This window comes from Bubalus kerabau, chromosome 3, assembly GCF_029407905.1.
Source record: "Bubalus kerabau isolate K-KA32 ecotype Philippines breed swamp buffalo chromosome 3, PCC_UOA_SB_1v2, whole genome shotgun sequence".
NCBI lineage: Eukaryota > Metazoa > Chordata > Mammalia > Artiodactyla > Bovidae > Bubalus > Bubalus kerabau.
In genome coordinates, this window is record NC_073626.1 from 31313105 (window position 1) to 31385193 (window position 72089).

General features: G+C 42.5%; 2 protein-coding genes across 2 annotated transcripts; both read right to left on the reverse strand.

Annotated features, from left to right (window-relative positions):
- Positions 1–4655: 4655 nt before the first annotated feature.
- ADGRF4 (adhesion G protein-coupled receptor F4) lies at positions 4656–17546 on the reverse strand. The gene is made up of 8 exons (XM_055574666.1): positions 17460–17546; positions 16177–16231; positions 13087–13238; positions 11876–12127; positions 9028–10407; positions 6365–6406; positions 5868–5927; positions 4656–4703 (listed from the first exon to the last, which is right to left on the reverse strand). The coding sequence occupies exons 1-8, from the start codon at positions 17544–17546 to the stop codon at positions 4656–4658; spliced, it is 2076 nt and encodes a 691-aa protein (XP_055430641.1).
- A 14198-nt stretch (positions 17547–31744) lies between these two features.
- Positions 31745–59962, reverse strand: LOC129647589 (adhesion G-protein coupled receptor F2-like). The gene is made up of 10 exons (XM_055574667.1): positions 59639–59962; positions 58278–58351; positions 54290–54396; positions 50973–51015; positions 49371–49522; positions 47397–47627; positions 44244–45605; positions 38003–38044; positions 36287–36346; positions 31745–31789 (listed from the first exon to the last, which is right to left on the reverse strand). Exons 3-10 carry the CDS (start codon positions 54365–54367, stop codon positions 31745–31747), a joined length of 2013 nt encoding a protein of 670 aa, XP_055430642.1. The 5' UTR covers positions 54368–54396; positions 58278–58351; positions 59639–59962.
- Between the last annotated feature and the right edge of the window lie 12127 nt (positions 59963–72089).

Genomic DNA, 72089 nt, shown 5'->3' on the forward strand with positions numbered 1-72089 from the left:
GGATTAAGTCTTAATCTTGCCAACGCTGACCAACAAGCTAGGCTTTTGCAGGTCATGGGTAGATCAAAGAACTCATAAATCCACATCCTTAAAGCCCAGTCACCAAATGCTCTCCTCAATTTTTCCTCGGCAAACCTTCTTACTGAGAGTTCAGGCGTCATTTCTGGCAAGAAGAGAAAGTCTTCCAAGGAAACATGACTGTCCCTCTACATTCCAGCCTGCCTTCCAGCCACCTGCAGGAGTTCAATTCTCCAGCCAGGACCCAGGACTTCCATGAAGCATGGGGCAGCCTAGGCAAAATGATTGACATGCTGGTTAAGTCAGAATAATAGCTGGCATGTATGGACAACTTACCTCCCAGGTGGCTCAGTGGTGAAAAAAAACTCTGCCTGCCAAGTCAGGAGACACAGGTTCGATCCGTGGGTCAGAAAGATTCCCCTGGACAATGAAATGGCAACCCACTCCAGTATTCTTGCCTGGGAAATCACATGCACCGAGGAGCCTGGCAGGCTATTCCATGGGGTTGCAAAAGAGGTGGATACAACAACTAAACAAAAAACAACAAAACCCGATAACTTAATTCGAACCAGGTATTAGTCTATGAATCTTGAGTATGTTGGCTCATTGAGTCCCGAAACCTGAGAGGTATGTACTATTATTAGCTTAATTTTACAGATGAGAAAGTGGAGACACAGAAACATTGAGCAATTTCTTCAAGGTCACACAGTAGGAAGGCTAAACTCCCAGCTTTATTTTTCTGTGCCTTTTGCCTTCTCCATGCCACTCCCACATGCCTAAATTTTCAAGGTCCCCCCTCTCGCCCTTCTGCTAAGTAAGCTTGATCTCTAGAATGACTCAGTCCTCTGAATTTGCAACTTCCTAGGAAAACCTTGGTACTTCTCTCTGGGTATCCTTCTATTCGTCCCGTTTCTCACTTGGAATAGTTTTTTTAAGTGAAGTTTAACCATGAATACGTGGAAGAGATTTCAGAAGAATGGAGGAGCCATCCTAGTGACTCTGAAATCACACTAGGTTAATAACAAGCCCTACTGGGTCTATTGGAGAAGGAAATGGCAACCCATTCCAGTGTTCTTGCCTGGAGAACCCCAGGAACCGGGGAGCCTTGTGGGCTGCCGTCTATGGGGTCGCTAGGAGTCGGACACGACTGAGCGACTTCACTTTCACCTTTCACTTTCATGCATTGGAGAAGGAAATGGCAACCCACTCTAGTGTTCCTGCCTGGAGAATCCCAGGGACAGCGGGGCTTGGTGGGCTGCCATCTATGGGGTCGCACAGAGTCAGACACGACTGGAGCAACTTAGCAGCAGTAGCAGCAGTCCGTATGAATCAGCAGAGGGCGCTGTGCAGCGTTGGCCGCGTGTTAAAAATGCCCTTCCCTTTCCTCCCCTCAGAGAAGGCAATGGCAACCCACTCCAGTACTCTTGCCAGGAAAATCCCATGGACGGAGGAGCCTGGTGGGCTGCAGTCCATGGGGTCGCTAAGAGTCGGACACGACTGAGCGACTTCACTTTCACTTTCCTCCCCTGCTTCCCAGGACGGGGTCCCCCAGTTGGGATGTGGGGAAAACTGCCCTATTTTCACACTGCTGCTGTCCTTCCACAGTCCCAGGGCCTCTCCGAACACATGTCCAGACCTTGCTCCTAATAACAGTCCCACCTGAGGTCCCTGGGGTATGTGGTGTTTCCAACAATGGAGGGCCCCTCCGTATCTCACCTCCGGCCCCTTTTCTGACCCCAAACCCCTTCAGTCTAGGATTTTGTGTCCTGGTTTAAGATCTGAAAAACTGCCTTTGCATTGTGATTAACCCCAGCCTCGACCACGATCCAGCCTTGTGCTCCCCAACTGCCTGTGTCTTGAGCTGTAATTCTGTTCTCAGCCCCCTGACGGGGGACCTGCTTTCTTCTGCTGAAAGACCTTCCCAGGGCTGCCAGCCCTCCATTCTAGACTTGGGAGGATCCCTGGTCATGAACTTCCCATCCTATCCTCTGAGCCTGTTTTGGCTCCAGCGTGGTGCCAGCTGCTGCTTCTGAGGGCTTCTAATTCTTCCTGGGTCCAGATGTAAATAGCAAAGAGACTGCAATTACCAGGAGAATTCAATAGGCCCAGGGTCACCTACTGAAGATGTGCTGAAAGAATGCAATCCTCATCCACCCCCCACTTCACAGGTTCAGAAATAGAGGTTGAAAGCTGAAGAATGAGGTGGTGAGCATTTCTGTGGGGCAAGGTGTTGGTGTGTTTCCACCTCCTTCCTCCATTTCCTCCTGATACTGGCCAAACACTGAGCACCTCTGATTCTCCTAAGTGGTACAGTCCCTGACTTTGTCTTCTACTGGTTGTCTCCAGCTACAGATACAGTCAGCCAGATACGCTGAGCTAGCTAAAGTGGAGACTTCATCTACACCTCTCCTCTAGAATGGTTAGCGATCGTATCCCCAGGTGGCCCAGCCTCCTCCACCCAAGATAGTCTAATACAGGGGTCCTCAACCTCTGACATCTAATGTCTGATGATCTCAGGTGGAGCTGATGTAATAACAATAGGGTTAGGGTTAGGGCTAGGGTTGAATCATCCTGAAACCATCACCACCCTCCGGTCCATAGAAAAAATGTCTTCCACAAAACCAACCCCTGGTGCCAAAAAGATTGGGGACTGCTGGTCTAAGAAGCTTCCCCAAACAGATCAAATTAGAACCTTGATGGAAAGATTGGGCTTCCCTGGTGGCTCGGTGGTAAAGAATCTGCTGCTAATACAGGAGACGTGAGTTCAATCCCTGGTCCAGGAAGATCCCCTGGAGAAGGACATGGCAACCCACCCCAGTATTCTTGCCTGGGACATCCCATGGACAGAGGACCCTGGTGGGTTACAGTCCTTGGGGTAGCAAAAGAGTCAGAAATGACTTACAACAACAATGGAAAGATCAGCTTTACTTGGTCATCTGAACTACCTCTCCTTACTTACTAATCAAGAAATTCTAAAGCACTGTCCCACCAGGGAAGATCCCTATGGACTAGGAAATGGACAGAAGTTGGGGGCGTTAGCTCTTCAAAGTTCTACTGAATCCTCCCCTTTAAAGTTCTAAAATTAAAATTCAAACATGAAGGCGATTAACTAAGGGCAATATACCAGTGTTTTCCCCTCTGTTTTCATAGCACCCGGTACATGCCAGTCAATGTATATGAAAGAGCCTCTTCCCTCTTCTGGGCACCACGTGCCAATGTCCACAGCAGCATGACAGCAGGTTTGCGTAATCTCTAATCCAGGAGGGCCCTTAAAGTTTCTTCCAACTCAGAGAGTCTTTCATTCCATGAGATTGTTTCAACCCCTTCCTTTGCCCCATTGCTCAATAGATGGGCCATGATTCAGAAAGGAAAGGAATGTAAAAGAGATTGTGCCTGCTGCTGGGTGGTGTTTAAAAAAAGAGTCAGAGACTCCTTGGTATCCATGCAGAAAGGCAGGACACCTCTCCGAGACAAAAGCACAGCAAGTTCCATCACCCTGCCCACATTCTGCTTTTACCTCTCTGGCTTCAGGCTGCCACTGTGTGACTCATCCTGCCCTGCACGACTGACTAATATTTGTTTCCCCCTGATCTCACCTGTGTAGAAATAAGTCTCAGAGAGTGCCTGTGAGTAGGCAGCTGATTTGTGCAACTCCACCCTCATCCCTTTAGGAATGATCCTGAACACCAGCTTCTTTAGGGAGAGACGTGCTTGTTGCTTTGTGATTCCAATCAATTAAGATTTCCTTCTCAACAATGGGGCTGCTGTAAGTGTCTACACTCACTGCACGATGGAATTAAGGTGTGTGTAATCACTGCAGAGGGTGACTGCAGCCAGGAAAGTAAAAGACGCTGACCCCTTGGAAGGAAAGTTATGACCAACCTAGACAGCATATTCAAAAGCAGAGACATTACTTTGTCAACAAAAGTCCGTCTAGCCAAGGCTATGGCTTTTCCTGTGGTCATATATGGATGTGAGAGTTGGACTGTGAAGAAGGCTGAACGCCGAAGAATTGATGCTTTTGAACTGTGGTGTTGGAGAAGACTCTTGAGAGTCCCTTGGACTGCAAGGAGATCCAACTAGTCCATCCTAAAGGAGATCAGTCCTGGGTGTTCACTGGAAAGACTGATGTTGAAGCTGAAACTCCAATACTTTGGCCACCTGATGTGAAGAGCTGACACATTTGAAAAGACCCTGATGCTGGGAAAGATTGAGGGCAGGAGGAGAAGGGGACGACAGAGGATGAGATGGATGTATGGCATCACCGACTCAATGGACATGGGTTTGGGTGGACTCCAGCAGTTGGTGATGGACAGGGAGGCCTGGTGTGCTGCGGTTCATGGGGTCACAGAGAGTCGGACATAACTGAGCGACTGAACTGAACTGAACTGAAACATCAAGATGTATCCTGTATCAGAATGTGGATGATGACTGCATCCTCTCACTGAGGACAGAAAAAAAAAAAAAAAAAATGTATTCTTAACATTTGATCAAGTAAACTGAGCTGACGTGGGTTTTAAAGATGTGTGTATTTTCATTTATGTGCTCGGCAATAAAGACGTTTCCATTCTCTGAAAGATATCCCCAGTTCCCTTCCCGAAGCTTCTCCTTGATTTTTTAATACTCACGTCTTATCTTCAACGATTCATTAATTTAGATCCATAGGTTGGGCTTAACGATGCATTCTAAATAGGGAAAAAAATAACACTGATGTCTGTGAAGAATGGCATTGACTGGAATGCACATAGATTTATGTCTATACCTGACTGAAGATAAACATTTAACAATGGAAACATGAAGTACCAGAGTTGACACAGCTACCCTGAATTAAATTATCATATTTCACTGAATCTCACATTGTAAGCAACATCATTATATTTTATGTCTGCGGAGGAAGAACATGAAAAAATAACTTGCCAATTAAGTCATGGCATGCCACTGATTACCCAATGTGTTCCAATTTCAGAAATATGCAAAGGTGGATAAAAAATGCCTGTCTTGGAATTGATGGTCTTTGGCACTAAAAGTCACTCTAAGTACTAGCTGACTGTAAATTCTGACTCTGTATATCTCCAGAGAGTTTTTTGTTTGTTTTAAAAGCAGCTCTTATTGAGAAACTGTTGATTGAGTAAATGACTTCTTTCTCATTAATATAACAATGGTAGCAATTTCAGTTGGTGGTTGATGAGACAGATAACTAGGTCAAAAGTCATCTTCAAAATCTTTAGATACACAGACACTGCAGTTCAAGGGAGTGTGGTTCACTGCAGAAGCCCATGGCAGGAAGAATGCTAATTCTCACAAATTACTGGGTTGCTCTGGTAAAAATCTCATAAGTACTCTGGGCTTTGGTTTCCTTACCTATGAAATGACAAGGGTGGTCTAGTATCTCATTTCTAACTCGTCTTATTTCCAGCTCTGGCATTTTATGAATCTATGGTCTACGCGTTCACATCGTCTCTCTCTCAGTGGTCCAAATGTATTTAGTTGAAATACAACCAGTATGGAAACTTTGCTTTTTTTCTTTTCTCATCATGCTGCAGGGCTTGCAAGATCTTAGTTCCCCAAACCAGGGATCAAACCCAGGCCCAAGTGTGAAAGCATGGAGTCCCAAATACTGGGCCATCAGGGAATTCCCTGGAAACTTTTCTTGAGGGGTATGTTCCAGTGACCCTAAGCTCTAGCAGGATACTTCAAATTTGTTGATTGAAGAAATGAATGAATAAAGGTATGCCCTTATGATTCTGTTTGCTAACAAATCCCCAATATTGAGCTATAGTATTTGTCTCTCCATGACTCTACTGAGAACACAGACCTTCCAGTATTGAGACTGAAAGGGAGAGGCTTACCTCTGCTACCCTTGACTGGCCCTTCAGTGAAGACATCCTCATCCTCAAAGCATCTCGTATCTAAAGAAGCAATGAGAGTGAAGAAATGACAACATCCTCAAGGTCTAGACCTGGGTCCTGAAACTTTGAGGCCAGCAACTCTGGCAGAAGCAGCATCAGATGTTTCAGCACCATGCTTGGAAAATAATGAAACTTGGATAAAAGTTGAGGTGTAATCATAACTAGATTTAGGATTAAGATTAAAGTTCTGGTCATGGTTTCTATTTTTTTCACCGGCTATGTTCAAATATAACCTCCAGTTGACTTAAGAAGGAGCAGGACAAGACAGAGTGTGGTTCTTCCCTTTCCACCCGCCAACCCCCTGCAGCTGACACCTTGAACCACCCCACAAACTCAACTCTTCTCCACATCCTCTCTGATCAAGGCTGCTTCATCCTCCTGCTCCCCCCAACCACATGGAAAAAACATTTACAGTGAGTGACACAAATTCAAGTTACCTTGTGGTCCATAATGGTTCCAAACAGCAAGATGAAGAACCCCTGTGACAGAATTCAACAAAAGTATGAGGGACAGTTCTGCAGACCATAATCCAGAAGTTATTTTAACATCACTCTTCTAGATTCCTTCAAAGATAGTTATCATATATTAGAAACCTCAGTGTCTACTGATTCTCTTGCACTAATGAGTGTTTTCTTTGAATGGACCTCAAAAAAAGAGGACCACCTTCAAGCTTGTGCATGAGAGTGACTGATATTTCTTGAATGGCTTCAAATGTAGGATAGTTTTCAAACTTATTAAATCTGTTTACTTTCTTCCCAGGTATTAAGGTGGTTGTTCTTACTCATGATAATAGTAACATACACATAAAATTTTGTCATTCAAAGTCACAATCAGGGAAGGTGTCATGGGAAAATGAAATGTATTGTAGTCTACTTTCAATGGAAAAGTCAAGAAACAGGCAGCTAGAGTCTCTAAAACTGGTGAAATAAGTTACTGCATAAAAAAAGAGAGAGAAGTCTAAAGAAACCCATAAGACCAGGGTCTCTTGGAGTTTAAATTATCTGGTCACCTACAAAGTCAGAATAATTGCCAGTCAATTCTTTTAAGTCATGAGAGTTGGGGGTCCAAGGAAAATCTGAATACTGCCACAAGAGTGAAGGGAAGCCTGGTTTCTAAGGATGGTTTCATGGAGAAGAAACACTGATCATAAAACTGAAAATGCTTAATTGTAAGTCACAGAGAACGCTTGTTTTAGAAAAATGGAATGTGTGTAACTAAAGGGAGTCTAGAAATTGTCTTTCCATCGAGAAAATAGAAAGAGAAATGATCCAAAAGAGAAATGCAGAACAAAATTTCCTGGGGTTTAATTAAATTGCAAAGTACAAGTAGGATGAGGTCAGTGGTAATGAGTATAACTTCAAGAGCAGGGGAGATTTATGTGAGTCCAAGAGCTTTTGATCCCACTCCCAAAGAAAACCTTAAGAAAAAGTTTCTCTTTAAAGCAATACAGAGGAAAGAATGAAATAAATGTTCTCCATAGTTATTACGGAGAAGGCAATGGCAAGCCACTCCAGTACTCTTGCCTAGAAAATCCCATGGATGGAGGAGCCTGGTAGGCTGCAGTCCACGGGGTCGCTACAAGTCGGACGCGACTGAGCGCCTTCACTTTCACTTTTCACTTTCACACAATGGAGAAGACAATGGCAACCCACTCCAGTGTTCTTGCCTGGAGAATCCCAGGGACAGCAGAGCCTGGTGGGCTGCCGTCTATGGGGTCGCACAGAGTCGGACACGACTGAAGCAACTTAGCAGTAGCAGCATAGTTATTAAGAAATTATGAGTAAGATATATAATTGTACTGAGTTGGAATTACTGTAAAGTTGGCTTTATTATTTCACATTAGGTTTTTAAGTAGAGTAATAGTGATATGGAATACTTTGTTGCTTTGTTAAACAGTTATATTTAATTTAAAGCATTGGTCAAAAATGTTTTGAAGATATTTTTCTGAAAAGAAGCAGATAATAAATACTTTAGGCTTTGCAGGCTTTACAGCCTCTGTTCCGACTATCTCACCTTTCCCACTGTAGCACTCAAGCCACCAGAGGCAAAATGTGTGTGTGTGAGGTATATTTCAATAAAACTTTTTCAATAAAAAGATGTGTATATAAGCCCATGTGTAAGGTGTATTTCAATAAAACTATCTACAAACACAGGCAGCAGGCCACAGTTTGCCAGCTCCTGATTTAAAATATATTAAAAATATAAACCTTCTGAGATTTCCACACCACTAATGCAAGGGGTCTGTGTTTGATCCCTGGTCTGGAAACTAGATCCTACTTGCTGCGACTAAGTCCCAGAACTGCCAAATAAATAGACGTATTTAAATAAATAAATATATATATATAAACTTCCTAAATTTTCTATTACTCATGGGTGCAGAAAGCAGCCTAATGACAGCTTCCTAAAAGTGGCTTAGTAGCCAAGATGAAGTGGAACGACTTTTAGATGGATAATCTTATCAAAGCAAGCATGTCAAGCAAGAAAAGACATTAGAGATCATTTTAGATCCATCTTTATTTTACAGAGGAGAAGTCTGAGGACCAGAGAAAGTGACATTGCTGGGATCCATTTCTGTGAATAACAAATGACATTTATTTTACAGAGAATAGCAGGGAAGGAGTATGAGAATCCCTGATTGATTAACATCCAAAGTGAGTGGCATGGACCATCTCTGCATGCTGTGAAAAATGACTATTATTTCATAGATTGCCTAGACTACTTGAGAAAGCATAAAAATTGTGCTTGTTTTGAGGCATAATACATGCCTCACACATCCCTACCAAAGACTAGTCCTCCATAAGTGAAGGTCAATGTCTTGTCACATTGAAACTTTAGAAAAGACAAAAGGAGATGCCTACCCAATCAGCCTGATCATCGAAATCCAACTGGACAATCAATAGACAGAGAGATGTCACAGATAAATGTCTCTAAGATATGAACAGAAATGGAAGGAATATGTGGTGTTCTGTATTTTTAAACCATAGCCATATTTTCTTGTATAGCCAGAATACCAAATTATAAGGTAATAATATTTTGTAAATAAAAAGTAGCTAATAGTATCAATAGTATCAGTAAAATAAGTCTCTCTCCCAGAACTTACCTGGAAAGCATTGAGCAGGGCAAAGATTATGTGGAATATCAAGGAAGTGCCTTCTATGAGGGTAGCTATTCCAAAACCCCAGGTCAGTCCCAACAGTGGGGTGAGGATGGCGACATTTTTGCTGATCCTCAGGATTATGGCCACATCTTGAGACTTGGAACTGCCAATAGAGGGCCTCTGAGTGTTGATAGCCACAACCAAAACCACAACGAGATTCACAGCCACAATGACCAAGGCTGGGATGGCAAAGGCTAAAAGGGCTTTGGTGTCATCCCAGTTAAGCCAACAGGCACCACGTCTCACGTAGCCTTTCCCTGGCACTGTGCTAGCCACAGTGGTGGCAGCAATAACCAATGGGCACCCATAGCCAACGGCAAAGCCAATGGCCATCATGCGGGACTTCATCATCCTCCGGAAAACCACCAGCAGTCCATAGATGATGAGCAGGGCTTTGAAGAGCATCCAGAAAAACAGACAGAGGTAGAAAAAGTGGCTAAAAAATGTCACCGCAACACACCAGTTGTAGTCCTGGGCCTTTTTGTTAAAGTTGGAGCCTAAGATGAACCACACATTGGCAGTCAAAAGCGACACAGCTATATTGACAATGCATACATGTCGCATATATGATATGTCCGTCATGACCACCCGGGACCAGACGGTGGCTTCAATCATCAGGCAAAGAATCAAGCTAAGGATGGAGACGCTGAGCCCAATGCAGGTGATGTAGTCCAGGACTTTGTTGTCCACAGATATGGGGGACATGAGGATGGAAAAAGACATCATCACGTTGGTGTAATTACACCGGCATTTCACTCTATTCTTGATGTCCAACTTTGTTTCACAGACATTCTCATCCCACCTCCTTTTCCTGGAGTGCCAGCCAACGCACTGGGCTCTGGCATTCTGGGATTTGTTGATCTTCTCAAAGGTGAATAAGATTTGCTCCAATTTTTCTGGTAAAATCACTGAAAGGACCAGTCCGTTTACCAGCCTGGGAAGACGGGCGTTTTCCAAGTGGGCTTCTTTCAGGACAGCCCCCAAGGTGGGAAAAGCTATGCCAACAGCTTGGGATGCATCTGGAGGCAGCTTCCACAGCTCTTGCCTGGGAATTTCTATGATTCCTAGGATACCCTCCACTGTGTTGTTCAAGTTCATGGAGAAACGGAGACTTCTCTCTGAGGTATTATTGTTGATGGGGAACCCTTTCGTCTGAATGAAGAATTCATCCACAATGTGCTCAGGTTCATTTTGGATGTGGAGTTGCCTCGCAAACCAGTTCACTGACTGCAACAAATCGGAGCTGACATTTTTGTCTGGAATGAAAGCCCAGTTTGGAATGACCGCTGGGTCGAGGATGTGGTTGGCCACCTTGCTGTAGCTCTGCAGTGGAGAAAAGTGGATACAATACTGGGGATGTACACACTGCGGCACAAAGTTGATTTCTAAAACCTCAAGTTTCTAAAGATCAGACGATTTGATATTATTTGACATGTTTCTCTTCAAATTCACTGTTTACTAGAATCTCATACTAGTAGGACTTCAGAGAGAGGAAAAAAATTAGAAATGCTAAAAACAAAATATGATAAAAAGAAATGAAATAAAATAAGATTGAGGGTTGACATATATACACTAATATGGATAAAATAGGTAACTGATGATATTGATAACCTGCTGTATAGCACAAGAAACTCTACTTAATGTTCTGTGGTGACCTAAATAGGAAGGAAATCCAAAACAGAGGGGATATATGTATACCTGAAGCTGGTTCACTTTGCTGTACAGCAGAAATTAACAAAGCACTGTCAAGCAACTATACCCCAATTTCAAAAAATCAATAAATATAAAGTAAAAAAAATAAGATAAAATAAAATGAAATAAGCAAATAAGATGAAATAAAATGAGATGAACTACAGAGAAGGGTTGCCTGCTTTATTATATGCCCCAGGCAGCATTTCCAACTTCAATTTGTATAACCCAAGTTTTCCATGAGATATTAATGACTGTTTAAGGAAGAAACAGTCCTATGGAAATCCAAGTACAGCACACCATATCCTTATTCTTCCCTCCACCCTTGTGAAGAGTGCCAAAGTTTATTAACACATTTAAAGCTCTATAAAGTCCTGCCATAAGACCTACTTGGCTTCATTTACCCCAGAATTCCTATATCTGCTGTACTACAGATCTCTCTTTTAAGAAACGAAACCTCTGCTAACATTTCTCAGTATAATTACATTTTACAAAAATAAAATTTGGGAAACTTTACAGTAGTCAAAATCTTCCTCACAGGATCATTATGTGATAGTTCCTTGAAAATATTCAGTCTGTACAAAAACCTGTATTGAAAATGTTCTTATTTCTTGAAAGGGGTTTCCCTGATAGCTCAGTTGATAAAGAATCTACCTGCAATGCTGGGGACCTCGGTTTGATTCCTGGGTTGGGAAGATCTGCTGGAGAAGGGATAGGCTACCCACTCCAGTATTCTTGGGCTTCCTTTGTGGCTCAGCTGGTAAAGAATCCGCCTGCAATGTGGGAGACCTGGGTTCAATCCCTGGGTTGGGAAGATCCCCTGGAGAAGGGAAAGGCTACCTACTCCAGTATTCTGGCCTAGAGAATTCCATGGACTGTAGAGTCTATGGGGTCACAAAGAGTTGGATGCAACTGAGTGACTTTCATTTTCACTATTTCTTGAAAACATCCATAAACTAGGAAGAATCCACTCCCAAAACTGAAATGAGTTGTTTTTCTGGTTATGGTAGCTTTTACCCTGAAAACTATTTTGAAACTATTAAAGTGAAAGATTTTGAAACAAAAAACTGTCAGAAGATTTTTGAATGAAATTAACAAATACCTTCATTTTCTCTCGGGTGACATTATCAGACAAATCTGTAGAAATGTTTTTTAGTAACTCCACTATAAATGCAATATTTCCGGACGTTGCTTCTGATGATTTCACAGCATTAATTATGCAGGCATAATCCAGTGGGCAATTCTTTTGGATTCCTTGAGCTACACTCCTGATGGGCTCTGGGGTTTGGTAGTCAAGAATGTGCAGAGTTATAGACGGTGCTGCCACGGAGAGGCGTGATGCACTGTTTGAGTCCTGTTGTAAAAAGATGGTTATTTCACTCAAAAATGATTAAGCACCCAACATGTCAAGGAGATCCAACCAGCCCATCCTAAAGGAAATCAGTCCTGAATATTCATTGGAAGGATTGATGCTGAAGCTGAAACTCCAATACTTTGGGCCACCTGATGTGAAGAACTGACTCATTTGAAAAGACCCTGATGCTGGGAAAGATTGAAGGCAGAAGAAGGAGACAACAGAGGATAAAATTGTTGGATGGCATCACCGGCTCAATGAGCATGAGTTAGAGTAAACTCCAGGAGTTGGTGATGGACAGGGAGGCCTGGCGTGCTCCAGTCCTTGGGGTCACAAAGAGTCAGACATGACTGAGCAACTGAACTGAACTGAACTGAAGTGACAGAGACTGTATTGATACTCCTATTCTAAAAACCCTTGACATTTTAGGAGATGCAGAGACAAATGTGCTTCTACAGGGATGAAGGAGAGGCAGAAGGAAACAGTGGCTAAGTGAAAGGATACAACATAAAATATTTTAATTGAGAATTGTTTTATTCATTGGATTTTTATTCTTTCTGGAACACACACCTTGTCTTCCTTTGGTCAAGTGATTGAAAGTATGAGAAAAAGATATCAAAATGAATTTAACTGTAGACAAATTCAGTTGCTTAATTGATTAGCATAAGAGGTATGAAAATCCATTTTTAAAGCTAAAACTTTAATCTCTAAGTGTTTGTCACTGTCTGAATGAATTTCAGATCTTTTTTTGTTTGTTTGTTTTTGAGTAAAGATTTTGAGAAGGCAAAATAAAGTGGTTGAGAGTTTGGGTGAGGAAGGGATGATAAGAAACAAATTTGAACCCACTCTGCAGAATTCCTCAAGTCCAGATCTGAGACTTATTGTCATGCTGAACAGAAAACATTTAAAATGTTTCTTGTAGAGTATGCAAATAAGATGCAAATATGCAAATACATCACCATAAAGAGTGTTTCCACAGAAAGGCTTGTACATGTTTCAGTTGATTTCTGCCACTTGTTTCCATTACAGATAAATCCTATTTCTCCATGAAAGTGCTGAGCACAGGGCTGGCTGCAATTAGAAGAAGTGCTGCAAGGTCCATGGCATTTTTCTTAGAAGAGAGAAAGAGGACTGATTAGCATTTCCACACTTTGACAAGGACATCTAACTCCTTCCTGGGGCTTGGGGGTTGCTTCCCAGAGAAGGCGACCACTAAGACCTGCCAGGCAGACTGTGATATCCAGCTGATATCCAGACAGAGTGAAGAACATGTGAAAAGGAGGGTCATTCATAAAAACTGATTCAGAGTGTCTGAGGGGAGAGTGGCAAGAGATGAGGGTGGGGAGGAAAGCAGGGTCAAGTCCTGAAAGACCTTGGATTCTGTGTTTATATGAGGGTTACCAGGAAACATGATTCGATTTGTGAAAGATAATTAACGATGCATGGAGCAGGAGTTAGTAAACTTTTCTGTAAAGGACCAGGTAAATAGAGTTGCCAGATAAAATACAGGTTAAATGCCAGTTAAATGTTGGTTTTGTTTTCAGATACACTCAATTCCCATTTGCAGCAGTTACAATCTATAAAGTCACTGCCACAAATGCTGAATTAGTGAATACGTAACCATCACTTCTAGGAGAAATACAAGATTAGGTTCCTATAAGCTTCTGCTCACAACATTGTCACCAACCAATCAATATATCACTATATAAGCTTGTTTTGTGTGTTTGCATTTAAAGACATCTTATTTAATATATGCTTTTGATTCACTGACATTGAACTCACAGCCAAGGGTACTATAACTCGTGACAACATATTAACAAAGCTTATCCAGCACATATATTTTCCCCATCAGGCACATCACAACCCTCTTAGGCACACTATACATCACCTTGGAACTATATTTGGGGGCGATTTTAAACAGCAAAATCACCAGCTAAAAACAAAACCACAAAACACGTGACACTACATAGACCACAAAAAACACTTGTTTATAGTAGGAAGGTCAAGTGCCACCTCATTCAACTGAGAACATGCACCTTGGCTGACCATTTTTCTGTTATTCTGTGCATGTCTGTTAATAATTCAGAGAGCTCTGTGAGTGCTGATTTGGAGAAGATGCAAACACAGAATCCACGAATAAAGAGAACTGACTAAAAATGTTCAGTGAAACAGTGGATAATTTTTCATTTATGTATAACCCATGAAATATCACTCATGGCTTATCTGAAATTTAAATTTCACCAGACATTCTATGTCTTTGCTAAATACAACAAAGCTGGCCAGAGAGTAAACATTTCAGCTTTGAGGGCCATATGGTCTCTGTCACAAATACTCGGCTCTGCTTAGTAGCATAAAAGCAATCAAAGACCATGTGTGAATGAGTGAGCATGGCTGGATTTCAATAAAACTTTATTCAAAAAAACTGGCGGCAGCCTAATTTGGCCCAGGAGGAGAGTGGATTGACTTGATGAAGCTGCTGAAGTATTCCCAGGAAGAACTGCCTTCAGATAGCAGCAGGGCAGTAGGAAGAAGTAGATGATACTGAGAATTATCAAGGTATTGAAATAAATACAAACTGAAGTGCCCTATTGGCTGTGAGCCAAAGAATATTGATGACAAATATTTATTACTCGGACAGGAGAATAGAAGCAGGTTGTTTTGCATCTTTCTTTGACATCCACCCAAGTGTATCTATTGTTGCAATTTATTTAAGCCAAGTGCATTTCAATTCCCTCATTCATATAGTTTGGAGGTAATGCCATATTCTTGTTACAAACATTGAATGAGACAGCATCTTGTACAGCACTTGGGTCAGTGTTGTCGTAAATGTTCAATGCATATTAGATACATTTCTCTCCTCTTTCCTTTCTTAGCTCCAAATCTGTATAGATTTGTATTTGCCCCCAGAAATATACTTGGCCATGACTGTGCAGATACCAGTAATCTACGTGGATGAGAACCGGAGGATTTCACTATCTTACTTCTCATGATGATTCCACAGTTTGTCTCTCACTTCTCCAGAGTAACCAGTCTTGCCAGTTCCGTTCAGTTCAGTCGCTCAGTTATGTCCAACTGTTTGCAACCCCATGGACTGCAGCACACCAGGCTTCCCTGTCCATCACCAACCCCTGGAGCTTGCTCAAACTCATGTCCATTGAGTTCATGATGCCATCCAACCATCTCATCCTCTGTCAATCTCACCAACATGATACCTATTACATCACTGAATAGATCGCTCAGCCTCAGAGTGCTACATGCTTTTAAGAACCTTGAAAGTATCTTTGAATGAAGGAATGAATGATCCTGTCCTCTTCACTCTTCTGCCTCTTGTTAGCTCATTAGTTCAGATTTCCCTTTTGAGTTTTAAAAGGGACTCTAGTCTACTATTCTTGGAGAAGGTAATGGCACCCCACTCCAGTACTCTTGCCTGGAAAATCCCATGGATGGAGGAGCCTTATAGACTGCAGTCCATGGGGTCGCTAAGAGTTGGACATGACTGAGCAACTTCACTTTCACTTTTCACTTTTCACTTTTATGCATTGGAGAAGAAAATGGCAACCCACTCCAGTGTTCTTGCCTGGAGAATCCCAGGGATGGGGGAGCCTGGTAAGCTGCAGTCCATGGGGTTGCTAAGAGTCGGACATGACTGAGCAACTTCACTTTCACTTTTCACTTTTATGCATTGGAGAAGGTAATGGCAACCCACTCCAGTGTTCTTGCCTGGAGATCCCAGGGATGGGGGAGCCTGGTGGGCTGCCATCTATGGGGTCGTACAGAGTCGGACACAACGGAAGCAGTTTAGCAGCAGCAGCAGCTCATCTACTATTCTAGAACATGTATGAATATCTGCCAACTTGTTTCATTGATTATGCCGTGGGTAATAGTATAATTGCAAGAAAATCTATTGATGATGTTTAACATTTAGAACTTATTTGAGATTCTTATTCAGTGTGAAAACTTGTGGTCTGGGGATTGATCTGCAATATCCATGCCCTTCCTTTATTCTGCCCAGGCTTCAAATGGAAGAAGACTGTTCTGTAGCTACATACCTTGAATTCTTCCAGTCTTGGGTTTTCTTTCAGGACCCTGAAGTTTATCTCCATCCTGTAAAACATAAATTCTCAAAGGTTTTCTTTACAGTGGGACTCTTCTCTCTCATCTCAACTTAGAGACTCCATGTGAATATGAAGAGAAAATGTGTTCAGGACTAGAAAGAAAATGACATTTGATATTGCAGGAATTTGCTGAAGGGATGTGAGCCCTGGCAGAGAACATGCTGCCCCCAGTGAAGGCTAGAAACTGGGTGTGGTCACATAGGCTCTGAAGGTCAGGGGATTGGGTACATCTGTTGGAGAGCTTAAGGACCCATGGAGAGCACAATGGCGACAATTAGAGCACTAAACTGTTCTCTGCTTATATTAACTGTAGCTATGATAGGGAACCAATATGGTCCACCCGATACACAGAGAAAGAAGTGAGAAGATACTAGGAATGAGTGCTAGGTTGCAATAATAGAATCTTTTTGTAGCTATGTTGCTGTTGTTAGTTGCTAAGGGTGTCCGACTTCTTTGCAACCCCATGAACTGTAACCTGCCAGGCTCCTCTGTCCATGGGATCTCCCAGGCAAGAATACTGGGGTGGGTTGCCGTTTCTTTCTCCAGGGGGACCTTCTTGACCCAGGGATCAAACCCGCGTCTCCCTAGTAGTTCAGTGGTTAAGAATCCACCTGCCAGTGCAGAAGATATGGGTTCAATCCCTGGGTTGAGAAGATTCCCTGGAGAAGGAAATGGCAACCCACTCTAGTATTCTTGCCTTGGAAATCCCACGGACAGAGGAGCCTGGGGGGTTACAACCCATGGGGTCACAAAAGGGTCAGACACAACTTCCTGACTAAGCACCTTGTAGCTATAAAGGACTGTAAAAATCTAAAAGAGGAAAAGACACTCTTCGTGTTATGGTAAGGAAATTAAGACCCAGAGAATTGAAGCAACTTGTGCGGCTAACAGATAAACTTAAGGTTTGAACCTAAATTGCTTGACTGCCAAGTTAGTGCTTCTGCCTCTCAAGAGTTGCCTGTCTACATACTCCATGGCTTGCAAAGTGGTTTTTCTACTAGACTGTCGCACCCTGTGACAATAATACGGTACCGTCACAAGCCCCAGCCAACTCTCAACTTTTCATTGTCCCTTTCTTTAGAAAGTTGCCATCAGAAAGGGTAACATTGTAATCATTTGAAAATTTCTTTGAAATGACATGTTATTTATCATAAATTAATCATCTCAGAGACCTGATTGATTTCTCTTGGGACCACCTAAGAATTAATCAAACTTACTTTTGCGTGGATATGGAATCTACTCTGAGAATATTCTGTGGCCAAAAATAATATTAAACAGCAAATTGTGGTTGCCTGGGACTTCATTTTCACACACGAAGATCTTCACCTGCAATAGACAAGGGTGGATCGAGCTGAAGATGACAATACCACATAACTAACCTAATATTTAGTCAGCTAACCAACCACCGAGTTCGCAGCAAATGTAAATTTCCTTATGCTCCAATGGAGATACACTCACTCTTATCCATTTAGGCTCCCGAGGCAAACTGTGTCCCGAAGCAGACAAAACTCAAGGATCTTGGATAAAACCTTCCTAGTTGCAGTCAAGACTAAGAGGGACTTTCACGACACCACTGTGCCCTTTGCCGAGATGACGATCCACGGGCACTTATAGGAAGGCTTCCAAGTTGTCTTTTAGTTTAAAATTGTCTTTGAGCGCCTAACCAATGAACAGAGGGAAAATATGTTTTGACTTATACCATCATCTTGTAGAACAAGTCTGAGCAGGGGAAAGGGAACGTGGCAAAATGACAGGCAAAGTCGGTAATGGATTTGCATAGGTGTTGAAATAGAACTGTGGAATTCACAGTCTTATAGTGTGGGCAGAAAGAAGTTTTCACGTAGGCAACCAATCGGTGGATGGGCACAGAAGGCAGTTTTCAGTATCAATATTGTTTAGGATAGATTTTTAACTGATCCTCACAAAGAGAAGTAACAGAAGTACCAGTATGAGTTGTCTTAAAATAACTGTATGTTTTACATATAATTCTCCTGTAACTTTCAAGATGATGCTTTTGAACTGTGGTGCTGGAGAAGATTCTTAAGAGTCCCTTGGACTGCAAGGAGATCAAGCAGTCAATCCTAAAGGAAATCAGTCCTGAATATTCATTGGAAGGACTAATGTTGAAGCTGAAACTCCAATACTTTGGCCACCAGATGCAAGAACTGACTCATTAGAAAAGACTCCGATGCTGGGAAAGATTGAAGACAGGAGGCGAAGGGGATGACAGAGGATGAGATGGTTGGATGGCATCACCAATTTGATGGATATGAATTTGAGCAAACTCTGTGAGTTGGTGATGGACAGGGAAGCCTGGTGTGCTGCAGTCCATGGGGTCACAAAGAGTCTGACATGACTGAGCGACTGAACTGAACTGAACTGAACTGAGCTTTCAAGAATTTTTTACCATAACCCAATAATAAACAGATCTTACATTGTGACTCAGTGTGTACTGACAAAAATATGTGTCTATAAAGCTATCTCTATATAAACATTTGAAAATAAATAATTTTTATATTTTAAAAACTTTTATGTTAAAATACTATTCTTCCTATCTGCAAGCAAGACATTCTGATATAGTCACAATTTTTTGTCTTGTATTCCACTTTATTCTATCTGACATTCTCTCAAAAATTGCTTGCTACCCACTAAATTGAATTCACAAACCTCTAATGGATGGAACCTGCAATCTGAAAAACAGAAATATAGACTATAAGATTCATTTTCCTTGTCAAGTCAAAAATTGTTCACTTCTGCTGAATTGGTCATGTTGATCCTTTCTCTTTGCTATTCCTCACAATCTGATCACAATCTCCTTCCCCAGGTACACTTCTCAGGCAGAAAAGATATCTACATTCAGAACCAAAGAATAAGACTGATGGGTGAGTGCGATTCTCCTCTACCTGGAGAACATTGTTTGAAATGCACAGTTAAATGATCAAAGTCAAGCCAAAGGGAGGCATTTATAAATAATAATGCCTGCTGTCTAAGGCTTCAGGTGAGAGGCCACTCTCATTCTTCATTATTTTCATTATAGGAATCCTGCTTATAGCTAATCTTGCTGAAAGAAAGTCAAGGGTTTAGCATAGTGACATGATGTGATTTATGGAATCCAAAAATATTCCCCAACCAATGCTAGGGCCTCCAAGGCCACAGTTCCAAAAAATGTTCAAGGAATAGATAGCCCAATAACCATGGCATTTTCTGTAGATCATTATGCTCTTTGTGAAAGACTATGAAATGATACATTTTATATATTCATATAAACTAAGAAAAATTTCACTGGCATAAATATTTATGCAATATGAAATCATAAGCATACACATAAGGAGCACAAATTTTGAACTAAGCGTTCTTGGTTAGTTTGAGGTTAATTTGCTACTTAATCATTCATGTTATCATTGTCTGGTATGTGCAACCCACATACCACTTGGTAGGATAATTATATTGGTAAATTTCCTTCAGTTACTACAAATGCTGGGAGATACTGTTTAATGATATTACTCAAGAGAAGTCATAGCATTCTCACTTGTGTCCAGTTTGACGATGGGGATGAGTCAGATGGATAGATGTTTTTAGGTTAGTTCCAATTGGCTTGTTTCTCTTCTCACCAGAAGGAGTTAGATGGAATCCCTTCCATCAGAATTCAGATGTTGGCTGAGGCCAAAAGCTAGAGTGCTCTGCAGAGCAGTGGGGAAAGCTTAAGACCCCTGAGAATGAGGAATTAAAAAATAATAAGCACTGCCAACATAATCCATAATCAGAGGTTGATATTGTACAGAAGAGAAAGGAGGAAACACGTTCTCTTAATCATTGGTAAAGACTTGACGGGGGCGTCTCTGCTGGCTCAGACAGTGAATAATCTGCCTGCAACACAGGAGACCTGGGTTTGATCCCTGGGTTGGGAAGATCCCCTGGAGAAGGCACTAGCAACCCACTGCAGTACTCTTGCCTGGAGAATTCCATGGACAGAGGAGGCAGATGGGCTACATTTGTCCATGGGGTTGCAAGAAGTCAGATATGACTGAGCGACTAACACACACAAAACCTTGACAACTAGAGCAGACTTTGAGTTTGTGTAATACCAAGCTGAAAAATTTATGGAAGTACAAATAAAATGCCTCTCCAAGGCCTAGCACAATGTCTACATATAGTAAGATTCTCTTTGAGGTTTTAACACTCATATCTTATCCTCAGTGATTCATTAATTTAAATCCATTGGTTGGGCTTAATGATGCCTTCTAAAAGGGAAAAAAATAACAGTGAAGACAATATGAGAAATGACATGGACCAAAATGCACATATATTTATATTCATGTCCATGTCTGACTAGAGATAAACATGTAAAGATGGAAACAAGAAAGTACCCAAATTGACATTGCTACACTGAATTAAATTATCATGTTTCATTGACTCCAACATTGTAAGCAACATCATTCATTATTTTCATGTCCACTAAGAAAGGAAAAGAAAAAAAGCTTGCCTATTAAACTACGACATGCCACTGATTGTACAATATATTCCAATTTCAGAAATGTTGAAAGGTTAGGAAAAAAATGCCTATCTTAGAACTGATAAATTATGGCACTATAAGAGGGGCTTCCCAGATGGTTCGGTGGCAAAAAATATATATATATGCCTGCAGGAGCTGCAGGAGACTTGGGTTCAACTCCTGCATCAGAAGATTCCCTGAAGTAGGAAACAGTAACCCACTCAGATATTCTTGTCAGTATAATCCCCTGGAGAGAGGAGCCTGGCGGGCTACAGTCCATGAGGTCTCAGAGTTAGACATGACTGAGCTCTCACATACGCAGCACTAAAAGTCTCACTCAGTACTAGCTGACCATAAATTCTGACGCTGTGTGTGTCCAGAAAGCTTTTTATTTGTTTGTTTCTAAGGAAGCAGCTCTTCTTGAGAAACTTGGTTGAGTACATGATTTCTTTCTAATGAATATAACAATGATGGCAATTTCAGTTTTTACTTTAAAAGATAGCTAGGTCAAAACTCATTCTCAAGCTCTGTAAATACTCAGATACTTCAATTTAAGGGAGTGTGATTTTCACTGAAAAAGCCCAAAGCTAGGAGACTTCTAATTCTCAGGAATTGCTGGATGGCTTTGGGCAAATCTCACAAATGTTCCATGCCTTGGTTTCCTTACCTTTGAAACGACACGGTTGGACTGGAATCTCATTTGTAACTCATGTCTTATTAGAAAGCTCTAGCATTTTTTTTTTTAATTTAAGGTTCTTGGGTTCACATTGTTTCATCTCAATGGTCCAAATCTCAAGTTGAAATGCAACCAATATGGAAAATTCTTTTGAGGGGTATATTTATATAATTTAATTCCTGAAAACATAACAGTCAACTCTCTTGAGGCAGCACAAGCCAGCTCCAGCCCAGTAGCAGACTAACACTGCAATCATGTATATTTATCATGGGATGGATGCATATTATCCACCATCAGTTGGGCAACAATTTGTCCGAGGCATCAAAAGGTAAAGAGAAAAAGGATGGAAGAAAAACAACACTGAGGGCTTTTATATACTTAAGCTGCTGCTAAGTCACTTCAGTCGTGTCCGACTCTATGCGACCCCAAGGACTGCAGCCTAACAGGCTCCTCTGCCCATGAGATTTTCCAGGCAAGAGTACTTAAATGTTCTACAAATTCAGGAAATCTCCCTGCTTTGCTCTTAGTAGGCAAACAATACAGAATTTGGTGTCTAATGGATTTTGCCAAGGTATTCTGGTCTCATAGAAGAGCAGGGGGAGTCCATGGTCAAGTCCATTTGGGAAACACTGCATTCCAGCACTACCACCACCACCCACCCCTCACACACACAAGCTTTCATATAGCAAAGTCCCGAGAGTTCTTGAAGTGATAAGACTGTCACCCAGGTTTTACCAAATTTACTCCATCATCAAAAGTGCCTTGGGTGCATTGAAAGCTGCTATCCAAAGACAGTATGCTATTTGGGAACACATTAATCTCCCCAGATTTGAGCTTCCCATGCCTTTGTCAGACCCCTACCCCATGCTACCACCAGGGACTTCCCTGGTGGCTCAGATGTTAAGGGGTCTGCCTGTAACGCGGGAGACCCTGGTTCAATCCCTGGGTCAGGAAGATCCGTGGAGAAGGAAATGGCAACCCACTCCAGTATTCTTGCCTGGAAAATCCAATGGATGGAGGAGCGTGGCAAGCTACAGTCTGTGGGGTCACAAAGAATCGGACACGACTGAATTACTTCACTTCACCCCATGCTAGTCCTGTGCTAATTCCTTTAATTCACTCAAATTGTGATGCAGAGTAGCCCAGCAGAGGGTGATTGTCCTGGTTAGCACATCCTGAAAGCAGGAGGCAGTGTAGGGTCATCTTTAGTCCAAGAAATAAGCCAGAATTATCCTGAAACTCGAGATGATGCTCGGAGTAGAGAGGGAAGGGAGGCAGGCACAGATACACGGCAGTCAGAAGTTTGGGATGACCACAGGGAGGGCAAGAGAGCCTCAAAAATGGAGAATAAGAAAGAGGAAAAGAAAGATGCAAAAGAACTCTCACCAGAGGCCATCTTCGGTAATTAGGTAAATAAATAGCTATCTGATTTACAAAGAAACTCCCTCCAGCTTCTATACTAGTCACCCAATAAAGGCAACTCCACACTTTGTCCCAAAGTATCCAGAAGGAGATTTATTTCAGAGATAAAAGCAACAATCAGGGGACTTCCCTGGTGGTCCAGGGTTAAAACCTCACCTTCCAGTGCAGGGTTTGTGGGTTTGATCCCTAACCAGGGATCTAAAATCCCCCAAGCCTCTCGGGCAAAAAAACAAACAAAAAACAGAAACAGCATTGTAACAAATTCAATAAAGACTTTAAAAATGGTCCATATCAAAAAACTCTTGAAAAAATAAAATTAAAAAAAAATAAAAGCAACAAGCAATCTGGAATGGCAGCTTCTCAGGAACTAGAAAATTTCCAATTACTCCTCCTTATTCCCGCAACCCAACTCTCTGTGCATCCTCATAGAGGTGTGAATCACCTCCTTTTGCTTTTCACTTAATAATAAGCAGCAGTTCTAGGTGGCTGAATGGAAGCCAAGCTCCCTGCTCTGACATGGTGATTACTTTGGAGAGAGAGAGAGAATATAGTGTTTGCAGCCTTCAGAGGCTTAAAGGAAAATGCAGCTGCACTCAAAAGTCCCAGAGGGACTGCATCTCAGGATTTAACTTGCTGGAGAATTCACAGCCATAGGCACCTCGCACACCATTCACTGCCTGTGCTCTGAGCCCTAAGGACATGGGGTCAGCACTGGGCTTAAAGCTTTTAGCCCCAGAACCCTAGAGAAAATAGACTGCACATTGTGGGAAACTCAGGTTATCATTACTTAGGAGGTAAACATAGAAGGGCATTTCTCCGTCCCCAGCATCCAGCACAGCATAAGGTGTATAATAACCTCAGTAAATATTTGTTGGAGAAATGAATAAAAGAGTGAATAATGCCAGCTTCTGATGTTTTTGTTTTAAAATCACAAGATCATTCTCCCTAGGTGGAAGGGAGGTCCAAGAAGGAGGGGATATATGTATGCACATGGCCGATTCAATTCATTGTACAGCAGAAACTAGCACAACACTGTCAAACAATTATCTACTTTCAGTTGCTCAGTCATGCCTGGCTCTTTGCGACCCATTGGACTGTATCCCTCCAGGCTCCTCTGTCCATGGGACTTTCCAGGCAAGAATACTGGAGTAGGTTGCCATTTCCCTCTCCACAGGATCTTCCCGACCCAGGGGTAGAACCCTTGTCTCCTGAGTCTCCTGCATTGCAGACAAATTCTTTACCTGTTGAGCCATTGTGCAAGCCTGCTAAAGCAATTACACTCCAATAAAAATAAATTAATTCAATGATTAATTAACAAATAAAATCACAAGATAACTTTCCTCTCTTAGCAGAACAGATGAGCATACTTGCAATGCTAGATAAACTTCAGTTCAATTCAGTCGCTCAGTCGTGTCTGACTCTTTGTGACCTCGTGGACTGCAGCACGCCAAGCTTCCCTTGGATAAACTTGGAACCTGGTAATGTAAGTTGAAATGCACCCAGTCTAATGGACCGCCTCTTTGCTATACTACGTGGAGCCTTATGTAAAGAAAGGTTTTGAGGTCTCATCTAGTTTCAGTAGGAAACTGTGGGCTGCCAGATTAGTGATGTCTTCCACAAGTATGACACTGCAAGTGTCTTTCCACACTGTCGCCACCAAGTCGGGAATCACAAAATACTGTTTCCCTGGACGGACCTAGAAGGTCCTGGCTATGTTTAAACACCATCTTCTAACTGTCCCATCTTCCCTGAACCTGGAACTGAGTTTCTGAACGCGTTGGAATTCAAAAATACAGTCAGCCTTCGTGGGTCCTGGAACTGTTTCTGATACTAGATGTTAGACGGTGTTGGAGCAGGTGACTCACACAGGCTCAGGCGCTCCCCGCCTGTCTGAACATGATGAGCGAGGGCTGGCATCAGGACTTGCCAAGAAAATAATAGGAAGTGCAACCTGGGAACTGTAGGCGCAGTCAGGCGGGGAGGAATGCAAGGAAATGTGTGATCTCTCAAACCTCTTCATGCAAAACGCTCGGAGGTGAGCTGCCTGAGAATGTTTGTAAACTCCCTGGACACTTTCCCAAAGCGTTGCGCTCCACTGAACTTCACCCCAAGGTGAGAGGAACAGAAAACTCATTTTCAAACCTTCTAGATGGCACCTCACTGCATACTCCTCAGCCAATCCCACTGGTGGGAAGGATCAATTCAGAAAGGTTAACTGGAGGGTGAGTTCAGTGATCCACATTTTGTTGTGTGTGTGTGTGTTGCTCCCCTCAGCTTAATCTCCTGTCTATCCCACTAGGATAATTAAGACTCTGATTATTTAGCCAGATGGCAAGTTGTTTGTGTGTGTCTTGGCCTCGATATAGAATATATTCAGTCTCTCTTACGGGTTCTCCCTTGCCATGGATGAGTTGATTCATAGGGAGCCTTGAGGGAAGAAAAAGATACGAAAGATTTGCTAGTAGAAACATCTCATCCTAGATTATTTTAGATGGCGTCCAGCCCGGGCCTTTGTAGTTCAGCATCTTCTCTGAAAATTGCAGTCTGGATTCAAATTCTGATAAGTCTGAATAATCACATCATCTCAGAATTGGAAAGCTTCCAGCATCTCACCAACTATCTTGATACTTACATGATGTTAAAGAAATTGATAAGACAGGCAATTTCCCTGCTTCATGAAGAAAGTTCCCTGGAGGGTTGACACTTAAGGAAAAAAAATAGCATCTTAAGATGCACACTTTAGAGGTTCCAGAATTGTCCTCAAAGTATAAGGAATATATACCATCAAATGACATAGTATTGGCCACAAAATGAGGGTGAGATGCCTTTGCAAAAAGGTTTCAGCAGTTCAGTGGAGGAAATGTTTCCCGTTTAAGGGCAGCTTTGTCAGTCCCACTAAAAGAAGAAGCTACTAAAGCATGCTTCATTAAAAAAAAAAAGAAGAAGAAGAAGAAAGAAAACATCTAGCTTTACACTCAGCCTAAATAAGGGAATTGAAAGCTAGTTTTCTCATCGAATTATCAAGCAAGGGAGACTATTGGAAAACAGAGGATTTAATTGTCATTTTCAGCCCTAGGAGTGAGCAATTTAGAGCAAATGACAAATGACTTTTTAAAAAGAAACCAATGTAAAAGAGACTGAGGAAATACTCCAGACTTGAGTTAGCCAATCTCTAAGTAATGGGAGGGAAGTTTCCTGCAGAGTCAAGCATTCCAGAAAATACCATCATAAATCACACATCTTCCCCACTCTGGGATATGTCTAACGACAATCCTGTCTGCAGCAGGAAAAGGCGCTGGTGTGGCGTGTGTACTCACGGCATCCAGGAAATCCCGCAGCCCAGCAGGGGGTCGGCGCTAGGCTTCCCCCCAGGGTGCCCCACCATCACTGTGTCCGCCCTGGCACCCCCCACGATGTCAGCGGCTGTGATCTGCCTTCTCCATGTTTGAAAGGAGGCCGAGGAGGCCCTGGTGCTCACTAGCCTCTGTGAAAAGCCGATGAGAACTGTGAACCTGCCCTGGGTTTCGAGGCTTGTGTAAGTCTGTGATTCACTCCTCAGTGGGTCGGTCAAACACGCCTAAGAGAAATTACAGGTTCCTCTCGTCTGAAACAAATCCATTAAAATGAGTCAGTTGTTTGTCCTTTCTTTCCTCCTCTTTATCTCAGATAATCACAGGAGACTGTGGCACCTACTGCATTGGGGTGATGAGAACTCAGCCAGGCGGGTGGTAAAGGCAAGATTGTGCCCCTGTTGTTGTTGATGTTAAATTGTTAAAAGGAGATCCCATTTTTGCCTGTACTGACCTTAAACTTGGAAAACACTGGTTAAGACATGATCCAATCCCTGCCTTAACACCAAAAATATTTTGGTTTATTTTTTAATGACTTGTCCAAGGAGTTCTTACTGAACCTCTTCCTTGGTGCACAGCCATGGGGAATTCAGATGGAGAATTTCACCTATGGGAAACTTCCCTTGGTCTGACTTGGGACAGGGTGGCCAGGTGGATTGTCCTTGTCACCCCCAAATGGTCCCACACCTCCCAATTCTAGCCCCTCCCATTAACCTACCTTCCTGGCTCCTCCATATGACTGTTGCAAACTTTCATTTGACTATTACCAGGGGAAATGTAGACATGAAGAAGAAACAAGTGAGAGGAGTTTTGTTATGTCTGTTGTATTCAAGAGGCTCAGGGAGACGATGTCTGTAGAAATAGGTCATTCCATTTAGGTCATGAGTTAAGTACCGTGTCATTTGGAAATTTTGAAAAATCAGTATCATCAAACTTTTGGTTGTGTAATCAGAGGACTTTATTAAACATTCTATGTACAAAGCACTTCATTCTGCTCTTTGGACATACAAAACAAGTGACTTATCGAGTAACAAGGGTAAATCTGTCTCCAAAGGTTTATGGTCTTATCTGGGAAAGAAAATACATGCACACAAGAAGGCTAAAAGTAAATAATACTATACAATAAATACTGACTCAACAGTGAATGGCCCAGATACACATATTGCAAGAAATCAGTGGAGAGAATCAGCACTTCTGGTTGGACTGATTAGGGAAGGCTTTACAGGGAAGGCAAAAAGTGATGCACAGTTCAGACACAGAAAGGCCTGGATATGTGTATAGTCTCTGAAATATACTCTTTCCAGGGCAGGATACCAAGTATCACAATTCTGTAAACACTGAATGAAAAGATCCTTCAGTAGATTTTGCTGGCTGGTCACCCTGATGAAAGAAACTGAATCCAATGCTCAACACTTTGATTTAGATGCCAGTGAACCAAGACTTCCTTGGTGGTCCACAATTCTGAATCAGGGGGCAGAGGTTCGATTCCTGATCAGAGAACTGAGATCCCACATGCTTCACGGCCAAAAAATTTTCTTTAAAAAGAGAAGAAATTAGATGCCAATGAACCAACTCCTATGAGAGTGTCTCATCCACACTCATGCAAAAGGTCATGGCTGTTTGCTGTTTGTGTGTGTGTTGCACATACATGAATTCATAGGTACTCTAATACAAACAGCTTACATTTTAATGCCAATTGTTATTTGCCAAGTACTATTCTCAGTATTTTATCTATATTTGTTCATTTAATCTTTCCAATAGCCTTATAGGGTAAGCTCCATTATTCTCAATTTCTGGTTGGGAAAATCAAGGTCCCAGGAATTTAAATAACTGTCCCAAGGATTATGAAGTGCTAAGTGCTCTGCCCAAGAATCTGCCTTAGACATCACTAGCACCAGTTTCTCCTTGAGCCACCTGGCCAAGTCACTTCCTTGGTGAGGTGAGAACAGGGCGTGCCACGTATCTCCACCCTGGGTCTTCCACAGTCAGCCTGATCCAGGCAGTTCTTTGTCACCTTTCAGGATGGGACAGACTGAAGTGTGGGCCGCAAGAGGGAGGGTGGACTTCTCCAAGAGATCGTCAAATGGTGGTGGGGCTTCTCTGTTAGCATCCACGAGCCTTTATTTATTTTTTATCTTTAGGTCACACCACGAAGCAGGCAGGATCTTAGTTTCCCTACCAGGGGTCTGACCTTCACCCCCTGCATTGGCAGCACTGAGTCTTAACCACTGGACCACCAGGGAAGTCCTCCATGAGACTTTCTTAATGAATAATAACCCCAAGATAGAGTCTTGCGCACCTCCTCTCTTACATCGGAGTACATCGGAGCAGAGTGTGCATTCACATGAGATGTGGTTGCCAAACGCACAATACAGATGAAAGGCCAGCCTCTCCCTCTCTCTGTCTCTCAGCCCTTCTCTCTTGTGTTCAGACTTTCCATCTGCAAATGGAGGCACTTGGACTCAGTCTTTTCTAAAGTTTTTTTCAGAATTATAAATCCTAAAACCATCTAGCTCCATGACATTGTGTCCTTCCTTCAGTATGTTGATTTGGGGTAACTGACCTTTCTTCATATGGAAATCTCTGCATCAGGAAAACCAGGACTGTGTCTGCTCCATTCTCTTCCCCTGAAGAGACCCTACAGAGATACTGGGAAATGTCAAATTAAAGCTTCTTTCTGACCTCATTTGCAAAGGGTGCAATTGTTGTCCTAAGATGAACAATACCACTTAGAAGATGACTCATTCTCCCGGTTGGTATATTTTTCTACCTTCTGATTATTATATTTTTGCTTTCTTAAACGTTCCTACTTACAGGAAATTTTCTATAGTAAAAAAAAAAAAGAGAGAGAGAGAATAAAAAAGTTTTACTACAGTTTCTGTGGTTAAAAAAAAAAGACACCCCTCATTCACAAAGTGAGTCGCCCTTTTCCATTTGTAATGTAACATCATTAATACTGGCTTCTTTTGTCTGTAACTTTAAAAACTTATTTATTTATTTGGCTGTTCAGGGTCTCAGTTGCAGGATATGGGCTCTTGGTTGCAGCATGTGGGATCTAGTTCCCTGACCAGGGATCAAACCTCAGCCCCCCTGCATCAGGAGCTTGGACTCTTAACCACCAGGAAAGTCCCAGTACTGACTTCCTGGGGAGATAACTAAGGGCTACTCATTGCCCTTTGCCCTTTATCCACTAATTTTTTTTTTTTTTCTGCTGCATCTGACTGTGCTTGCTTTAAAAAGGACCTTTTTTTTTTTTTTCCCAGAAGGATTTTTATCTGTAATACTGTTCTATTATCAGGTGGCTCCTGATTTGAATGTTGAATTTGTTTACATACAAGGTAAGAAAATCAGTAGCTCTCTACTTGAAATATATTTCTCCTTTCTCATCCCAGGTTTCAAAACACCATATTGTTGGTGGGGGTTCATCTTACATGGGCTTCCCAGGTGGCGCTAGTGGTGAAGAACCCACCTGCCAACGCAGGAGACATAGGAGACATGCGTTCAACTCCTGGGTCTTGAAGATCCCCTGGAGAAGGGCATGGAAACTCACTCCAGTATTCTTGCCTGGAGAAGCCCATGGACAGAGGAGCCTGGCAGGCTACAGTCCATAGGGTGACAAAGAGTCAGACACCACTGAAACAACTTAGCACACAAGCACCTCTTACATACCCAGAGTAGACAAAGAGACCCTCGGTGGCTCCGTGGTCTTGAGGAGAAAGTCCAGGGCTAGGAATCAACAGACTTGGGTTTTTACCTCTGGCTCAAATCTCTATTAGCTGTTACTTATCACTCCAGCCTTCAGTCTCCTTAACTTAAACACCTTTCTGGTTCAAAAGCTCTGTGCTTTTTGCTTGGTTCACGGCCAAAGAAGCTGTATCTAAGCCCACGCTAGGCTGACCATGCAATCAGTTTAAATGTGGAGGGGTGGAACATATTGGCCCTTGAATTCCTTTTGTCCAAAGAACAATGACCCACTTAGAGTCGGCCCAATGTTGGTGACTATGCAAGAGGGCCCTCCCTCAGCCACCTGTAGAATCTAGCTGGGTGACATCCCTGGCCACCACTGCCAAGACAAGCCAGAGCTCTCTTCCTGATGAGGCTGGAGACCCTGGCTAGACCAGGATTCTGCTGTCCGCTGTTGAATACCCAGCATGGCATATATATGTAGACAGTGGATGGGGAAAATGTCAGCAACACAGAACAGCTTAGACAGAGGGGCTTTCCATCCTCTCTTCACGTCCTCCTCCGTCAGCACCACCAAGAGGGAGGCTTCCTTCATACTCTTCGGAGGCAAGAAGACACGAATCAGGACATTTCTGCTGGGGTCTCTGCCACTCCTGAAATGCATGACCTGGTCAAGAACAGACAATCACATCTTTAACATACAAGCAGCAATATCTAAAAGCATCATGACAACTGCATCATGGATTGGCTCTTTCTTGAACAAGAAGCCCCTTTGGGTAGAGGCCCCTTGGCAAATGAAGATTCGCTTCCCTTTAAGTCCCTTGGGAATCCAAGAATCAGCTTTGTTCTCTTGTCTGCAAAAGCTATTACAGAACTTGTTTGTCTCCAAGTTGGACCATGCCCTTTCCTCTTGGAAAAGACCTCTCTTTTGACCAAGGCCCTGGGTTGCTGCAGGAGGTCTCAGCTACATTGGTTACTAGAGCCCTGATGTACTGGGATCAGGGAGGAAGGCTCTTTCTAGAATTCTTTTTCTGGCACTCTACATGTGTCTGTGTGAGTCTGTGTGTGTGTTGCTCTCTCTGTTTCTTTCTGTATTTCTCTATGTCTCTCTCTGTATCCCTCAGCTTCTCTCTGTACCTCTTTGTCTCACGGTGAAAGTAGGGGTCCTGCTGTAGATGTCTCCATCTCCCTGCCTGGTCTTCTCTCTCTAGCTCTAGAGGGACACGGAGACAGAGGATTGGAAGTCCTGACTGCACATGTCTGATTGCTCTTCCATCTCTGAGTTGCCACCCCATGTCACTAAGCGTCCCTGTCTGCCTGTCTCCCCCTGTGCCTCCCTTGCCTTTCTTTCTCTCTGTCTCTGACCCTCCTGCAAATGAAAACTAACTTCTGCATTATCTCCAAGGCCTCCCACAGACAGTGTGTATCATAATTCCCTGATCTTTTAACACTAGGGAAGAGAGAGGGTGACAGGAAGAACTGTGGGGATGTTGTTGATATCATGGAGGATGTCCTGGGGATGGGGAATAAAAAGGAGGGAGAGAGGGAGCAGCTGGGACCACGGATCCCTCTGCTCACTCCCCTCTCAAAGACTCAGGCTGATTTACAGGCACCCCCCCCCCAGACAAGCCTGACTGTTTTACAGGGACAATAACAATTTCAGACGTCCAAGAATTAGAAGTGTGGCTATATCTCCAACCAGATCTAGGTGAGAGTAGATTGCCTGAGAAGAATCATTTCAATCAAGAAAACATCATTTCTGATTAGAATGAATCAAATTGAGGGTTTTTTCCCCAAGAAATGTCACATACAGGCCACGTATATGGGGTCCCCTTCATTGTGTACTCACCTCCCAAGTTAGGAGTATAGTCTGGCTTACTAGCTTGGGCCTTTGGTGGGGTGACGAGAGAAATCAGAAACATTCTGAGGAAGACAAAGGATAGACGGCTTGTCACCAGCAGTCTGTTCAATTATTCAGTCATTAATATGATCACAATTATTCAAAGCACATGGAGAATTATTTCATTAAGCACAGTATTGTGCTTAGTGAAACATGTCAGACAAAGACAAACACTGTATCTTATCACTTATATGTGGAATCTAAAAAAAATAAAACAAACCAGTAAACAGAAAAAGAAGCCGACTCACAGATATCAAGAACACACTAGTAGTTACCAGTGGGGAGAGGGGTAGAACAGGAGTAGAGGATTAAGAGGTGCAAACTACTACGTATAAAATAAATAAGCTGCCAAGATATACTGTACAGCATGGGGAATAGAGCCATTATTTTGCAATAACTTTAAACGGAGTATAATCTATAAAGACATTAAATCACTATGTTGTGTACCTGAAACTAACATAATATTGTAAATTGATTCCATTTCGATTTTTTTAAAAAGCACATGTAGAATTGTGACCTACAGCAGTTTCTTTCTTGCCTTCACCTCATCCCTGTCCTTTTTTATTGTAGAACCATTGACAACATGTGAATAGGCTGGTATGAGAGATTCTCCTCCTTCCTGGCTTGGATGCTTCTCCTGAAGCCTCTAGTTTGAGATGGAGGTGGGGAGAAGGCAGTTGACTGGCATGGAGAGAGTGAAACAGGCAATCCCTAGTCTTCAGACAACTCCACTTTTTAAATTAACTTTTATTGAAGTATAGTTGCTTTACAATATTATATTAGCTTCTACTCTAGAGGACAGTGAAGCAACTGCACGTATACATCTATCCCCTCTTTTTTGGATTTCCTTCCCATTTCGGTCACCACAGAGCACTGAGTAGAGAGGTCCCTGAGCTACATCCCTAGAGGCTGTCATACAGAGTGAAGTAAGTCAGAAAGAGAGAAACAAATGTCAGATATGAACACACTTATGTGGAATCTAAAAAATGGTACAGATGATCTTATTTTCAAACAACTCCTTCTCAGCTACTGAAATTCTCAACAATACGATCACCACCTTGCGATGCATCTGGGTCTAAATTATCCTTGTGCTTCAGGTACATGTTGTGGAGTGGAAATATCATCTTGCTGGTGGAATTATCACCACATGAACATAGATTAATTCATCACATAGGATATAAAATGAATGCAAACAAGTATGTTTATTATTTTAGTTTAGGGGAGCTGGGACTGACACTCCCCAGGCAGGTAGCCCAAGAAGAAAGACTTAAATCTGGACTGTAGGATATGGTGACCTAAAAGTCAGAGACCTACAGATAGGAGAGGAGGAGACAGGTGGTAGCCTACTTCCTCTGCTGCTGCTGCTGCTAAGATGCTTCAGTCATGTCTGACTCTGTGCGACCCCATAGACGGCAGCCCACCAGGCTCCCCTGTCCCTGGGATTCTCCAGGCAAGAGCACTGGAGTGGGTTGCCATTTCCTTCTCCAATGCATGAAAGTGAAAGGTGAAAGTGAAGTTGCTGAGTCATGTCTGACTCTTAGTGACCCCATGGACTGTAGCCCACCAGGCTCCTCCATCCATGGGATTTTCCAGGCAAGAGTACTTCCTCTGAGTAGGACTAAAACACCAACTTACAGTGGCTACAGCTGGAGGCAGAGTGAAGGAAGGACATAAAAAGGTAAGAACAAATTTGCCTAAGACCCAGAAAAGTGATTCTCTTTTTTTAACACTTATTTTTATTTTATTTAGCTGTGCCAGGTCTTAGATGCCGCATGTGGGATCTAGTTCCCTAACCAGGGATCAAACACAGGCCCCTTTCACTGGAAATGTAGAGTCTTAGCCACTGGGCCACCAGGGAAGTTCAACAGACCAGTGATTCTTAACCCTAAGAGTACATTAGAATCACTGAGGAGCTTAAAAAAAATAATAATAACTCGGCTCTACTCTAAGACTTTCTAGTTTAATTTCTTCAGTGGAACCTGGACAGTAGTATTATTTACAAGCTGTCTAGGTGTTTCTGAGGTGCAGCCAGCCTGGAAAACCTCAGATTCAGACAATCAACAAGCTAATAATGAAATTCTGGGTATTATCCTGACTTACCTTGCATACAAAGACACAAAGAGAAGGAGGGGGGAAAATAACTATTTTCTATAACACCAAAGAGCAGAGCTTCCCTGTGGTAGCTGAATGGATAAATACAAGACACACGTAAAGGAGTGAAACTAAGATGAAAGAGATTGGAAGAGTCTGACCTCTCTCCTGAGAGCATCCAGGCAGACCCCAGGGAAGAAGTGGGAATACATCAGATAGGCTGCTGCTGCTGCTAAGTCACTTCAGTCGTGTCTGACTCTTAGCGACCCCATGGACTGCAGCCTACCAGGCTCCTTGCAGCCTACCAGGCTCCTCCGTCCATGGGATTCTTGAGGCAAGAGTACTGGAGTGGATTACCATTGCCTTCTCCAATCAGATAGGGTAGCTGGAGGCAAACATTTACATTGCTGAGATACTTCAGGAAGGCTTAGATGAGTGTGTCTCAGCTCTGACTACACTAGAACCACCTAGGGAGCTTATGTGTCTTCCCAAATCCAAGTCACAGTGCAGACCAATCCAATTAAAACCTCGGGGGACGGCAGCGGTGGAGCAACATTTTTTTGTAAGCTTCCCAGTTGCTTCTGATATCCAGCCAACATTGAGAATCATTGCTTTAGAGAATCATTAATGTTTCTTCTCAGTAAAAATTGGCTTTTTTTTTTTTTTTTTTTCCAGCTGGAAAGCATGTAAAGGTTATCAACCATCTTCCAGGTATGCAGACCAAGGACTGGGAAGGAGACCAAAGCTTCGGGAAGAGTAAGGCGAAAGGTATTTGCAACAATATGGATGGACCTGGAGATTAGCATGCTACATGAAGTAAGTTAGGCAGAGAAAGACAAATATCATATGATATCACTTATATGCAGAATCTTAAAATGATACAAATGAACGTACTTACAAAACAGACTCACAGACATAGAACACAAACTATGATTACCAAAGGGGAAAGGTGGGAGGGAGGGATAAATTGGAAGCTTGAAATTGACAGATACACACTACTATATTTAAAATAGATAACCAACAAGGACATACTGTATAGTACAGGGAACTCTGCTCAATAGTCTGTAATAACCTAAATGGGAAAACAATTTGAAAAAAGAATAAATACATCTATATCTATAACTTTTCATACTGTTCATGGGGTTCTCAAGGCAAGAGTACTGAAGTGGTTTGCCATTCCCTTCTCCAGAGGACCACGTTTTGTCAGAACTCTCCACCATGACCCATCTGTCTTGGGTGTCCCTACATGGCATGGCTCATAGTTTCATTGAGTTAGACAAGGCAGAGACATTACTTTGCCAACAAAGGTCTGTCTAGTCAAGCCTATGGTTTTTCCAGTAGTCATGTATGGATGTGAGAGTTGAACTATAAAGAAAGCTGAGCGCCAAAGAATTGACGTTTTTGAACTGTGCTGTTGGAGAAGACTCTTGAGAGTCCCTTGGACTGCAGTCCATCCTAAAGGAAATTGACTTCATTGGAAGGACGTTGAAGCTGAAACTCCAATACTTTGGCCACTGGATGCCAAGAGCTGACTCATTTGTAAAAACCCTGATTCTGGGAAAGATTAAAGGTGGGAGGAGAAGGGGACAACAGAGGATGAGATGGTTGGATGGCATCACTGACTCAATGGGCAGGAGTTTGAGTGAACTCTGGGAGTTGGTGATGGACAGGGTGGCCTGGCGTACTGCAGTCCATGGGGTCGCCAAGAGTCAGACATGACTGAGCGACTGAACTGGAGCTGATATCTATAACTGATTAACTTTGCTGCCCACCTGAAACTAACACGACATTGTTAATCAGCTCTATTGTTGTTTCATTTCTAAATCATGTCCAACTCTTTTTGGGACCCCATGGACTGTAGCCCACCAGGTTCCTCTGTCCACAGGATTTCTAAGGCAAGAATACTGGAGAGGGTTGCCACGCCCTCCTCCAGGTCCCTAACATTTTACAACTCCAGTAACCATGGAAACAAGCCCTCCTGAACATCAAGCTATTGATATTAGGAAAATTTTTGTGTCGGGTCAGAATTTGTTCCTCTGGAATTGTCACACCTTGAATATGGTTCAACTGGTTAGAGTCACAGTGAATGAGTGAGCTGTCATGGGGACCCAAGACTTTCCATCCACTCTCATTTCTCTGTTTCATCACCTGCTCTCCTGCTCCATAGTTTGAGGGTCACCCCTCCAGGCCCTGCTGCCTTGTCACTCTCCTCTAAATGCATTGAAGTCTACTTTCTCTCTGTGGCTGTGGTCCCAGTGCTCCACCTAGAATCTGAACAGCTCAAAGAGGCACTCACAAAGCTCTTCTGAAAAATCCATACCGCAAAAGTGTTAGGTGATGGTTTGAGCAACACTCCAGGTGCCAGAAACTCCAATGTGGCTGTTACCTCGTCAAACTTTTAAATGCAAAAATGAACATGAAGGTTTTACCTCTGATATCCTGGAGATCCATTGTGCAGAGTTTATTCGATCCTTTAAGGCATCTCTTATCTGGGGGGTTAACAAAAGGAATTAAGGATTAGAAGATAATGAAGAACTAACACATATGCTTGAGACTGGCAAACACTATGGTGAGAGTATCTTTCCAGCAAGTACTGTTGGCGGGACCAACAGTAATAATGCTCTTGTTGATACTTTGCCTACAAATACTAGCTGTGGTATTCGATTCATTTAAAAAGTAATCATATGGTCTATAACTACATAAAATCTTAAGTGCTTTTTATGCAGTCTCACTTGCAAAACTGCATTTGTTCTTTATCCTAATCTAGCAGGGAAGGCAGGGCATCCCAGGTGGCTCAGTAGCTAAAGAATGCCCCTGCAATGCCATCACAATGAGAAGATGTGGGTTCAATCCCTGGGTCAGGAAGAGCCCCTGGAGGAGGGCACAGCAACTCAATCCAGTATTCTTGCCTGGATAATTCCAAGGACAGAGGAGTCTGGTGGGCTGCAGTCCATAAGATCACAGAGTCAGACACAACCGAAGTGACTGAGTAGCACAGAAGGCAGGAAAAGCATTATTATGTCTGTGATCCATTGGAAGATTCTAAGGCTCATGGGTTAAGGACTCTCCAGCAGCACACAGCTATTCCATAGAAATATCAGGATTAAAGAGCTCATTTCTTAACCCTTACCTCTTTTACTTTTAGGTTGGTATTGTATCCCCATGGGAAAACAAAAGAGCCTCTGTGAAATATGTCTTTTACAAACCTTGCATATTAACTTAGTAGTAAAACAGCATTGGTAGTACAATAAATAGATGCATAAAATTTACAAAATAAGCCCTGCCGTGTGAGTGTTTGCATCTATGAATTAGAAGGTTTACTTTTCTCAATCCAAGAAGCAATGAAATAAAATAGAAAGAGGGTGATCTTAAAAGCCTGAATAAACATCTGATGTTTTGTTCCTTTTTTTCACTTATTTTCATCATACCACCTACACTCACTCATCTGTATTTGGAGAATTTCCTTCCTTAAGTCCACTGCTCTTTAAGGTAGAAGCCAGGAACTCACTTTCTCAGCCTCTCTTGCAGCTAAGATGTAGCCGCATGGCCTGGGCTCAGCCAATCAGACATGGTAATGCAAGTGCAGGTATCAGTGATCCTCCCCAGGCAGTGTGCAGGGGCTGCAGTAGCGGGAACTCTAGCTCAGCACACACTGTCGGATGTGGCCCTGCCGAGCTGTGCTCTCTGTGCCCAGCAAAGTGGGAAGGGGCAGAGGAGCCTCGTGTGGAGTCATCTGTGCTGTGAATCAGAAACTATTCTTTATGCATAGCCTCCATGCCTCCCAGCCACAGAGAGACCTTCCCAAAGATGTTATCGTGAGATGTAATAACTTTGTCTGCTTCAGCTAGCTAGGGTGGGTTTCTGAGAAATTGTGAACAAGCTACTTCATCACTCTGAGTTTCAATTTCCTCATCTGTAGAACTAAAAATAGGAATAACCAGGCTTGCTTTCAGGGTGAGAGCTAATGAAAATAAGAGCTTAGCCCCATAAAAGCTTGAAAGCTTGCATCATTGAGACCTCGATGTCCTGTTCAAGTGTCTGCACAAATGATTGAGGTGAAAGACTCCCAATAAGTGGCATTTACTAGTGAGCATTTCAGGGCCAAATACTGATAATGCATAAAACAGCAGAAGAATTTATTGTACCTTCGGATCCAGGATTGTTCCAAACACCAGGATGAAGAAGCCCTGAGAAAGATGGAAGAGGGAGGAAGAGCCATTTAACAAAATAAAATGATAATAATAAATACCAGTACTTATTATCAGTTCCTATTCTGGTAGAAGGTAAAAATAACTTTCCTAAATCCTTAAATTGAAAAACAAAAGCCATTTTATTAAATCTTTGACTCTCTCATTTTAAAGTCGCAACACCTAGATTGATCCATTCAACAAATATGGATACAGAATTTTTCATGCACCAGCCACTGCTCTTGACACTTAGAATTAAACAGTAAACTAAGAAGACTGAGGTCCCTGAGGCATGCAAGAATACTATAGGAATTTTTTATTCAGGCAAAATAAAGTGTTATGTGTTTATCAGGAGTTGTGCATCTCATCAGAATATAATGGCCCAAGAAAGTCCAAGGAGACAGGCTATGCACAGCCACCTCACAGTTCTTGAACAATCAGTAATGAAAGAAACTTCCACAGAAAATAACAAAAGCAGCTGTGTTCAGCTTTTATGAACACCCCCAACCTCCTTCCCCCATCCACAACTAAAAACTGTTATAAAACTTGTGAAGAAAAATTAAGTCCACGGATACTCATAAAAACTCTAGAGTTTCTAAGTATACTAACAGGTGCTCAGAAATGCATGCTCCAGATATTATAGTATAGAGAGAATTTATTAGTTCTCATATCTCTTATCTCATATCAATATTTTGGCTATCTGATGTGAAGAACCAATTCATTGGGAAAGACCCTGATGCTTGGAAAGATTGAGGGCAGGAGGAGAAGGAAGTGACAGAGGATGAGATGGTTGGATGGCATCACTGACTCAATGTATATGAGTTTGAGAAAACTATGGGAGATAATGGAGGACAGGGGACCCTGGAGTGCTGTAGTCCAAGGGGTTGCAAAGAGTTGGACATGCCTTAGAGACTGAACAACAACATCTCTTATGATTCATACAAAGATAGACCCCATTAAAGTCACACAGTGGCTGTTCTCCTATCATTATAGTCCATTTGAGTTTTCAACTTTTTTTTCATGGAATTGGCACAAAACCACTCTGGAAGAAGGAAGGAAATGCATTTGTCCCATTTTTCGCCTAAGGAAGCTCAGAGATTTAACTTTCAAAATGTGAACGGCAACAACAAAATACATTAGACAAAATTTCTCCTGGAGATGAGGTTACTCAGGTCTTGACTCACCAGACAAGAGACGTAAGATAATGACCTTCAATTTAGGCATCCTTGTTAAGCTGCTTCTATTTCATAATCAAATGTGATCCTTACCCAGGCTGAGGCCTGCTAAGGTACATAATTTAAGACAAACGGCACCCTAAAGATGTTACAACCAAGTGACCATCAGCAGAAACAATATAAAACCCCCTGCAATCATGATCAGCAAAAACCTGGCTGAAGGATAGAGGACTTCACAGGGACCAGTGCATGGCTACCCAGCTCAGCTATTCCCCCAGACAAGCTAAAATACACCTCCCTGTTCACCCAGTCTGTTGAGCGCTCCAAAGCATGGAATGATTCTTTCACATTACTCTTTTTAGTGTTTCTCTTAACCTACAAGAAAACCATTGAAATCTGTCATTGTGTCTATTAAGAAAACGTCATTGATTTTGTGAACCATTCAGTTATAAAGTATCACTTGTATAAAGATGCTTGGGCCAAATACATCCCATTCGGGTTTTGGTACTAGGAATGCATTTTAAACCAAAATCTTCACGAATTTTACCCAGGAAGTAATTTTAAAAGATCAGGGAACCACAATTCTAGCCTGTTTCCTGAAGGCTAAAGGACTAAGCTCTCTCTTTGAAAGATCTTTAATTTCTTTTTTTTTTTTTTTTGATCTTTAATTTCTTGAGTTTGGATTAATTATATTCGTGTCTGAACATTTACCATAATGCTCAGCACAAAAGAAACAATAAACGTCATGGCTCTGTGTATTTCTGTATGTGCGTGTGTGCATTTAATTGCTTTATTATACAACCTGCATCTATAGCAATAAATATGTAACAGGAAAACATTCCACAAGGATCACTTGTCATTGGTCCATGCCACCTTGGGAAAAGTTACAAAAAATATCCTTCAAAAAATTCAGATAAGATTTTAGTCACAGTTTTATCTCTGAGTGAGAAGAATTCACTGGTAGCAACTTCTTTGAATTTCCTTTGGTAGATAAAGCACAATTTGAGCAGGTAAATCTCAAGATGTTCTCCCAGGTTTTGAAGTATGTGCTTTAACTGCTGTAGACTGAATGTTTGTGTCCTCCAAAAATTCATGTTAAATCCTAGTGCTGGATGTGAAGATATTTGGAGGTGGGGCATTTGAGAGGTGATTAGTCATGAGAGCAGAATCTCCTGAAAAGGATTTAGGGTCCAAATAAAAGAGGCCCCAGGGTGCTCCTGGCCCGTTTCAACAGGCAGGGTTATGGTGAGAAAACTGTCCATCTGTAAACCAGGAAGTGGGCTCTCACCGGATAACTCAGTCTATCTGTGTGTGCCTTGATCTTGGACTTCCCAGCCTCCAGAACTATAAGAAATAAATACCTGTTGTTTATAAGCCACCCAGTCTATGGTATTCTTTTGTCACAGCAGCCCAAATGGACTGAAACATTTACTTTTCTCCCACCAAAACAGCTAGAGGGGGTCCTCAAACCTCCCACCCAGCCAGTTATTCTCGGTAAATATGAAGGAAGACACGGGTCAGAAGTTATGGATTGACAAATGAACAGTCAAGGTAGCTCTTGACTATATAATAACACTTCCCTCGCTAAAGGGTGGGGCTTCCCCAGTGGCTCAGAGGTAAAGAATTCGCTCGCAATGCAGGAGCCACAGGAGATGCGGGTTCAATCCCTGGGTTGGGAAGATCCCCTGGAGGAGGAAATGGCAACCCACCCCAGTATTCTTGCCTTGAGAATCCCATTGACAGAGGAGCCTGTCGGACTACAGAGAGTGGAGTCACAGAGAGTTGGACTTAGCACACACACAGCTTGAGCTTTAAAACCTGTGGAGATGCTCCCACAGAGAAGGAACCATGAAATCTTGAAGAAGGTCTTTCGCCTACATCCTGTTGACCTCCTGCATGTTTAGGAATCTCTCTTCTCCATCTGCCCCGTCAGCCTCAGCTGCCCCACATCTCAGTTCCTCCTTAGTCCCTGCATGTCCTGCTTCTTCTTGCTCCATTGATTCTGTCTCCTCCATCAGTGAGGGCTGATGACTGTCCTTTCTCTCCTCCCGCACTGGGCATCCTCAGGATACTCTGATCCACAGACTTGCTGGTAAACAGCAATAACCAACTCGCCTACTTTGTAGCTCTTGCCATTCTCCATGGTTAAATACTTCCACCACAGCTGATTTAAATCCAGCAACACTACCATGTGTAAAATAGATAGCTAGTGGAATAGACAGCTGCTGTATAGCACAAGGAGCTCAGCTCGGTGCTCTGTAACGATGGGTGGGGGATGATGAGGGAAGGTGGGAGGCAGGCCCAAGAGGGAGGGGATATATGTATACATACAGCTGATTCACTTCCTTGTACAGCAGGAACTAACACAATGTTGTAAAGCAATTATACTTCAATAAAAAAAAGATAAAATATGAAAATAATATCAATCAATCAATCAATCCAGCAAGATGGCATCACTGAACATGGAGTCAGGAAGAGATGGACACATCATTACACAGTGTTCCCACCACCCAGACAAAATAGTTGCCAATAACCTCAAAAGTACAGTGAAAAATAGACACGAACAATTACAAAGTGATGCATTTTGAAGATGTATGACCTTTGTTTTCAATCTAACTTATTTAATTTGTAAGGATGTCTATGTTTACAATCAGCTCCCCAAATTCCTGAAAGGTAACAGTCAGCTCTCCTGAGCCAGTACAAGCCAGTTCCAGCCCAGCACTGCCTCATGCCTGCCCCAGGGTCTGACCTTCACCCTGACTCTGCTCTCAGCTCCACACTGTCCCAAGGGTCCTGGCATTTAGCTGGATGGCCCCACCCTCCTCCTTGTCAGGAGTCAAGGCAGAAACAGCTGAAATTACAGGTTGACCCTGTAATAATAGGTAAAGGAGTTCATGGTATCCAAATAAATGTTCACAGCCTGGTTTAAAACAAAAGTCACAGTAAAGTGGCCCCGAGGGAGACAAGGGAAAAAAAAAATGCTTAAAAGTGAAACATGAATTCATTAAGCATTCATGATGAATGGCCATGGGGTACCCAGAAGAGAAGTTTTAGGAACATTACATTTTTTAAAATATTTTTTATTTTTGGGGTCTTGCTGCAAAGTATGTGGGATCTTAGTTTCCAACCCATGCCCCCAGCAGTGGAAGCATGGGGTCTGAATCACTGGAGTTCCAGGGAAGTCCCTAGGAACACTACATTTTGAACCCAGTTCTACCAGTGACTAGCTGCATAAATGTGGGTAAGGCAATTGATAATTACCAAGAGCTATACAAAAAATGTATGGCACAATTAATATTTTTCATACAAATTAAAAAAAAATTTGAAAGGTGAAACACCTTTGTTTTTGTGTTTTTTTTAAACTGGAGTATAATTGTTTTATAGTGTTGTGTTGGTTTCTGCTGTACAAAAACGTGAATCAGCCATAAATATATGTATATCCCCTCCTTCTCGAGTCTCCCTCCCACACTCCCCATCTCACCCCACAAGGTTGTCCCCAAGATATCAAAACACTTGCTGTAGAATGAAATCATGTACACTTAAATTCTACAAGAGCAAAATGAGAAAACATTTGACTTAAAATTTCTATTATAAATAAAACATTTATTTGAAATAGTCTTATTTTCTAATAAGTACACAATTAGGAACAAAAGCAATATTTTAGAGGGCTTTAGAAAAAGCTCTCTTTTCAGTTAGTTACTATCTACATTTAACATTCAGTATAAGAAACTTTGGCTCTTGGGTATACCATAACTGAAAAAATGAAAAAAAATTTTCAGTCAGGTAAGGAATCATTAAAGATACATACATGGTCACCTGGTAAAATGCTCGGATGTATTTTTAAGTAAAAACATACATTGTTTTTTAACCCCAATCCTATGTGAAAACATATTTGTATATAAGCATAGAAAACTTGGTAAAGATACATATAAAACTGGGAATATCGCTTAATCCATGAGAAGAGAGACTGTCTTTAATACCACTCTGGATGGCTTGCCTCATTAAAATAAGTTGGTTTCCAATGGTCACTAAAAATTCTAAAATGGTGAGGAGGGTGGGAGGGAGATCCCAGAGAGAGGGAACATATATGTACTCATGGCTGATTCACATTGTTGTACAGCAGAAACCAACACAACATTGTGAAGCAATTATCCTCCAAGAAAACAATTTTATGAAAAAAGTAAAAATAAATTAAAATTTTTTAAATTTTAAATAGAAATATAATATGTGGGCACATTTTAGTACCTCCACTTACATACCTAGATGTTTGGGGAAGTAGTAGTATTTAGTTTCTAAATAGCAACAGCTCAGCTTTTAATATTTTATTTATTTATTTGGCTGTTACAAGTCTTAGTTGCAGTACACACGATCTTTAAGTTGGGACGTGAGGAATCTTTGGTTACAGCAAGTGGGATCTAGTTCCCTGACCAGAGAACGAACCTGGCCCTCTGCACTGGGAGCGCAGTCTTAGCCACTGGACCACCAGGCAAGTCCTCCATTCACTGTTATCTTTCCTTTTTAAACAGTCCTATAAAACGGGAATTCTTCTACCCATTTCGTAAGTGAAGAAAACATGGCTTGGCAACGTTAAGCAAATATCCCAAGAGAGTGTTACACAGGCATAAGTCAGAGAATCCAGATTTTAATCCAGACCTTTCTGGAACAAAAGCTTACTTCCTGCCTCAATTTCCCTTCCACGAGCACCCTCAGTCATGTCCTACTCTTTGCCACCCGTGGATTGTAACCCGCCAGGTTCCTTTGTCCATGGGATTCTCCAGGCAAGCATATTGGAGTGATTGCCATTTCCTCCTCTAGAGGATCTTCCTGGCCCAAGGATCAAACCTGAATCTCCAGTGGGAGGCAGGTTCTTTACCACTAGCACCAGCTGGGAAGCCCTCCTGACTCAACATGCTATTTCAAGTCCTTTGTCTTTTATAAAGAAATACGATGCTACGAGCTCCTGATCACAAAACTTTCTCCTGAATTCTCTCACTGTGGACTCAGTCAGAAGGCTCTGGACTTACCTGGAAGGCGTTGAGCAGGGAGAAGATGATGTGGAAAGCCAGCGAGCTGTCATTGAGAACTGTGGCTATGCCAAATCCCCACGTCAGTCCCAGCAGTGGTGTGAGGATGGCAATGTTTTTACTGATCCTCACGATGGCCCTCACCTCCTGGAACATGGAACTGCTGATGGCCGCTCGCCGGGTCTTGACAATCACCAGTGTGACTGTGACCAGGTTGACAACCACGATGGCCAGAGCCGGAACCACAAAAGCCAGAAGGGCCTTGGTCATGTCCCAGTTGAGCCAACAGGCCTCAGGCCGGAGATAACCTTTGCCAGGCTCAGTGGCAGCGACCGTGATAGCAGCTATGAGCAAAGGGCACCCGTAGCCCACCGCAAAGAGAGCTGCCACCAGAACGGACTTGGGCAACGTATGGAAGACTATCAGGATTCCGTAGAGAATGAGCAGTGCCTTGGCGAGCATCCAGAAAAACACAGAAAGGTAAAAGAAGTGAACAAAAAAGGTTGCTGCCACGCATGCGCTGTGGTGCCTCGTTGGGCCACTGAGAAAGGAAGCCACGATGAACCACACATCAGCCATCAATAAGGTGGTCGCAATGTTAGCAATGCACACGTGGCGTAAGTATGAGATCTCTGTCTTTGTCACCTGGCCCCAGACCAAGGCCTCGATGGACAAGCAGAGGATCAAGCTGCAGATAGAAACACCCAGGCCTATGTACGTGATGTAAATCAGGATGGGGCTCTGCAAGACGTGGGGTGCCATCAGAATCGAGAAAGAGGTAAACGTCTTGCTCGGGCTACATTTGCAGACCACCTGCTGGGAGTTCTCCTGAATCTTTTGGCAGACCTTATGGTCCCATCTGCTCTCCACGGAGTGCCAGCCTGCACATTGTGCCCTCCTGTCCTCCGACTTGCTGATCTTTTCAAAAATCAGTGAGATTCTTTCAAGTTCCTTGGGCAGAATGACAGACAGGACAAGTCCATTCACAGTGATGCTTTCCAAAACACTGGCTTCTAAGATGGCCCCAAGAGTTGGAAATGCGATGCTGACGGCCTGAGAAGGAGAAGGCACCTCCTGAAGTTCCTCTCTACTGATCAACACCTTCCCCGTGACCACGTCGCTGGTGTCGTTAACGCTCATTGAAAAGGTGAAATTCTTTCTGGCGTTGTCTCTAGAGAGGATGGTGCCCACCGTGTGGATGAAAGTATCTGCTATGTCAATGGGATGCTTATTGACAAATAGCTTTCTTGCAAAGGAATTGATTGAATGTAGCAGGACACAGCTGCTGTTTCTTTCAGGGATGAAGGTCCAGTTTGAGATGCTTTTGCTATTTAGAATGTGGTTGGCCATGATGCTGTAACTCTGTCAATGAAGAACTGGGATTAGTACTGAGCCACTCTCTGAATCTGCCAGAACAATCAACATTTACTTTTAAAATGTGTGGTCCTGGGACTTTCCTGGTGGCTCAGTGGTAAAGAATCCCCCTGCCAGTGCAGGAGACACGGGTTGGATCCCTGAACCGAGAAGATCCCACATGCCATGGAGCATCTAAGCCCGTGCACTACAACTGTTGAGCCTGTGCTCTAGAGCCCGGGAGCCACAACTACTGAAGCCCACACACTCTAGAGCCCGGGCTCCGCAATAGGAGAAATCACCGCAGTAAGAAGCCCTCACACTGTAACGAGAGTAGCCCCTGCTTGCCGCAACAAGAGCAAAGCCTGAGCGGCAACAAAGACCCAGCACAGCCAAGAATACATAAATAGATAAGTAAATAATTAAAATAATACATAAAAAAGTGATCCTCCGGCTGGCAGCAAAGGCATCCCCTGAAACTGCCTGGAGATCCAGAATCTCAGGCCCCACGCCAGACCTAGTCAATCAGAATCAGCATCCTTTTTTTAAAACTGAAGTATTGTTGATTTACAGTGTTGTATTAATTACTGTTGTCCAGCAACAGACTCAGGTACACACACACATATATAAATACACATTCTTTTGCATTTCTTTTCCATTATGGTTTATCACGGGATATTGAATACAGTTCCCTGGCTATACAGTAGGACCTTGGTGTTTATCCATTCTCTGTATACTAGTTTGCATCTGCTAATTCCAACCTCCCAATCCATCCCTCTGTCACCACCCTCCCCCTTGGCAAACCACCAGTCTATTTTCTATGTCTATGTAGAACCAGCATCTTAATGAGACTCCCAGGTGAGGTTAGTACTGCAAGGGAATTGCCTTCCTCCCACTTTGTGCAATGCCTTCCTTCCACATGCCCATTGCCATCATCAATTCCTTTTCATACCTTAGTGAAACTAGCATTTGTTTACCCCGGTCAGAGCACCTATTACATAATTAGCATCTAATGAATCCCGCTTGTGTGCAGCACCCTGTATAGGAACATTTGTTGTTCCTTAATTGCTAAGTTGTGTCCGACTCTCTTGTGACCCCATGGACAGTAGCCTGCCAGACTCCTCTGTCCATGGGATTTCCCAGGCAAGAATGCTGGAGTGGGTTGCCATTTCCTTCTCCAGGGAATCTTCCTGGCCCAGGGATTGAACCAGTGGCTCCAGCATTGACAGGTGGGTTCTTTATCTCTGAGCCATCAGGGGAGCCCACATATGGGAACATACCAAACTGGAAATCGATCCTAAAGACTAAACTTACTTTTTAATAGCCTCTGCTTTGAAGATCAAAGCAAAAAAAAAAAAAAATGGATCTAGTTCCATTTTATATTCCTGAGGCAGATATGTATGATTGTTTTCTTTGCACTCAGTTATTTTCCTTTTTTGCAACCTGTTCAGACTCCAAATGAAAGTAAAAAAAGTCTCTTTCTCTCTGCGGATCTACCGTGGTTCTTAGTTTTCAGTAGCCAAATAGATACTGGAAATGTACCCTGGGGTTTGATCCACACCCCATAAGTGGTCTCTCTAAATGTTTGTTGATTGAATGTTTTCACTTTTTCATTCTTCTATTCATTAGCTCTTCATTCACTTATCAATGACGATTTACTAAATACTTGCTGTGCTAAGCACTGGAGATATTGCGATGAAAAACACAGTTCTCAGACCCCCATAAGCTCACACAGTATCCAGCTTACCTGCATTCCTTTTCTATCAGATGATTCTCTACCACATCCTCACCACCACTCACCTTCATCTTTGCTTCATCAACATCCACCATTGGCACAGTGGAGATGTTGTGTAAGAGTTGCACAATCAAAGCGATGTTTCCCGGAATCCGAGGAGACTTCTGAATGTTCCTGATCACACAGGACAGATTCTGTGGACACTTTTCCATTAACAAATCTGTAATAGTCTCAGGCTTCTTGGTATATTCACTTATTTTTGATCCTCCAAATGTTTGAACAGAATTTGAATCTGCCTAAGAAATGGCAAAAAACAACAAAAAGTTTTTTAATGTTCCTTTTGTTTTAAATAGAAAAGGAGTTTTACTAAAATTTAGGACAGTCTGATTACACGATTGTATATTGCATAATGTTTTTGTATTTTACATTCTCAAGCTCATACTCGCTGTGAATAACCTGCCCAATACCACGGTGTTTCAACAGAAAAGGAAAGCCCTGCCTTGCCAGCCACCTGCTTCCTGCCCCAAATAGCAACTGTGGTCTTTAGTACACCTCTTCTGACTTCTTCTATGTATGTATGCTGCATGTTCATTCTGTAGGTAGATTTCTAGTGCCCTCTAAGCTTATTTCTACTATTCTTGAGGGGCAAAGCATGAGATATGAGCTTATTTTTAAAATAGAAATTCTGAGCTGAATTTGGATGAATCCGTTGGAACATCCATAGAGAAGGACTGAAAGTATTGATAGATCTCCCATGGATTCTGGCTTGAGTCTCACCCTTGAGAGCAAGCAGGGCAAAGTATGGCCCCAGGATAATCACCTGATTTGGGGTGAGAGGTGGGGCAGGGCATGCTGCATGGCTTGTGGGATCTTAGTTACATAAGGAATCAAACCCAGGCTCTCAGCACTAAGAGTGCAGTATCTTAGCCACTGGATCACCAGGCTATGGCAATAGTCACCAGGTTGCTGCTGCTGCTAAGTCACTTCAGTCATGTCCTACTCTGTGAGACCCCATAGACGGCAGCCCACCAGGCTCCTCTGTCCCTGGGATTCTCCAGGCAAGAACACTGGAGTCAGTTGCCATTTCCTTCTCCAATGCATGAAAGTGAAAGTGAAGTCGCTCAGTTGTGTCCAACCCTCAGCGACCCCATGGACTGCAGCCTTCCAGGCTCCTCCGTCCATGGGATTTTCCAGGCAAGAGTACTGGAGTGGGGTGCCATTGCCTTCTCCTTATCGCCAAAAATGGCCTAATTTTTGGTAAATATAGTTTTATTGGAACTGATAGATTTATTGGACAGGTACAAACACACTTACCAACCACACAGCCTCATGTCTACTTTCCCCTTATTGAGTGCTCCATGCATTGCTAATTTGTTATTTTTTAATTGGAGTATAATTGCTTTACAATGTTGTATTAGTTTTTGCTGCACAACCAAATGAATCAGCCATATGTATACATACATCTTTACCCTCTTGAGTCTCCTTCCCACCCACCCCCATCCCACCCCTCTAGGTCATCACAGAGCAGTAAGCTGAGCTCCCTGTGCTATATAACAGCTTCCCACTAGCTGTCTATTTTATACATGGTAGTGTATATATGTCAATGATACTTTCCCAGTTCATTCCACCCTCCTCTCTCCTGCCATAGCCACATGTCCATTCTCTATGTCTGTATCTCTCATTCCTCCCCTACTAATAGGTTCATCTGTACCATTTTTCTAGGTTCCATATATATGCATTAAATATACAATATTTGCTTTTCTCTTTCGGGCTTACTTCACTCTGTATGACAGTTTCTAGGTCCAACCACATGACTACAAATGATCCAATTTCATTCATTTTTACGGCTGAATATATATATATTTTATGGCTGAATATACATATATATATACAATATTCCATTGTATATATATACCACAACTTCTTTATCCATCCCGCTGCTGATGGATGTTTAGGTTGCTTCCATGCCTTGACTATTGTCAATTGTGCTGCACTGCTAGTCTGGGGCTCCACTTTGCAGGTGGGAGAAAGGATATTACCTCGAAGATGTTGAAGGCAGTGAGAGTGCGGCAGGACTCAGTGACTTTGTGCCATTTCTTTTGCCTGCATAAAAACCCCATATCCCCTGGAGTGTCTGGAAGGCAAGGTTGGCTGCAGTAGGAATTGTCCACACAAGCGCCATGGCATTCACCTGAGAAAAGAAAAGGTGTCAGCATCGGATGGAGAGGTCTGGGCTCTGGACCACATGGGCCAGTTATCACGGTGTCCACACAGTTAAGGCACATCAGTCCTAGGGACATCTGGTGTCTTTTCTTTGTAAAGTGCAGGACGATTGAAATAGATCAGGGATCATCCTCTATTTCAGTGACAACCTCCTATTAATTCCAACAAACTAGTATCCTGAACTCTAAGGTTTAAAATAGATAAAAATGGTACCATCCCAGCTGAAATGAATAAGAGAGAAGAGCCCACAGTTCAGTCCACTAGCTCCCTCTCTCACCCCATAGGAACCCCCTAAACATGCCTCATGCCTGCAGCTCCCCAAGAATACAGTTTGGAAGCCAGCATGCCTGATATCCTCTAAGAAATTTCTCAGCTCCAATTTCTTAAAAAGCTAGGAATAAAACCACATATGACCCAGCAATCCCACTTCTAGACATATACCCTGAGGAAACCAAAACTGAAAAAGACACATGTTCCCCAATGTTCATTGCAGCACTATTTACAATAGCTAGAACATGGAAGCAACCTAGATATCCATCGACAGATGAATGGATAAAGGAGCTGTGGTACATATACACAATGGAATATTACACAGCCATAAAAAGGAACACATTTGAGTCAATGCTAATGAGGTGAGAGAACCTAGAGCCTATTATACAGAGGGAAGTAAGTCAGAAAGAGAAATATAAATATCATACACTGACACATATATATGGAATCTAAAAAGATGGTGCTGATGAATTTATCTTCAGGGCAGCAGTGGAGAAACAGAGATAGAGAACCAACCTATGGACATGGGGGGAGGGGAGGAGGGAGAGGATGAGATGCACGGAGAGGGTAACATGGAAACTTACAATACCATATGTGAAATAGATAGCCAGTGGAAATTTGCTGTATGACTCAGGAAACTCAAACCGGGGCTCTGTGACAATCTAGAGGGATAGGATGGGGAGGGAGATGGGAGGAAGGTTCAGAAGGGAGGGGACATGGGTGTACCTATGGCTGATTCTTGTTGATGTATGACAGAAAACCACAAAATACTGTAAAGCAATTATCCTTCAATTAAAAAATTTTTAAATTTTAAAAACTATTATACAAAAAAAGAAATTTCTTAGCTCCAGAACTTTACAAGGAGTTATGTCATCAACAGGGTCTTATAGATCCCCCATAGCTACTGCTCTATTTTGAGTTGGTTCAATCCAAAGGATTTATGGCAAAGAACTCTCAGACCAGGATGGAGCAAGAAGGGAGCAGGGGTCAAAGGTACAATTTAAGATGAGAAGAGTAAAATAAAATTCAGATACAGGCCATCGAGGTGTGCCATCTACCACGCCATGAGACAGAGGGCTGAGAAGAGCTCTGCGTTACAACAGATGGATAGGAACACAGCCAACTGTTAGTATCTGCTGCCAACATACCGTGTGGCCTGGTAGGCACCTGCTCCTTGCTCTTGCTGGAAGCCTAGGAAGGAAAATTAAAACTCAGGTCAGAAGCAGTCACTAAAATGTGCAGCCAGTGATTCACTTTCACCACATCTGACTCAGCTCTGACGCCAGCGTGCCACTAAATCTAAGACCATGAATTTGTCTCCATGGTCCCATTTCCCCTCAGCCTGAACAAATGTCTTTCCACGGCTATTCAGCAGGAGAACTCCTTCCACTCCAGGAAGAATGATCTGCTTTCTATCTAGGAAATACACCCTGGGCAGATGTGGGCTTACTGGAAATTAATGAAGGTTGAGGTGCAGAACCCCTTGCTTGCATGGGCCCCTTCTATGTGCTGAAAGAGAGTGTAGCAACGTGTTCACATGATCATTGTTGTTGTTGTTTAGCTGCTAATTCATGTCCAACTCTGCGACTCCATGGACTGTAGCCCGCCAGGCTCCTCTGGCCATGGGATTTCCCAGGCAAGCATATTGGAGTGGGTTGCCATTTCCTTCTCCAGGGGATCTTCCTAACCCAGGGATCAAACTCACGTCTCCTTCATTGGCAGGCAGATTATTTACCCCTGAGGCACCAGGGAAGCTCCATCATTATCATATGTTTGATTAAATTTTCAGAAGCAAAATAGTTTAGCCATCATCTGTTCAGTCCTTTTTTTTTCTTTTTCCAACTCCCCTTCCTTTACATTCTCCCTTATTTTGGAGAGCACTCGAAGGATGTAGCTGTTTGGGGTAGAAGTTGAGTTGGGTATATGTTTAGTTTGGATTCAATAGCATATATTTATGTAGTTTGCAGTCATATCTGCATTACAAGGAGGACATCAACATATAAGAGGCATTCATTCTCAGAGTATTGACAATTTGTCATAGAACAAGAAAATCATGTGTGCTCAAGATAGATACCTTGCAACTAACATATGAGAAAAATTTGGTTTCCCCAAATTTGACAACAGTCTTTCTTAGATGTTTACATGACATTATTAACAATGAATTGAGAAGCTGAAAGGTATTTTTTTTAACTAGCAATAAGAATGAAAAAAAATCTGATCATCAATTTTAAAGGTAAAACTGAATCATCTTTCTATTTTTGTTATAGAAAAAAACTACAAAATTATTGACATGTAAGTATGCAGCCAAAAAATGTAGGGAAGAAATGTTGGCAGTTTATTTATAAAAATATTGTTATTAATTTATTACTGGAGGGACTGCCCTGAAGGTCCAGTGGTTAAGACTCCATGCTTCCAATGTAGGGGACACAGGTTTGACCTCTGGTCAGGGAACCGAGATCTCACACGCCACTCGGTGCCAACCAAATAAATAAATAAATAGATGCATGGACGTGCAAACATTTCAAGATGCCCTCGGCCCATCTTGAGTGGATCATGATCTCCAATGCACCATAATAAAGCACTTCAAAATGAACAATTCTGGATAACACTTGGCCCATTAAACAGACTCCAATGAGGTCACATCCTGCTAGTCAGATAGGAAGGCAGAAGGCAATGGCATGTTATTTACAAAGAATTCTGGAAACTGTCTTCTTAAGTGAAGGAACTGATTCACTTCCAGTTAATCTGCCAAAGTCCATGTATACAACTCCACCTGATCTCTTCATTTCTAGGGTGGTATCCGATCTGGGCCACTTAAGCTTCAGATAGTAACAATCCATGGACAGAGCAGCTTGGCAGGCTACAGTCCATGGGGTCGCAAAGAGTCAGACACAACTGAGCAACTAACACACACACACACGGCAACAATCCTCAGACTAATACTGCGAACAAGACACTTGCAAACCCATCACCTGTTAAACCCTCAGAACTGCCTGAGAGAGGTTGGAAGACAGATAGCACCCCAAAAAAGCTCAGCCCCCAGTAACTTGTAAATTGAGAAGAAAAGGATGGAACATTTCTGGTAAGGTGAGTCCCCAATAATCAAGAAAACAAAGGCAGCCTCCCATGCTCAGCCTCCAAGTTCTGTCTTGTGGAAGAGTGTGGATGAGGAAATGAAGAGGAAATAGTACAGAACTGTGGGGTTGGGTGCCTCCTGGAAAAGGCCTTTCTGAGGGGGTTTCTAAGTTTTCCAAGAAACTGGGCTGTAACTCAGTATTAGGGGGAGGGGAGTCATGGAGAAAATTCCCATCCAGGGGCACATTATTTACAGAGTGAATATTATTTGGAAACTTCTAGAAAGAATTCTTTAGCTTTTTATTTTATATTGGATTATAACTGATTAACCATGCTGCGACAGTTTCAGGCAAACAGCAAAGGGGCTCAGTTATACATATACATGTGTTCACTCTCCCCCAAACCCCCTCCCATCCAGGCTGCCACCTGACCAAGGTGCTCACTGCTCCTTCCTGCCCATTGGTGGTGTTCACCATCAGGCTTCTCGAAGGAGATGCCATTTTGGGTGGGACAGTGTTTCACAGTGCCGGGACCATTCCTAAATCCTGCTCATTCAATGCCATTAACCATCTCCCAGTCAAGGTTGGAGACTTCCCTACAGTTCGGATGGTAAAGAATCTGCCTGCAATGCAGGAGACCCAGGTTCAATTCCTGGGTCAGGAAGATCCCGTGGAGAAGGAAATGACAACCTACTCCAGTATTCTTGCCTGGAGAATTCCATGGACAGAGGAGCTTAGCAAGCTACCATGGGGTTGCAAAGAGTCAGACACGACTTAACTAACACACACACAGTCAAGGTCACACCCCTCCCAGCCTCCACGTTCTCAGGCACCTTTAAGGAAGAGGCACTACCCTGTTTACCAGCCACTGAAAGCTTCACCATCAAAGGATATGGGAAGAAGAGTTGATTACCCTTACATCATTCAAACCCCTTTGCATCTCAGGAAATTATGGAAAAAGCAGATGGGAAAATAATTGGCAGCTATTGACTAAAATGGGTTTTGGTGACCTGTAGTTGAAGTTTCTTCCGGTTGGAGCATTTTACCCCATCTTCGGGCTTCCCTCATGGCTCAGTTGGTAAAGAATCTGCCTGCAATGCAGGAGACCCCAGTTCAATTCCTGGGTCGGGAAGATCCCTTGGAGAAGAGATAGGCTACCCACTCCAGTGTTCTTGGGCTTCCCTTGTGGCTCAGCTGGTAAAGAATCCGCTGGCAATGTGGGAGACCTGGGTTTGATCCCTGGGGTCACAAAGAGTCAGACACAGCTGAGCAACTTTCACTTTCACCCCTTCTTCTACATACCCTTCAGCTCAGATGGGCTGGCTAACTCACGGGTTCTAGTTTCCATTTGGTCTCCCCACCAGTTCATCCTCCCACCTCCCTCTTCTCACCTGGCATAACGTCCTGCAGGACTCTGTGGCCAAAAGAAACACGAAGCTGTACAGCAAGAGCAAAAGCATCTGAGTCATCGTCTTCAGCACAGTTGCCTTTCTGGCTACTAGAAGAACAAACGAAAAGGCAAAATGTCTCCAATCTGAAGCTTTCAATGTTCCATGCAGAACCAGTCAGCCTGAGACTGGGTTCTGTCCTTAGCGCTGTCTGCTTGGGCTCCACCGCTTCAGAGGTGGGGTCCCTGTGGTCTCCCTAGACCTTACCAGGATGCCGCAGGTGTGCGCACCAGCTGGCCCTGGAGGTACAGGCAATCGCCGTGATAACCTTCAGGTTCTGCTGTTGTCTTGCATGTAACACCTAGCATGGGAATCCCTCCAAAGGCATCTGCTTACTGGGGTGTGACATATCCAGCCCATATTTGGGGAGCAGGAAGGATGGTGCACTCGCTGGGTTAGGCAGGGCTGAGAAAGCTGTGGGTGGCTAGAGTGGAAGGTGAGCTGGCATTCCCACGTGCAAACTCAGATTAGAATCACTTTTGAAGGAGAGTAAGCACCAGGCTTGACCTATGGTCCCTCATTTCCACCTAACTCTGGAGCTGTATTTTCATAGGTAGGTAGCAGCTTCTTCAAAACGGATCTTAGACATGCCCTGGTATTGTTATTTCTGCCAAAACTGATGTCAAAACTAAAATGATTTCTTAGCATCTAGAACCATGCTGGACACATGATGGGGACATAGAAAATTCCATAAGAAAGAAGAAAGGTGGGAGGGAGAGAAGGGAGACAGGAAGAACTGAGGATTTGCATCAGAGTCCATGCTATATAGATATAAATTTTAATAACTTCAATATTTTTCATCCCTGAGTAAGATATTCTTTGTGAGGTGTTTCTTTGCTTTTAGATAAAGAAGGAGAAGACTAGGATGTCATCAACAAAGGCCAGGAGCTTTTACAATGGTTGATACTGACTGACCATTTTTTGGTGAAAAAGAAATAGTCTTTATCCCAGCTATGCATAATTCTATAGAAAACAACGCCATTATTTTAAAGACTAGGCAAATTACATTTTAAAATCATGTTTGCTGCATTGAAATGATTGTCTAGCTGAAGTTACACTGAAATCCAATGATTATTTAAAATATTTTGCAGTGTCTGTTTCAGACCATCATTAACAGTTTTCTGAAGGTCCTATAGTATTTTATTCTCCTTTAATTAAAAAGAATTCTTTTAATTGAACTGTAGTTGGTTTACAATATTGTGTTAGTTTCAGATGTACAGCAAAATGAGTCAGTTAAACACACACACACACACATATATAAATATATATATATATATATTCTTTTTTCAAATTCTTTTCCTATTTAATTCCTGAGTCAGGAAGATCCCCTGGAGAAGGAAATGGCAACCCACTCCAGTACCCTTGCCTGGAAATCCCATGGATGGAGAAGCCTGGTAGGCTACAGTCCATGGGGTCGCAAAGAGTCGGACACGACTGAGCAACTTCATTTCACTTCACTTTCCTATTTAAGTTGTTACATAGTAGTTCCCTGTGCTATCCAGTAGGTCCTTGTTGGTTATCCATTTTAAATTCAGCAGTGTGTACATGTCAATCCAAACTCCCTAAATATCCCTTCCCCCACCGCCCCCACCCCTGCTTTTCTCAACAAACATAAAATGAGCTTCCCGTCTCCAAGTAATGCCTTAACAGAAATTAAACAATGGTGTCCTAAATAGAAATTAAACAATGACAGCAAGGATGACTACTTTCCGTGTCCCCTCAACATCTCGGGAAGTCGCAGTCTAATGGCACTCTTGAAGCACCACCCACTGGGTGGCAACTTGGCTGGGGTTTGCTCCCTGGAGATCTCCGGACCTTGAAGCCAAAGCAAGATAAGTAGACGTGACAGGAAGTGTCCCCAAGTTTCAGATTCCGCAAAGCAATTCCCAAATTTGTTAGCAATTCAATTCTGAAATATTTCTTCCTATCTTTATGTCAAATTCCTCCATCCCCCAAAGCCATAGGTTGAGTGACAAAGACAAAACAGGCAGAAAGAAAACATGTGCTGCACCCTGGCATGTGCTTTGCATATGGCTCCATCGGAAACAAACATCTGTTTAATTTAAACACACTCACACACACAAGTCATAGAGACCAGAGCAACTCTATAGAATGATTGGGGGTGGGAGGGACTCTACAACTTTAACCCTTAAATCTTGACTAGGAAAAAAGAAAGTATTGGAATAGCAATCATGGCAAACACAAACAAGAGTCAAGAAAACTCCAGACATATTTTGATCAGACACCCAGGAGTATTTCAATCACCAGCCTGGTCAGCTGAGTCTGCGGCTCCTACTTGCATAATTAGGTTTCGAGGTGAATTGTTGAGGCTTCTAGTGAGATCCACAAAACACTATGTAAGTTCCCAGACAGACTGTGGGAATACACTTCAGATGATCTCAGGGGTGGAAGATTCCATAGCGTCTATCCTGTAGACATCGTACTCTTTCACCCCTAGTCAATGACCAATCCCCTCCTCCTGCCTAAATGCAGACACTATGAAAGGAAAGAGATTGGTAAAACAAATAGACACTGTCTATTACTATGTGTCTGACACTATATTTACATTCACTCTTGTAATGTCTTTGGGTAGTTCTAAGTAACTGAGTGATTGCCACAATTTTTTTTTTTTTAAATTAAGGGGCTAAAAGTTGACCCTGGCTAACCTCATAGTTACTAAGTGGCCTAGCTAAGATTTAAACCCAGATCTGCAATTTTTTTCAGTATGTCACATGTCTTTTCTGATATAAGAAAGAGCTGATCTTTGTATGGAGTTAATTCCTTCAGAACATTTCACATATAACTTTCACCTTGACCTCATAAAATTTTATGCGGTAAACAAAAAAGTTGCCATTTTCCCTTTTTTATCAAAGAGGAAATTGTCCAGACAGAAGGTGGCTTTTCCAAGATCATACTCCAAGTTACTGGAAAAACCAGATTCTTTGACTCCTGATCAAGGGCTTTTTAAACTACATCAATCTGTCCCTGTCCTCCTTCCTGTACTCATTGGAGACGTAAAAGAACTGATCACTATCTCTATCTCTCAGTAAAAAAAATTATACACATAGATATAGAGAGACAGATGGAAATAGTGATGTCAGAGATAGATGATAAATAGAGAGATCTAGGTTTAAATAATCTGTTAGAAACATACAAACTAAGTAGAATTTCCTTCAGAATTCCTTCAGTCTTCATCCTGAGTCATCTCCATACTGTGCCCAGATGCTCAGGGTCTCACTTTGACTCCGGTCTAAAAATCTCTGTCCTTGGACAAAGCTCCTTCCTTACTCTGAAGCAAACTTTGCCACATCAATGAGCTCCTTTCTCGGATCTTAGCCATTTGGAATTCTTCTGACTGCCAAGAAGGAACTACCTTCAGTCAGTCTGACTACCAATAATGCGAAAGTGAATATTAATGGTTTGTGATTTAATCATCCCAGGTAAGTGACATTCTAACAGGAATTTCCCAGAGGCAATCTCTCCAACTTTGGCCACCTGATACAAAGAACTGACTCATTGGAAAAGACCCTGATGCTGGGAAAGATTGAAGGCAGAAGGAAAAGGGAATGACAGAGGATGAGATGGTTGGATAGCATCACCAACTCAATGGACATGAGTTTGAGCAAGTTCCAGGAGTTGGTGATGGATAGGGAAGCCTGGAGTGCTTCAGTCCATGGGGTGGCAAAGAGTCAGACACAACTGAGCAATTGAACTGAACTAAACCTCTCCAACAGTAGGAAGTAAAGGCACTGGCCCTGGTCAATGGTCCAAATTCTTGGGCACAGGGATGACCCTCTATGATCCCAACCATAGCCACAGAACTACCTCCTCTGATATGTTTATGTAGTCCTCTGTTTTCTCCAGATGCCCAGTTTTTTTAACTTTCCATCAATTTCATTGGTTCCCCTGAGCCTTGGCAAACTTCACTAACCTCCTTTTGAATTGGATGTTTTTCTCTTTATGCATGCAGATTTCCAGCCATGATGAGTAATGAATTACTCACACCTGAAAGGTAAACAGCAAACAGGCAGGAACATGGGTCGATGGCGTCTCTGCAGGCACTTGGTAAAGGTGTACCCCAAGAACCACCAGCCTCATGAGTCACCACAAAACCAAAGAGAGAATTTACTCTGACAGAGGCAGCTGAGATAAATTCAAGAGATCATAAACACATACAAAATTTGGAAAAGAAGACGAAGTAACTAGGTAAACCCAAACTATTGTGGCATTGAAGCACTTCTGGGACTCCATCATATAGAAGTAACTTGAAGTACAGAAAAAAGCATGATTATGTAAGTTTGCTGATCACGCTTGGATAATATATAGTAGGTGGCACTAATGGTAAAGAATCCGGCTGCCAATGCAGGAGACGCGAGACACTGGGGTCCCATCCCTGGGTCGGGGAGATCCCATGGAGTGAGAAGTGGCAACCCACTTCAGTATTCTTCCCTGGAAAGTTACATGGACAGAGGAGCCCAGCAGGCTACAGTCCATGGGGTCACAAAGAGTCAGACACGACTGACTGCACACGTAACTGTCAAATAATAATACAGTGCATAGTAAATTCTGATAAATCTATATAAAGGAATATTACACAAATATTAAAAACGTTTATGAAAAGCTTTGATAATATATTAGTATGAGGTAGCAGTGTTTTATATATATACATGTATAATTTTATAATAGTAATGGGACATCAGTCAATAGGATGCAACAGCCTCATGGGTTATCTTTGTGAACTTTAGCTCCATCTTATTTGACATTTGGTATTCTCTCATTTATATTATACATATATGAAAATAGCTGTTCACAACTCATACGTATGGAAATCATGAATATTTTCTAATATAAATAGAAAGAGGAGAATGTTTCCAAATAGATCTTTAGAAATTTTTAAAAAAATGTGGAGGGGCTTCCCTGGTGGTTCAGTGGTAAAGAATCCGCCTGCCAATGCAGGAGACACGAGCTTGCTCCCTGATCTGGGAAGATCCCACATGCTGCAGAGCAACTCAGCCTGTGCCACAGCTATTGAGCCCATGCTCTAGAGCCGGGGGAGCTGCAGTTACGGAGCCCACGAACTGCAACGACTGACGTCCTCTCGCCCTAGAGCTGGGGCTCCTCGACAAGAGAAGCCACTGCACTGAGAAGCCTGAGCACTGCAACAGAGAGTAGCCCTCGCAGCAACAAAGACCCAGCACAGCCAAAAATTAAATAAAAAAAAATAAAATTATATTTTTTAAATAGTGAGGAGTTTAAAACAAACAACAACCCAATATGGAAACAAGGCATCACCTAACTCCTAAACCTGAAACAATATGTCCGTCCTGTTCAACTCTGAGTTTCTGAAAAGAGACACTACTCCTCCCGTGCTCCCTTAGGTGTCACATTCTTTCTTGTTCTCTGTGCCTTTTCTCTATGTTCACTTAGGTCTTGCTGGAATGTATCTTCTCAAACTTCTGAAATGAAGATCTTTGAGTGGAGAATCCTCTTAATCTTTCCTTCCTGAAGATTCCTGGGGTGAGGGCTGGTCTACCCAGCTTGGGTTAGCTGCCCTCCCCTAATCCAATCAGCTGTGGCCAGGCCCATCTTTCAGCTCCTTGTGCAGTAAACACAGAAGACGTAGGCAGTTTCTAGAAAAGTGTGGGTGGGGTGAGGGTTTATCCAGGCAAAATGATTAATAATGCAATAATAATAATAGGTGTCCAATGTATTCCTCCAACAGAAATGCAAATTGAGTCCTAAACTGCTGCATCTGAGAATATCTGTTGATAAGCCAAAGCCATTATTTCCTATTTTAGCTATTTTTCAAATTATGTCATTGTTTTCAAAACACTCACTCTCTTCTAGAGAAGCTGAAAGAGACAGCAGCCCACGCCAGTAGTTTTCAACTTTACACATTAGGATTCCCAGAGAGCTTTATTTATTTATTTTTTAATTGCCAATGTCTGGAGCCTACCCCAGAACCACTGAATCAGAATTTCTGACAGTAAGGCTCAAACACTAATATTTTTCCCCAAACTTTTTATTTTGAATAATTTCATTACTACTGAAAAGTTGAAAGAATAGTACAGTGAAAACCTACATATCCTCCACTTAGATTGCACTAATTATTAACATTTAGGGATGAGTAGGGCTTTTTTTTAACTCCCCAGCTGATGTTAGTGTGATGGGATTGAGAACACCCCTAACTACAAAACAAAAAAGAGCACAAAATTAAGTAGATACAGCAAGAAAGATAAAGATTAAAAATGGCGTCCTGGCGACCCTCAAGATCCTGTATTTCATGCCCTGGGTTCTATGAGCCACCTTAGTATCATCATCATAAAATCACCTTCGGGGCTTAAAGTAGCATGACTTAGGAGTTTGTTTATTGCTATCAAAAGGGTCAAGAATAATATTCAGAGGCAGTAGAATTCTATAACCTCATTCCTAATTTAGCAACAACAACAGAGGGTTTATTGACTTGAAAGATCAAGATTACATTAAGAGGAATATACTTTTTTCTTACCAACCCAAGAATTGAACCAGGGTCTACTGCACGGCAGGCAGATTCTTTACCATCAGAGACACCAGGGAAAGACCTTTTAAAAACCAGAAGCTGTGTATTCCCAAGAGAGTGGGATTAAAGATAATTAGACCACAGGCTATGGTTTTGTGGAAGCAGCAACCGCTAAAGTAGCCGGTTGGTGAATCAAGTCAAACCTTGCACAAGCCAGGCTCCGTCTGAAAGGGGAGGTGCGGGGAGAAGGAGGAGAGGGAGGGGAATGGTGTGTCCCCGAGGTGACAAGTATTGTATCGTAACACTGATGTGGTTTAGAATCACCAAAACCTGATAATAAAAGTAGACCGAATCTCAGTTAGTTCTATTATTCTTTTCAGACATATTTAAACATATGATTGTCTACGGATACTGCCTCCCATTATTGGCTGGACCCGGGCAAACCACCTCTACTCCCAATGCCTGTGCCTCTGCACCCATGTCCAATTTTAGCAAGATCAGGCGGTCACCAGGCTTGGAGCTGTCCCCTGATCACCTCATATTCGAATGACAGCCTTGGTTTCTGTTTACAAAATATCATTTATTTTGCAAAAAGACAATGATGCCATAACTCTATATCATGCAAATACTGTTGGAAAGGGGTTTAGGTCTGTATGATCTTAAGATATCTCTAAAGACAGAAAATAGTTTTTGCTGTCTTTTAAATTTTGCAGGGTTTTTTTTTTTTTTTTTTTGTCTTTATTGAATTTGTTACATGTTTTAAGTTTTGGTTTTTTTGGCCTCAGGCATGTGGGATCTTAGTTCCCTGACCAGGGATAACTTTCACCCCTGCATTGGAAGGCAAAGTTTTAACCAATGGATCACCAGGGAAGTCCCAGTTTTACAGTTTTTAAAGCTAAACAAAAATCATTCCTGTGAGCTACAAATAAACTGATTTTTCCAAACTGTAAAAATATTAATGAACTTTCTAGGAGAAAATTTAATAAACCCAAATAATGTGAGGTCCAGTCAAGCCTCATTCTTTAATCGGCAAGTTTACTTTAGAGGGGAAAACTCATTTTGTCAAAATTCAAAGAGAAAAAAGTTTTTAAGCAGAACTAAACTTTCAAAATTCACACTCAACAAATACAAAGAATCCTTCAGAAAAAAGGAAAGAATCAAATTAAGCACCAATTTCAACAATATTTTAAGGAAGAACATGAAAAGCAATGGACATGGAGATGTTTGGGTGTCTTCCACCTCTCCTCGACCCGCCATACAAAGAACACAAGTCAAGAGAAATCTACCCAAACTTTGTATTCCTCCTGAGAAAGTCTGATCTCAGGAAAACAGTGTTTAGGATCAGGAATTCTTAATGCCATAGGTTAGTCATTAGAAGTGCAGAATTTGTGTGTGTAAGGGTGTAAAAAGATTCCTCTGTATTCAAGGAGACTTTAAGGGTGGTGATGACTTGATAATAAGCCAAAATTATAGACAAAACATTACAAAGTGTGATGAGGGAAAATTATGATTTTTAAAAAGTTAATTAGCTTCTGTATCTGTACTTAATCACTGTCAAGTCATCAAAGAAAAATTCCTTTAAAGATTCTACTTTCCTGGCCTCTGTTTGCATGGGATCAGAGAAGTGGAGAGTAATAAATAAAAACAAAAATATTGTCCTACCAGACTAGTGCTCTTATTGAATTATGCCAAGTGCCCCTAGGTTACCGAATTCCTTTTTAAGACTAACTCTCTGTATATGTTAATGAAAGCCCACACTACACAGCCTCACTGGCTGCTCATCTCTGAAGTTCTCCAAAGGAAGGCCTTGGACTGAGAAGGTCATGGGGCTACTCACCGCGGCTAGCCAACGACACGGGCGAATTTGTCACTGGCAAATTCGACCTACTCCCGGCAGCTGGAGACGCAGATGTCAAAGACTTCCCTTTGCCATATCTCACAGCAAACCAGCAAGCTGGGCTCCTGTATCTCTGAGCAGTCAATTTAGCCCTGAATGGTGGTTCCCCTGGCTGAGACAGTCAGGCTGGGCAGCCCCATATGCCCTGCAGCCTGCCAGGCAAGTCCTGCCTGGGAGTAGCCCCTGCCGTGGGAGGGGCAGCGTGGCGGAGAATGTATGAGTCATACACGAGGTGAACACATGCAGACTCTCACAAAAGGCCAAGGCTTCTCTTTCTGGCAAAGGATCCAGGACTATAGAGACGGCACAAGATTTGTGGTATTAGGTCACAGCTACTAACATCCTCACGCATCCGCCTAAGCCTGAAAATGGGATACGGGAAACACAAGTGTCTGTGCTTGGAGCTCTGTCTTTGGCTGGCTTTCTGGTCACAAAGATTATGGTTGTATGGTTTGCTAATTGTCTCTGGGTGTCCCTAGTTCAGATACAAGGTGGCACTGCCATTCCCAACCTCCTTGTAGTTGGATGGGGTCATGCAAGTTGTTCTGCCATGGGGACCAGCAATTTAAAATGGTAGCCACTCCATCCTGACTTCCTTGTAACAAGTATGGGGCCTGTTGACCTGTGATGGACATGAGTAAAAGGTGAAGATTATTTCTAGTTGCTAAAATTTGTGGGCTATTTGTTACTTCAGCCATAACTTAGCCTCTGCTGATAGATACAAGGACCAAGGCTCTTGGAAGATGACATAGATAGTTATACATCTTTCTAACTTTGAAACCCTCACAAATCTTTTTCAAATTTTTTTAGCATTCATGGACTTTCTAGCTCTCCCAAGTCCATGTTTCAAAAACCACACTCACATTCATCTGCTGCTGCTAAGTCACTTCAGTCGTGTCTGACTCTATGTGACCCCATAGATGCCAGCCCACTAGGCTCCCCCGTCCCTGGGATTCTCCAAGCAAGAACACTGGAGTGGGTTGCCATTTCCTTCTCCAATGCAGGAAAGTGAAAAGTGAAAGTGAAGTCGCTCAGTTGTGTCCGACCCTCAGCGACCCCATGGACTGCAGCCTTCCAGGCTCCTCCATCCATGAGATTTTCCAGGCAAGAGTACTGGAGTGGGATGCCATTGCCTTCTCCACATTTATCTAAGGTGTGGCATTTTCAAAACCTGTATGAAAGGGTTCTTGTAACACAGAAAGAGGCACTCATTTTTAATCCCGGAGATCCCTTATCCTCATTTTGCTTCCTGGGTCTTCTTTTGCTCTGGATCTTCTAAGGAAAGAAATCTGAGAATCCTGTTTGGGGCCAAAACCCACTCAAGTTCCAGCAGCAGATGGAAAAATTCAGTATTTTCATTGTATATGTACTATACACCCAAGCATCCCCTATATTAGTGGATATATGTAAATTATGTAAATTTCACAGCTGACCTCTCAGAGCTCACCGTCTTATTGGGAAAAAAAAGAAACATAGATGTGAAACTTCCCTGGTCATCCAGTGGCTAAGAATCCACTTGCCAATGCAGGGGATACAGGTTCAATCCCTTGTTGGGGAACTAGATCCCACGTACCTTGGAGCAACTAAGGCTGTGTGCCAGAGCTACTGAGCCCGAGTGCCCTAGCGCTGTGCTCCACGACACGAGAAGCCACTGCAAGGAGAAGCCTGTGCACCGCAACTAGGGAGGAGCCCCTGCTCGCCACAACTAGAGAAAGCAACTAAGCACAGCAACTAAGACCCAGCACTATTAATCAATCAATCAGTAAGAGAAACATAAACGTGGAAAATGAGTAAGACCAATACAAGGATGGGTTGATGAAGGCTGGTCCAGGGTCACTTGATGCAGCCTGCAGGCCTGGAAGGGCACCTCCAGGTTATAGTGATGGCAAAGTTGTGGCAACAGGAGAAACTGAGGCTCGTAGTTCATAGGCTGGCTTAACTTTTCTTGAGCACCTACTAGAGACCAGAATATGAAAGACAGAGGTGTTCTTGGGGATCATCCAAGCCCAACCTCACACTGCCCACAGGAGAAAACCAGTTCATTTATTTTTACCAGGGACTCTCAACTTTGGAAAAGGCGAGTCTTGGCCTAAATTAAGTACAGCAGAGCTCACCAGCATGGCTTGAATCTCATCACCAGTTGCTCTCTGACTCATTCATGGCACACTGGTTGAAGATTTTTCATCATGTTGTTCCAAATCTCCAAAACTCCAAACCCACTGTCTCTTTCTTGAGGAAGTCTCCACAGCTTGAAGTGAAACTGAGTGCCCTCCTTTTGCATATAATTACCTTATCACGACTTTTGTAATGTTGGGATTGGAATCTTTCCATCTGAAGTCATCTTCACCAGGGTTGCAACCTAACCTGTCTTGTTCGTTTCACTCTTGCTTACAAACTGGGTCACATTCCTTTTCCTTTCCATTGGCCTCTCCTGCCACTTGAAAGGCCTCCACCCATCTCCACCCAGAGTGATGGCCTCCACCCATCTCCACTCATTCTTGTCCTCAAGTGTGTACTCCGCTTTTGGACCATCCATCACCAACTAACGTGGCCCAGGTCCCCCTCTGCACCACCGAGATATGTGGTACACAAGATTGGCACCACTTCGTCATTTAGGTTTTAGCTCAAATGTCATTTCAGAGAGGCATCCTCTGATTTGGCAGCCATTATTTACCTAGCCAAGGTCATCCTGTCTTCTTGCCAAAAATTTAGACTTGATGACTCATCATTATTTTGAACCAACGGTGACGATGCAAGTCCCCTTACTGATCACTGAATTAGATGTAGATGGATGGCCATTTGTATTCAATGAGGTTTAGTGGGAAGTCCACTGGGGGATAAGGGAACTTCTAGGAAGGATTTCTCCTGATAAAATGAGGGAGCTACACCAGGGGGAAAAATTTATCTTGCCCCTCTTCATCTACCCTGTTCTCCCTTCTGGCTTTGGCAGCTGTAAGAGGATGTAACATCTGCAGCTATAGAAGTCATCTTGCAACTGCAAGGAAAATGTCAATGTATTGAAGATGGGGAAACAGAAAGATTGAAAAAGTCTTGGTCCTTAATGATACCACTAACTTACTGAACCCACCCTGGGATCGATAACTTCTGGGCTTTTTTGATAAATAATTAGTGCTCCTAGGATTGATATGATCATAAGATTTTCTATTATATGTAGTCAGAGTAGCTTGACTGATACCCTAGTGCCCTCTCCAAAGTAGCACCCCAGTCATTATCTATGATATTCCATGTATTTTCTTCATACATATCACCAGTGCAAATTATCATACTTATTGAAATATTATTGGTTGGTTTTCTTCCTCCACTAGAAAGTAAACACCATGGAGACAGGAACCTGTCCAATTTTATCACTGCTGTATTTTCAGCACATAGAACAGTAGCTGGTGTCTTGTAGGAGCTCGGTAAATGTGTGTTATTCAAGTGATTGGATGAATAAATATCTCTGGTGACAACTCCTTGATACTTAACTATCTCTTATGGCAGATTGTGAGTTCCATTAGATCAGAGACCTATATTTAATTATTTTTATCCCCCACCCCCAAACTAACAGACTGCTTGGCATACAGTAGGTAATTAATAAATACTTGATGGATGGAGACATATGCTCTCTGGGCCCTTCCTTCAATAACCATGCCTCCATTTAGGACACAGCTCCTGAGAATCTCATATTGGACACCTTGGTGAAGGAATTCTGAACTGTCATCTCAGGACAGTTTCACTTACAAGAGAATTTTATGAGAGTCTTAACTTGGCATAAAATCCTTGAGATTGGACTCACAGACCAAACTTCTGATAAAGTACTTCCAGTAATCAAGAGCTGATCCCCTCAGAAGACAGTGCTTACAATCCCATCGCAATTATATTATTCCCTGAGTGGACTCAAATAGGTCTCTTTGTGACTGACAACTATTGCCTTGTCTTTGAAACCCTGAACACCTGCATGCAAGCAGCTGAACCTGGCAGGAATGAAATTACCATATTTCACTGACTCTAAGATGCTATTGATTGAAAGATGCGGTGACTTTATGGACAGCTCGGAAATAACACAGGTAACTAAACTCTGAATCAGTGCCAGCAAACCATGGAACAATACCAAAGGGTACTTCAATTTCAGAAGTGCATCTTAGAATTGGTAAAATACAAAATGTATTTATCACTTTGGAGTAATGTACGCAGACTTCCACAGCCCCTCCAGAGGTTGATCAATTTTTCTATGATTCCTCCTGAAACTTAATGATATATATTTGTTCTCTTCAAACCACGGAGGTAACTTCCCCCCCATTCCTCGCATTACCAACCTCATCTCACATTTTACAGAGAAAATAAAACCAGGAGATGAGACTCCATCTGCCTCTCACCAGCAAACCCACAAGCTCACTGTCGCGCACCCCCAGCTGCTCTTCCTTGCCTCTTGTCCTGTTAGAGGAAGCCCCTGTCTTCCTGTCAACACTTGTCTCTTCCCAGGAGCTCTGACCTGTCTCTTCAGCTCTTCTCCAGGGTGACATTCTGTTAGATTTCCTATTTCTTGCCTCATCAAGCTCTCCCTCTGTGATGGATCATCCCATTAACCTTCACATATAACAAGTCTCTTCTTTTCTAAAAAAACAAAAACTAGTTCCCATTCTCCTACTCACTCTGCCCCACCACTTCCTCCTCAGCCAAGCTTCTCCTGTCAACTTTCCACACTGGCTGTGTCCCCTTCCTCACACTCAGTTCTCTTTCAGTCCTGTTTGCTCCTTCAGGCCACTGCAGCCAGCTGTACACAGGCCACCAGTGCTTGCTCTCCACCTTCGTGAACCTGCATGTTAACTCTCTGCTTTCTTCTCGTTTGCTCTCTTGCTGCTGCTGCTGCTAAGTCGCTTCAGTCATGTCCGACTCTGTGTGACCCCATAGACGGCAGCCCACCAGACTCCCCCGTCCCTGGGATTCTCCAGGCAAGAACACTGGAGTGGGTTGCCATTTCCTTCTCCAATGCAGGAAAGTGAAAAGTGAAAGTGAAGTCGCTCAGTTGTGTCCAACTCTTAGCAACCCCATGGACCGCGGCCTACCAGGCTCCTCCATCCATGGGATTTTCCATCCAAGAGTACTGGAGTGGGGTGCCATTGCCTTCTCCTGCTTGCTCTCTTGGTAGATCTCAACTCAGGGGACCACTTCTCCCTTGATAGAAACACCATTATTTTTTCTCCTCTTTCTTTTTTATTTTTTAAATTTTGAAAGTATGTTAACGCATTTACAAGAGACTTGGAAAACACAGAACAGATTTACATATAGTTCTACTATATTTTACACCTTTTCAAGCAAATAAATGAAGAATTTAGTTGGAGTTTCAATATCAAACTCTCAAAAACCAATAGAATGAATATCAGAAAAGTAGAAGGAAATAGTCGACCTGAACAGTATCATGAACCAATTCAACATAATTAAGATTTACACAACTTTCACACAACAGTAGGGTACAAATTATATTCATGTTCCCATAGACTGTAAACTAGGAGACACTGGAAAATATCCAGGAACATAAAACAAGGTGCAGAAATTTCATGATCTAAAGGTATTGAAATCATGCAGGGTCTGTCCTCTTATCACTGTAGAATTGTTTAGAAATCAAAATCAAAAAATATTTGAAAATAAGCCACATATTTTTAAGTGCAATGAAACACCATTATTTTTGTTTTGTAGCTAATCTTTATTTTATTTTATTTTATTTGAGTATAGTTGGCATAATATTGTGTTAGATTCTGGTGCACAGCCAAGTGATTCAGTTATTCATTTCTTTGACCATTCTCTCCAAAGAAGTCCCTTCATCCTTCCACCTACCAACCCTTTAATCTTAAATTGTTGCACCTTTCTTCTTTCTCTTGGTTCATTTGTTCCAGTGTATAATTATCTGCATGCATGTATGCTGTGTGCTCAGTCGTATCAGGTTCTTCGTGACCCCTGTAGTCTGCCAGGCTCCTCTGTCCATGGAATTTTCCAGGCATGAATACCGGTCTGGCTAGCCATTTCCTACTCCAGGGGATCTTCCCGACTCAGGGATTGAACTCACATCTCTTGCATCTTCTGGATTGGCAGGCGGATTCTTTACCTGCGTCACCTAGGAAGTCGCATAATTATCTACATATTTATTTAATTGGAAGTTGTCTGTCTTTCCCTCCTCCTCAGGAAAACAAGAGCTGGGCACACACACTAAGTGTTTGGTTTTGAATACATTTGATAGCCACAGTTACTTCAACCATCCTTGAAAGTACAGGGCTTCACATTCACATCAATCCCTGGTCAGCTTCCTCTCCCTTCTCGGGGTGGAGGGAGAGGGAAGAAGGAAGGGGGATAAGAGTTGCCACAGGACTGATACTTGAAGTAAAGCTTCTGAGATTTTTGAAATTTTCAAAATGAAAAGAATTCAAGCATTACTAGATCCAAGATTCTTGGAAAGATAGAAATCTTGACAATTAACCCAATATACAAAATGTAGAGCTAAATTGGTATGGAAAAGTGGCCTCATTTCTGATATGTTACAATAAAACTTTTGTTTTATAGCTTAGAGCAACATTTCACTTTTGACATCTGCTCAAAACACCACTAGAAAAATCCATTGATCAAGCAACTCTAAGTCCATTACACCTTTTATACATAGTAAGAGTACACCACCGTGATGGCCTTCATAAATTTCAAAAGAAAGAAATCAGGGGAGAATAAGTAAAGGGTTGTTAGGTGATTAAAAACACTTGGGAACTGGTGGGACTGGGCAGCGTTTGTGTCCAATGGCTTGGCTAGGTATTTAAGACCAAGATCTTCAGCAAGTCTCAAAGAGCAAGAGGTTACTGTTGATAATAAGCTCTTTTACATAGTCCAGAGCTTTTTTTGCTAAGTCACTTCAGTCATGTCTGACTCTGTGCGACCCTGTAGACGGCAGCCCACCAGGTTCCCCTGTGCCTGGGATTCTCCAGGCAAGAACACTGGAGTAGGTTGCCATTTCCTTCTCCAATGCATGAAAGAAAAAGTGAAAGTGGAGTCGCTCAGTCGTGTCCGACTTTTAGCAATCCCATGGACTGCAGCCCACCAGGCTCCTCTGTCCATGGGATTTTCCAGGCAAGAGTACTGGAGTGGGGTGCCATTGCCTTCTCCGAGTCCAGAGCTTATCTTCCAGGAATTAACATTTCCTGGAGACCAAGGTCTCAATCTATTTTTGCATATTTTCTGAGTTATTTCACACTGGGACAGGAAAGAATGCTCAGTTCCAGTATTGTTTAACACAGGAAAATACACTGAATTCTCAGCCATCATAAAATCTTAATTGTAAATTTCTAAAACCTACCCTCCTAGTTTTCACTGACAAGCCCTCTTCTTTGCCCACCCCTCATCTTTCCTCAACTCCATTATTTAAGTAGTCAATATTCTAATTTCCAATCTTAATCACTAAATAGGCTTTTAGGCTCAAATTTGATCAGCAGGTGACCTTGTTATCTTGCTCTTCCAGTGTTTTTCTCTATCGCAGAATTAGCCAGCTGGCTAACTCTAAGAGTCTCACTGCTGGAACAGACTGTGATGTTGAATGTCTCCTGGGGGCAAAGTGTTTCTTTTTCACTGTATTCATCTATTTACCTCAAGCCACTTCCCTGCTTTCTTTTTTGAAGGACTGGTCCTTTCAGCTGTGTTCCTGTCTTTGACAAAAATAACTAATAAACAATCTATAATAGGAATAGAAAAGAATTTTATTTGAGCCGAACTGAAGACTATAGTCCAGGAGACATGGATTCAAGAAGCACTTGAATCGTGTCCCACTTGAATTGTGTTCCAAAAAAGGTGGCGATGGGGATAGGAGGTATGCATAGGCAAAAAACCCTCAAAGTTATATAAATAGTTTGTCAAGAATTAGGATTGGAGCCAGCTTGTTAAGTAAGGGTTGTTGATGTCCAGAATGGTTGCATAGTTACAAGAGAAGACCATGAGGCTTCCCTGGTAACTCTGTTGGTAAAGAATCTGCCTGCAATGCAGGAGAGCCGGTTTGATTCCTGGGTTAGGAAAATCCACTGGAGAAGGGATAGGCTACCCACTCCAGTATTCTTGGGCTTCCCTGGTGGTTCAGCTGGTAAAGAATCCACCTGCAAGGCAGGAGACCTAGGTTCGATCCCTGGGTTGGGAAGATACCCCAGAGAAGGGAACAGCTACCCACTCCGGTATTCTGGCCTGGAGAATTCCATGGACTGTATAGTCCATGGGGTTGTGAAGAGTCAGACACAACTGAGCAGCTTTCACTTTCACTTCGCCTTGAGACCACAAGTTTGCAACTGCCAGCTGCCAGCGGACACTGTTTTGAGAACGGCTGGTGGTGTCCATGAGTCTGATACAGTTCAGAAAATTTAAGTTCTTGGTGACGCAGGAATGTGTCTGAAATCACATGCACAATGGCCATGCAGCTCCGTTTTGCCTGAACCAGTTAGTCCGTTTTGAGTTTTCAATGTGTTCTCTTCTTGACTGGTTAAAGTTGATGTACGATGCGTATCTGACAGGCCGTGTGACAGGCTGTTCTACTTAACATAAAATTCGAGTCAAATCATGGCTGAGCCAGAGTGACTTCCCCATACCTCCATATGTGAATATTTCTTTCATCATGTGTGGCTTAATATTTACTGGTCACTCCATTTCACTTCCAGATGCAGACCCCAGCACTCTTATTCAGTGTGATGCTGTTGTTCTGCTGGGGTTCTGTGGGTTTTGGTCTCAGGTGAAAACCCCTAGACACACCTACTTCCTTGCTTTACAGGAGTTGGTGACCTTGCAGGTGGACACCATTGACTGTGGAAGTCTTCTCCAAGCTTAGACAACAGTAACCCTCTAAAGAGGAGAAACCACCATCTGTTCATGTACGTAGCACCAAGGACAGGAAGGGATAACACCAAACACACATTAGAACAGCTCTTAAAATTCAAGTTCTTAATTTTTTTGTTAAAAAAATAGATCCAAAGATGTGATGACATCTACTCAACTTCCTTGAGATGGAGAATGCAAGCCCGGATTAGAATCCAAATTTCAACTCCTATCTCTTCATTCAAGAAGGGGGAGGGAGGCGGGGGAGGGGGGAGGGGGGGCGGGTGGGGAGGAATTGGGGGGGAACTACTCAGTAGTGAATAAAAACACTGAAATGCAACTTTTCCTTTGCCCTTTGCATTGCCTGTAGATGCTTGCTTGCAAAACTTTAACAAGAAAAAGAAGACACTTCTTACTAAATTTTGTGCCATCAAAGCCCTCAGAAGGCTGTTTTTCTCATTCTTTGGGACCTTTGTTTCCATCAAGAATCATAATCATTAGTTCTTACTTGCTCAAAATAA

Excerpts from the sequence above, each read along its gene's own strand:
- ADGRF4 (XM_055574666.1), bottom strand. The coding sequence starts at position 17,546 with ATGAAGTCCCAGGCAACCACAATTTGCTGTTTAATATTATTTTTGGCC. Across the intron at positions 12,128-13,086 it reads CTGTGGAAACACTCTTTATG|GACTCAAACAGTGCATCACG; the intron begins GTGATGTATTTG and ends TTTTTACAACAG. Across the intron at positions 10,408-11,875 it reads TCACCCGAGAGAAAATGAAG|AGCTACAGCAAGGTGGCCAA; the intron begins GTATTTGTTAAT and ends TCTCCACTGCAG.
- LOC129647589 (XM_055574667.1), bottom strand. The coding sequence starts at position 54,367 with ATGACTCAGATGCTTTTGCTCTTGCTGTACAGCTTCGTGTTTCTTTTG. Across the intron at positions 49,523-50,972 it reads GGTGCCTACCAGGCCACACG|GTGAATGCCATGGCGCTTGT; the intron begins GTATGTTGGCAG and ends TTCTTTTCTCAG. Across the intron at positions 38,045-44,243 it reads CCCTGCTCAACGCCTTCCAG|GGCTTCTTCATCCTGGTGTT; the intron begins GTAAGTCCAGAG and ends CATCTTTCTCAG.